At 46.1% G+C, this 72,089-nt stretch overlaps 1 protein-coding gene across 1 annotated transcript; it reads right to left on the reverse strand.

Annotated features, from left to right (window-relative positions):
- Window positions 1-7,797: 7,797 nt before the first annotated feature.
- On the reverse strand, window positions 7,798-35,262 carry DUSP10 (dual specificity phosphatase 10). The gene is made up of 3 exons (XM_054399164.1): window positions 34,461-35,262; window positions 12,839-13,216; window positions 7,798-8,063 (listed from the first exon to the last, which is right to left on the reverse strand). The coding sequence occupies exons 1-3, from the start codon at window positions 35,260-35,262 to the stop codon at window positions 7,798-7,800; spliced, it is 1,446 nt and encodes a 481-aa protein (XP_054255139.1).
- Window positions 35,263-72,089: the final 36,827 nt, after the last annotated feature.

Raw genomic sequence — 72,089 nt, forward strand, 5'->3', positions numbered from 1 at the left:
AACAACTCCAGGCAAGTTCCTCAACCCAGCAGGTAATGGTTGCAGACTTTCACACCAGAATCCTCTTCCACCTCCCCAACAGATTTTAACAAACAACCGGAACTGCTGCCTGTGCCTCTGGCTAGGTGTTTTGTATCTGCCCAAGTACTGGACTGGAGAGAGATCTTACAAATCCAGTGGCTCTCTCTGTTCAGAGGCCCTGCATCACAGACAAACCTCTGTCCATCCTTATAGCAACTTACTGCTCTGCTCTACAATGTGATCTTCTTTAAACGCTCCACTGGCGTCTGCCAGAAGCGCAACTTGATATGAAACCCAAGAGTGCCAGACAGCTCCTTCATCTCTCCATGACAAATAAATCTTCATCACAAATCCATGCTCTCCAATGTCACCTCTTATATATAGACAATCAAAGAAGCTAAGGTACAGCAAGCAGAAGTGTGAAGACAAGGCATATGAATCAGATTACACTTAACCTCTGGCTTATTGCTTTTACACATCAGAAATAGTTGGTTACATGTTTTAAACTTGACTTGCTGATTCATGTTAGGTTGTTGGGTTTTTTTCAGTGTTTCTGTATTGTGCTGAACTCCTCCTCCACCAGACACAGCAATTCTTACTCCCAGGAATAAGACTTTAGGTTATTTTAGCTTGTCACTGAAATGAACCCAGCCCTGAGGCAGGAGCTCACAGGCTCTGTGCTCGCTCTGACAAACTCACACCACAACCTGACAACACACTGAACAGATGGGCACCTCACAGTGGAGGATTTAAACCAGACTGCATCCAGCCAAATTTCACAGGAGCTCAGACAGCTTCTGAGGCAAAGGACCATATCTCTACATACTCCATAAAGACAGAAAGAGAAGGTCAGCTACTGAGTCACCAGTGGGATTTCTGGCTTCAAACGGTGTAAATTCTGACACAGCACATTGCACACCTGACAGGTCTCCTCACCCTGGGCAGCACCAACCAGAGACTGGCATGGCACTCAGCAGGTGATGGCAAGATGTAATTTTGTCATCCCAGCAACGTTCCTTGTTTCTAGTAACAGGCTGGTTGCGAGCAGGAATTGCTGCAGGAGAAGGTCTCAGCCTTTAGCTTCAGTAGGAGAGATGCTGCCTCGATAATACCCAAATCAGCCTAGCAGCCCACCAGGGTGACTGTAAATATTCATCCCACTGCAGTACCCCTTAAGAACAACTGGCTGTAAGTCACTTTTCTCTAGTCTGAGGAATGACAGCATTGGAAAAGAGTCAGAAGACAGCTAAAGCAAGAGAATAAAGGAGACTGCTCCTTCATCTGATGCTTTACTAGGACAATGTACCTGCAGAAATTCAAAGTCAGGCTTGATGATGCTTTGAGCAACCTGATTAGTTGGAGATGTTCCTGCTTACTGCAGGGGGTTGGACTAGATGAAGTCTAAAGGTCCCTTCCAACACAAAGCATTCTATGAATATATGATAAAAGTCCAACAGAGAGGAGACAAGAAGGAAGCAACTCAGCAAAAGTAGTACCTAATTGAGAGGAGATAGTTAAGATTGCACCCAGCACTGGGAGGAAGCTTGAGTCTGGCAGCACCCAGGACTGCTCCTGGGAAAATGGCACAGCTTGAATCACCTCCCTTTAGTGGCAGCAGCAGCATGCACTGCCAGAAAACCAAGAGCTCTAATTATCAGATGCTGATGTCAGGCTGCGCTCAAACCATTTGAAACCTGCTCATCAGTAACCTCCTGTGGTACCTACAGGAGCAGCAGGCAAACATGCCACAAGAAAGCAGTCTCTGAGACATCCATCAACCACTTGTTATCTCTTCTTGATTAACTTAGCCAAGAGACTTAACTCAGTCAAGAGATAGCATGTTTTATTTTTGTCCTCCCTACTGAAACAGCACCTTCAGCTCCCGGGAGACCTTCCTATTGCTGGTACCTTATATGCTGGGAGCCAGCTCCAGCACAGCTGAGCAGGACCCAAGGCAAAAAAACCACTCCCAGCTTGTTCAGCACTTTCCCACACCCCTTGTGTCTCCTATCTCAGTCTCATCAGCCCCTGCATGTGCTTTCGAACACGCCTTCCTACAAGGAGTCGTTGGCAGATCTTGTGACCAGAAGGTAACGACACTCTTCCTACGTGGCTGCTTCATCTTGGAAAACTCCTAGCCTGTATCTGTCAAGAGGGTAGGAGAAGGACCTTCGATTCATCTTTCCCCAGAGGATGTTAGCACAACATTTGTGAAAGGTAAAGCTTTAGGAAGCCTCAGAAAATGAACTGCTAAGACAAAAATGGGATTCGGATTGGTCCCCAGTGTGACGCAGAAGAATGAAGCACATGAGAGACTTGGCATGGGAGGTTAAGCAATCCCTGGCCTCTAAGAGTATAACCTTAAAATCAGGATAGCTTGCAAGAGCAATGAATTGAACAGTTTTAGCTTTAACAGGGATTTATAGCAGGTCTTACCACTCACAAACAGTTCACCACTTGGTAGACTTCCCAGTTTGTAAAGAGAAAGTGGATCCACAACCAGAAGCAAGACTTGCTCCAAATACCTTGCCTGACTTTGCAAGTTGTGTTTCAGGGACCCACTCCCAAGACCTGGGTCTCAAGGGTAATACTCTCAGAACAAGAGCTCAGGGATCTATCTCAAGCTCCTAGAGGGGAAAGATGGAAAGTTCTGAGGGAATCAGTTTTCCAGGACAGCAGCTATTTTGGCACACCTCACGCACAAGCATGCAATGCTGACGCTGAGCAGGGAAAAGCAGGTCTTGTCCTCACTGATGCCCACATGCATCAAAGGCTATCCAATTATTGTTTTTCTGTTTGTGCTGTGCCCTCTCTCAGAGAGGCTGTCAATGTACTACAGGAGATTGCTGATCCAGCCTCCCTTCTGCAAAAAAAAAAAAAAAAAAAAAAAGTGACAGAAACTTAAAAGTCAGAAATAAACCTTTCTGGAGATTTCTGTGGTGCAGCAACATCAATGTATCACAGCATCACAGTATATTAGAGGTTGGAAGGGATCTCAAGAGATCATGGGGTCCAACCCCCTTGCCAAAGCAGGATCACTTAGGGTAGTCTGCACAGGAATGCATCCAGGTGGGTTTTGAAAGTCTCCAGAGGAGACTCCACAACCCCCCTGGGCAGCCTGTTCCAGTGCTCTGTCACCCTCACTGTAAAGAAGTTTCTCCTCATGTTGAGGTGAAACCTTCTATGTTCTTTGTCTTGTTAGTGTGCACCACCAAAAAGAGCCTGGTCCCATCCACTTGACATCCACCCCTCAGATATTGATAGACATTGATCAGATCCCCTCTCAGTCTTCTCAAGACTAAACAGCCCCAGGGCTCTCAGTCTCTCTTCATAGGGGAGATGCTCAAGTCCCCTAATCATCCTCATGGCTCCCTGTTGGATTCTCTCCAGCAGGTCTCTGTCTCTCTTGAACTGGGGAGCCCCAAACTGGACACAGTATTCCAGGTGTGGTCTCACCAGGGCAGAGTAGAGTGGAGAAGAACCTCCCTAGACCTGCTGGACACACCTTTCTTGATGCATCCCAGGATCCCGTTGGCTCTCTTGGCCACAAGGGTACATTGTTGTTCCATGGAGAACTTGCTGTCCACCAGCACTCCAAGGTCTTTCTCTGTGAAGCTGCTTTCCAGCAGGGCAGTCCCTAACCTGTACTGGTGCCTGCTGTTTTTCCTCCCCAGATGCAGGACCCTGCACTTGTCCTTATTAAACTTCATGAGGTTTGCCTGCACCCAGCTCCCCAGCCTGTGCAGGTCACGTTGGATGGCTGCACAGCCTGACAGGTGTCAGCCAACCCCCCCAGTTTTGTATCATCAGCAAACTTGCTGAGGGTACTCTCAATCCCCTCATCCAGGTTGTTGATAAAGATACTGAACAAAACTGGACCCAGTACTGATCCCTGGGGAACACCACTGGCCACAGGCCTCCAAGTTGACTCTGTGCCACTGATGACAACCCTCTGAACTCTGTTGTGGAGCCAGTTTTCAATCCACCTCACTGACCAACAATCTATGCCACATCTCCTGAGCTTTTCTACAAAGATGTTATGGGAGACAGTGTCAAAAACTTTACTGAAGTAAAGATACATGACATCCACTGCTCTTTCCTCATCTGTCCAGTTGGTCATAATTTCATGTGTTTCTTTAAACTGCCTCACAGTTGTGTCCCCTAGCCCTTGCTTCCTCCTCCAAATAAGGGCAAATCTCTTTTTATTCTGGGTAGGAGGTGCTCAGGGGCCTTCTACTGATATGCAGGCACATGTTTGCAGTGGAACATACTGGGAGCCAGAACAGAAGGCATCTCCAACACATGTGCACACAGACAGGACTCCCAGGTGGTCTAACACTCTATAAACACTAATTGAATTTCTCCTGCCCCCAGGCATAAAGATGTCAAGTGATCATTTGCTGGCTTCAATAAATTCTGCATAGCAAAAAAAAAAAAAAAAAATTAAAAAAAAAATAATAAAAAAAAATCAGCATTTGTTCCCAATCTGTCCCCTCTTGAAGTGGTTCCCAGGCTGCTATTTCCCAGTGTTGCCTTCCATGGAACAAAACCCTCCTAAGCTCCTCTCCTACAGCCCAGCTCCAGTCCCTCCTAAAGGAATAGGTCTGCACAAAGGGGAGGTTTGACCCAAACCATCCCTTCTACTGGCAGACCCACAGCGAACTCCATTCACAGCCTTGCATGGCCTGGCACCATCACCTGCAGTCCATCACAGTGGAGAGCAAAAATCAGGCACTGCTTTGCCCCATAATGACAACAGAGTCTGAGGAGGTTTCTTCAGCAGGAAGCAAGCCCTCCAAACTCCATGCTCATGCACGTAGCAGCAGCAGTGCTGCTCAGTCTCACCAAGGCACATGCATCAGACTCTCTACAGCCAGTAACTCACTGAGGGCTGCTCTTTAGCCAAAATAAATACCAAATGCAAGAACTCACACAGCTGAGAACTTGATCTTGATCCAAGCCAGCATGGAGCAGCTGAGGCTGAACCACAGAGGATGCCATGAGTCACATCAGCATGGCAGGCCCTTCCTTCCACTGCAGACATTTGCATCAGGCCATTTAGCACAGGGACAAGAAAACAGCAGTAGCAGGGAAGGCCAATTTTGAACCAAGTCCTCCTTTCCCTCATGCTTAGGAGAGCTGTGTCCCAGGCAGGCAGCTCACATGCTCCCCTGCTGAATAACCTGTTTCCCTGGCAGAGCACTGCCACTCCAACAGAGCCAGCCCTGCTGCATCTGCTTTTACTTCTCTGGCAAGAAACAAAGAGGTTTTATAACCCCCTTCCTGCCATCAAACAACCTGTACCTGCAGTTCATGGAGAACAGCTGGAAAAGATTGGGCCCAAACAAAAGGAAAGAGGGGGTGGAGGGAAGGACAGAGACCATCTTTGGTAAGGCACCTCCTTCATTCTGGAGCAAGAAGGCTTCCAACCCGCAAACAGTAACTTCTCTACCCAGCTGCTCTCTCCTTAACCCCTAGGAGTGATCATAGTCTGAGTTTTACCACCTAGGCAACACTTGCTGCCAAGGGCATCTCAGCAAAAGGACCAATACTGATCAAAGAATTAAAAATAAAAAAAAAAAAATCAATTCCAGTAGAAAAATAATTTAATAAAGGGATGAGTTTCAAGAAAATATCTGTATAGTAACAACATTTTAAGTAAAATGTCCACAAAAATATACATGTCTAATGTGATTATACATTAAGTTTTCTGCCAGGTCCTGTTTTAAACTTGGTTCAGTCCATCTAGGTTTTCATCTAGGAAAAACCTTCACTGCTATCAGACTTTTTGGGATGTATCATTTTGCACAACAGAATCTTCCCAACTCGTTTTAGGCTCACACAAATATTTAGAGTTGGTCACAGCCCAGAAGAGATCAGGTGATACCATATCATTAAAAATAAAGAAGAAACACAAACAAAGCAAGCAGAAGTCCACCACCCTATGGGACACTGTCAAGCAGAAACAGCAGCCCTACAAAATGCACCACACTGAACACTGACACAGCTGGAAGTGGAAGCAGATGAAGATGGGCAAGACAGAGGAAAACCCTAGGAGGAGAACTCCCAGGAATCAGGGAACTGCAAAAAGAGGGTGGGGGGGAAGGGGCTACAGAGGCCAGGGAAAAGCACACACAGGACCAATGTATTTCTAGAAACCGGACAACTTTGTGAGATAGAAAAAGCTAATTGCAGTAAGATGAGAAGAAATCAGCGGAGAATGTTTATTTCTTATTTTTCCAAACGCCTACTGAGCTGTAGAAATAACAGGTCTGTCCCAAAGAGCCCTCGCCAATAGTGCTAATTCAAGCTGGACAGCTCCAAAACTGACCCAACTTTGAAGGGAGAGAAATCCGGTTACAGAAATTGAAAGATGCAAAGGTACAGTAGAAAATAAAGGAAAACATTCCACCAGCAAAGGACAGGAAGGAAACACTCCAGAGGAGATGCCAAAGAAGTGATACCAGTTTTGTCAGGGGGCTGGGTTATGGTTAGGGTTAGATATACACTGCAACAAAACCAAACCAAAAAGTACAGAGCAAAACAAACCCAACCCACAGAAAGAAAATGGAAAATTTGCTAAAGAAATAAAAAGGACACACGTTTTCCAAAAGATTTTCTGTTTTATAATCAATTTTTTTTTCTTTTTTTCTTTTACATAGACAACTGAAACACACCAATACTTTGTGCGAAAAATAGTTTTAAATAAACTTTGCTCGTTCTTGGGGTTGTTTGCTTGGGTTTTGTGTGTGTGTGTGTGTACATTCTGACATACATATGTAACGAGGTTTATGGCACCATACCCAGGATCAAAAAAATCATATAAAGGAACGAAATAATTGCTGACATTTATCCTTCCTGAACCAAGCTGGCTGCTGTTTGCACTATTAGACTTTAAAAATTATTATCTTCTTATTAGTGGGCAGCCAACTGTAGAAGTGAACACTCAAAACAAACCCCAAATTATTATTGCACAAGAAGCCAGTGAAGGCATATGGCATAGAATGATCAAAGTCCCTTACTGTTAAAACCTTACACCCCCAAATAGAAAAATAGAGCTGGAACATGAAACACACCAAATAAACTTCTGTCTTTTCTCTTTTTTTTTAATTTTTTTATCTTCTTTAGTTTGAGTCAGGAGTGTGAAAAAAGTGCCTTGCAGACTTTTTAAGCTGCTCTGATTTCCTCTGCATCGGTGAGCGTTAACTAGGTTATCTTTAGCAAAGCCTCTGCAGAACGAAGGCCCTTCTGTTTCAGGGAGGTTTGGGATTTTTTTTCCTGCTTTGTTTTGGCTGTTTGTGTTTCGTTTTCAACTTAGGTTTCTTCAGTCTATGAACCTGCACAGACTACTTAGCCATAAACTCTACAAGTAGCTGGAAAGGAGGGAAAAATAAACATTAAAAAAACAAACAAAAAAAACCCCAAAACCCCCCAAAACAAACCCAAAAAAACCCCAGTATTTCTTCCTCTTGTTTTGATTTTTAAAAGTACTCCTTTTAGCTCTGAAGCCTTCCTGCTCTGCCGCTGTCTGGGAAGGAAATCACAACAGCATCCCAAACACGGCAAAGCAGCTCTTGGATCTTTTAAAAACCTTTCCTTCCAAAATAAAATTAAAAAAAAAAAAAAAAGGCTTTTTATTCACAAAAAAAGTTTGCCACAAATCCCCCCTCAAAAGCTAAAAAGAAACCCCCCCCCACAACCCCACCCATTGCTGCCCCCGCATCAGGCGAAGCAGAGGTTAACCCCTTCGGGGACCGTCTCCTTGCGGCTTCGCCATCACACCACAGTCTCTACGCCGATCAGCTTTGGTGTGAGGATCCGTGGGGTGACGCCGTTGTTCAGATCCTCCTCGAACTCCAATAACTGCCCCATAAAGTTAAGGTTAGGGGAAATGATTGGTCGTTTGCCTTTCACAAATTTGTAGGCATCCGTCATGGTCATGCGCGTGTGCTTCATTAAGTAGGCGATAACGATGGTGGCAGAGCGGGACACACCGGCCTGGCAGTGGATGAGGAGACCTTTTCCACACTGATGAGCTTCCTCTGGAAACAGGAAAGAGAGAAGAAAGTGAGAATTCTGTCAGTCTCTAAATCAGAAAGCAAAAAAAACCCAAAAAAACCCCAAACAAAAACCCCCGATACAACAAAGAGTAACTTAACGTAAAAAGTCTCTTTGTTTGATTAGAAGCACAGCAGTCTTATCCCTGTCATAGAGTCAGAGAATTGCTTGGGTTGGAAAAGCCCTCTAGGATCATTGAGTCCTACCATCAACCTAAGACCACCACAGCCATTAAACCATGTCATGAAGTGCCACATCCACAGGTTTCTTGAACACCTCCAGGGATGGTGACTCCACCTCCCTGGGCAGCCTGTTCAGTGCCTGACCACTCTTGCAGTAAAGAAAATTTTCCTAATATCCAACCTAAGCCTCCCCAGCACAATTTCAGGCCATTTCCTCTCTTTCTATCACCTGATACTAGGGAGAAGAGACCAACCCCTACCTCACTACAATCTCCTTTGATGTAGAAGGCAATAAGGTATCCCCTCAGCCTCTTCTACAGATTAAGCAACCCCAGTTCCCTCAGCTCCTCACCAGACCTGTTCTCCAGACCCTTAACCAGCTTTGTTGCCCTTCTCTGGACCTGTTCCAGCATCTTGATGTCCTTCTTATAGTGAGGGGCCCAAAACTGAACCCAGTATTCAAGGTGCAGCCTCACCAGTGCCGAGGACAGGGTCATGATCACTTCCCTCCTCCTGCTGGCCACACTGTTCCTGATCCAGGCCAATTCCCACCCAGTCAATCCTCCTTTGGGGTTTCAGAGTTACTGAATGTGACACACAGAGGCCAAACTGGCACTGAAAATCCTCACGTTTGCTTTTACCTCTCTTTTAGCCAAACTGCATATCGAGAGACATTGCTATGCTGCTTCCTGTGTGCTGTCAGGGAGCATTTATTTGGGAGGTCAAGGCCCATGATGAAGCAGCTTGGACTTCATCTCCACACCTCTGTCATAATACTGCTGCATTATGTCAGCCTCTCAGCCTCCCTGCCTTTGAAAGCAGGACAGCACCTTCCCAAAACCCAGGCCTTTTCAGATGCAATTCTAACAATACATCTGTTTCAAGTCCTCTGCTTTGAGACTTCCACTAAGTTACTCTTGAAATGAGCTTCAACAGGGCACTCTGCTAAGGCATCTCTGCAAAAGCAGGAGCTGGGTCTGGTTTATACCTCAGCAAGACTTAAGAGCTGGTAAAAGACCTCAGACTGATTCGAGCTCTGTCTGATTTACCTTGGTCACCTTCAGTGGTGTGAAAAAGAGATTTGCCACCCCTTCTGAAGAAGGGGAAGCTAAAGGGAGAGCTTTTTGCTCTCTACCTGAAAGCAGGTTGCAGTGAGGAGGGTGTTGGTCTCTTCTCTCAAGTAACTATTTGAAAGAAGAGGAAATTATCTCAAATTGCACCAGAAGAAGGTTTAGATTTTATATTTTGGGAAAAATTTCTTTACCGAAAGAGTGGTCAGGCATTGGAACAGGCTGCCCAGGGAAGTGATGGAGTCACCATTCCTGAAGCTGTTGAAAAAAACCCACGCAGACAGACATGGCACTTCATGGTTTAGTGGGCATAGTGGTGTTGAGTTGATGATGGCATTTGATCTTAAGAGGTCTTTTTCGACCTTAATGATTCCATGATTCTGTCTCTTCATGATTTGAGCAAAGTACTGCATTCTGCTGAAAGCTGTCACTCCAGAGCTTCTCTGCAAGCAGTGGATAAAGGAAGAGGTGGGCAGGGAGGCACACAAAAACACACATGCACTCAAAATTACACACTCACTTTCCATCAAGATATATCACTTAGAGGGATGCAACCTGGGCAGCATTTAGGGAGGACAGAGCCCCTGGAACCACATGCTAACAGGACATGAAAAAAAGAGGAGAGTTACTACCACACTATCCTCACCTCCCACAGCCTGCTTTTAAAACAGGAGATAAAATTTTCAAGGTGTGACATTTTAATCTATTTCTTTTATTTTAATCCACAGGAGCATGAATTTGCAAGTTTGGGCATGAATCCAACCCCACCACAAGTATGGTTCATCCTACCCCACATGTTCAACCTGTATTTTGAAAGCATAAATGAAGCCAGCTTCCCTCTAGACATTTTTAGCCTGTTAGTATTTCCAAAAGCTGAACCTCTCTAGCTCATTTGGACACACTTTTCCAGAGAGTTTATGATGATTTCACTTCCTATGGCTTTAGTCTTAGCTAAACCTAGGTTTGGTTGTGGGTTTTTTTCAGGGTATATTTAAAGAAACATAGGGTGATGATTGGCTGTTTAAGCATTTCCAAATCTTCTGAAGTGCAATTTAAAGTTTACCCTGAGGAAGGGAAAGCTGTGACTAGTTACTTTCCCTGCTGGTTAAATTTGCCATGGAGAGGAAGCTCTCAATGGAGAAATATTTGTCTATTAAAAATAAAGACAGACCCTCAAGCTGTAATTATTAAAAAGGAAAATAAAATGGGTTTTGAAACATTTTCTAAGCCTTTTCAGGGCAAGGCTATTTTCTCTGCCCTTGGTAAGGTCATAAGCCAAACACTATCTTTTAGTGGTTTGGAGAGTTCTAATCCTGCAGTTCATTGGGATGCTGGGAGCAGAAGTCTCCCTCCCACTCCCAAAGAGCCTCAGCTGAGCTTTGCAATTTCTTCACGTAAACTTAGCCTTACTGCATCTCCCCACCTTGTGGAATTCAAAATTTAAGGTTTTACTGGATTTCCTGGTCCAGTTTCATTTCGCAAAGAACCAAAGTGAGGTTACCTCTCCTCTGACCTCGGAGAGGGCTTCTCTTCACTCAAAAAAGGGAGGTCATGTTCCCATGCACAAAGTCATCAGCAGTTTGGAGAGCTACTAGTAGAGCTGGGATTGAGCTAGGAACACCAAAGAAAATTTGGCTTTAAGTAGAGACCCTTTGGCTCTCTATACTGTCCAGAAGCTCAGAGGCTCCCAGGAGCTCTCATAGGTAAGACTCAGGCTTTAGCACTGCCCCTCCATCTGAACTGCAGTGTAAGCAACCATTTGCCTGTTCACCTTCACTGGAGTAGCAGCATCAGCACATAGTCCCCCCCCTGCCAGCCAAAACACAGCCAGGCCAGGCTGATGAGCTGTCTGCTTCAGAACAGCCAGCCCCTGCCCACGCATACAGCCAGGGCAGATGGGCTCAGAGGAATATGCTGAGCTTGGACCTTGCTCTGGGACTGGGTCCCATGACAGCAGCCTAATCTTTGCTGAGCCTGAGAGCAACTCCAGAGAGCTAGCACAGACTGGGGGTAGAGTTTCAGGAGCTGTGAACCCACATCTCAAAGGCCATAAACACTGATAGATTGAGGGCAGGGAGGAAGACAGCTCTGCACCCCACTTCAGCATGGGGTCAGCTAAGGACTTAAGCCATAACACAGCACATTTCCTTTGGCTAGTCCTCCACCATAGGACCTGAAGCATTGGTAAAGAGTTAGTCCAACCTCAGCACAAGGAAATAAAACTACATGTCAGTGGTTGCTGAAGACTACATGTCAGTGGTTCCTCCCAGCATATTTCACAAAACCTCCTGGGACGTGTTCTTGTGCTGGGGAATCACAAGTGAGCGGACACTCACCATGCTGCCAAAGCTGTGCCCACAAAGACATAAAGGGATGAGGGAAAGTCCTCAAAAGCTTTCAGGATCATGTGCTTACGTCCTCACTGGCCAGCCTGGCTTAAAGAGGCCACCTGGCTTTAGCCTAGACGACCAACCAGAGCGGAAGCTGCCGCTGGCCTTGGCTGAGGGCTGTGCTGCATGAATCGTCGCAAGGTGACATTGCTGGGTCATTTCTTCAGCAATCTCCTCAGCATGCTGCATGTCTGTGGTGAACTCTCACACAGCCTACAAGCTTCAGAGCCTTATTAATACAAGTTTTCATCACAATCCACTCATCCATGCAGGCACTCTGAAGTTATAAATCTGACAGTAGAACAAGTGAACTGTGAAGCTTTGTCAGTTTTCTCATGAAATTAAGTTAGGAAAGCCTCAGCCATCGTTAAGAACAGTTACTATGAAAAACTGGCTGGAAGCCACTATGGAAACTAGGAACACAAATGCATCAAGAAGAGAGGCCTCATTTTCTGGGGTTTCCTGAATCTGGAAGTTTGGAGGTAGGCATCCCTATCAGTGGATAAAAACTGTGCTCCCAGGTTGCTCAACTACATATGCCAGAGATGAGAAGGAGTAGAAACATGAGGTGCTCAGCCTTGCTGACAACCTAAACCAAAGTCAGTATGGCTTTCAGCAGCCTTTAGGGCAGCCAGTGAAACATAAAATCCACTCTAGATTCTTACAACAGGTAGGAACACGCAGGAGCATTTCCAGTCACACAGAATCAACCAGGTTGGAAGAGACCTCCAAGATCATCAAGTCCAACTGATCACCCAACCCTAACTAATCAACTAGACCGTGGCACTAAGTACCTCATCCAGTCTTGTCTTAAACACCTCCAGGGACATTGACCCCACCACCTCCCTGGGCAGCCCATTCCAATGGGCAATCTCTCATTCTGTGAAGAACTTCTTTCTAAGATCAAGCCTAAACTTCCACTTGCACAGCTTGAGACTGTGTCCTCTCATCCTGCTATTGGTTGCTTGGGAGAAGAGACCGACCCCCCCAGCCGGCCACAACCACCCTTCAGGTAGTTGTAGACAGCAATAAGGTCTCCCCTGAGCCCCCTCTTCTCCAGGCTTGAACTGCTTGAAAACATGAGTTCTCCAGAAACATTTTGGGAAAGGGGAATTACCAATGAACTCAAAAGCCTCTTCGAAATACTGCCTGAGATTCTGCTTGTTGCTGTCAGTGGCGGGGAGCCGCTTGTAGTTGAACATTCCCTTCTCGTAGTGGTAGAGGGGCAGGTGAGTGGTGACGTTGATGACGTAGCCAATGTTCATCCTCTGCATTTTCTCCAAGTCCTGAGCATCGTGCTCGTTCCCGAGGAAGAGGAAGGGCAGGATGGGGGTGAGCTCAGCGTTCTCGATGTCCGGCGTGGTGGGGATGGACTGAGGTAGCGTGGGGGGCACAGCGGAGGCGCCGCCCCCTCCTCCCCCCTCTGGGCACTCTTGCAGCTGGAGGGAGTTATCGCAGAGGTTTTCATGGTTCTGCTTGAAACCGCTGAGTCCTCCTGGAAAGAAAGACCAAGCAGATACTTTGGTTAGGCACCCTGAGGTTGGTGATGCTTTGGACCAACCTTTTTTTGGAGCATACGCTAAGGCCTCCAAGAGTGGAGCTGGCTCTAGTGTTTCCACCGCCATCACCAAGACCAATGGTGGGCACGGTCACCAACAGCAAGGGTGGCATGAGTCAGCAGCGCACACTGTTCTCCCCTCCACGAGGCTGACAATGCCAAGAAACAGGCTTGGAAGAAAACACACCTCTGTGCAACATCAGTGTGCTGGGGCTGCCACACCTACAAAGTCAAGGGAGGAGGCAAAGTCAGCAGGGTAAAGACAAAGAAGTTTTCCAAGAAGGAAAACATCACCAAAGTGATGAGCTACGCTGGGGACACACAAGAACTCTTACAGTCTTGCAGAGATGTGCCATGGGAATCAAGTAATAAGGAACCAGCACACACAGAGCTCACTGCTAGGTTGGAGCTCACTGCTAGAGCAAAGCAGCGAGCCACCCAGCACAGTATTTTAGCTTTACCTGTCCACAGCAGATTTGCCCACCAGAAGCACCCATGCAGGGCACGCCCCCATGAAGGGGTGGGTGCAGCTCATTGCTGTGCTCCAGGAAAGGTTTTGTACACGTTTACGTAGCCAAACAAAAGAACACCACTCCTTGTAACCTAACAGCCACCAAGGCGCTCACTCAACACGTGGCAAACAGCTCTCCTTTTTCTGCCCTGGCTGCCTGAAAACATCTAGCAAGCGTTATTTTTAGGATATAAATACGGATTGGGAAATGGATCTGAGGGGGGAGGAGAAGAGTACAAGTCACTTTTTTCAGCTTGTGTGTCCCTTGGCTCTATTGCACATCTTGCTGGCTTTTTCAAGCAGCATTTTCTCCCTTCTTTCTTTTCTTTTTTCCCCCCAAGAGGGCAGTTCCACAGAACCAGGGCCAGCAAACCAGACCTTCTTTCTACACCTCATTCAGCAATTACATCAGCCCCAGGCTCCCCACCTGCCTGGTTTCCATAGTGATGAACACAAAGCACACAATGACATCAGCTGGCATGACATCAGCTCTTTGAGCACAAACAATACAAGAAGAACTACTTTGTGTAAGGCCTTTGGTAGGAAGCAGCGGCGTTCCTGGGAGCTGCTGATGTAATGCTAACAGGTGGCTCCTCCAAAAGAAAAAGGCAGAAAAAGAGGAGAAATGCAACCATATATCCCCCCTGCCTCGACCACAAAAGCACATGGTGATGGTCTACCAGGATACTTGCATGCACTGCATTGAGTCGGGTCAAGTTTTCAGACTCTACTGTACTTGAATGCAAGCCAAAAGAAAAATCACAAAAAAAACCCCAAACCCAACAAAACACACAACCAAAAAACAAAACCAACCCGGTACTAGAAGGAGCTACATTAGCCAAAGTAAATACTGAATGTCACCACCCCAATAATGTTATTTAAAAATAAATAAATAAAGGAAGAAAATAAAAGGAAAAAAATGGATTTGTTTGGGGTTTTTTTCATGCTCTTTTACAGTTACCTAAGTGAAGGAAGATTTTAAACCAAAGCAAAACATGCTGTCACATGGCAAAGAACTTTGCTCCTTGTGTCTTGAGTGCTGTAACTCCGAATGTCCACACACCTGTGCATGGGGTGGGACACACCCAGGGACCAGATCAATGGCCCATAAAGCACAAGTTGAGTACAAGGCACCCAGACTAGACTATAACCCTCTAATACGTGTCCTTTTTAATGCCCAGACTTCATACATTGCTAGTAATTCACTTTCCCATAAATTCTTGGATTGCCATAAAATTCTGAAATTTCATAGCCTGAAATTGTGCCAGGGGAGGTTTAGGTGGGATATTCAGAAAAAATTCTTTACTGAAAGCATGGTCAAGCATTGGAACAGGCTGACCAGGGAGGTGTTCAAGAAACGTGTGGACGTGGCACTCTGGGACATGGTTTAATGGCCACGGTGGTCTTAGGCTGATAGTTGGACTTGATGACCTTAAAGGTCTTTTCCAACCAAAACAATTCTATGATTCTATGAAATGGCAGAGTACTTCCCTTGCCTCAATGGCATGCTTGTCTTCAGCTGTTTGCCCTTGTCCTGCAGACAGCAGAAAGGGATCTGCCTTAAAGATCTCTACTTGTGAGGTTGTTACAACAGGGGAGTGGGGTGGAAAACAGAACAAGAATAAAAATCTGAGCTTGGCTGCCAGTTGCACCACCTGGTCTTGACAGAGTCTGGAAAGGCTCAGTCTATTCATGAAAACAATACTATGGTCCTCAGGCTGAAGATGTTTGAAGTCTCATCCAGACCAACAGCCCCAGCCTAGAGTCTGGATGAAAGGCTAAGCCCTAACTCACAGTCCTGTCCTCCTGCATAGGAAATCAATCCATTCTGCTTCAGTACTGCTCTTTATACAATAAGCAGAGCATGAGGAGATTCCCCAGCAAACCCCTGAAAAAAAAAAAAGTTACTTTAGTGACTCCAGAGCCAACACTTATTTTCCACCTCTCCTACTGCCTTCTGGGAGTAAGCAGACATAGGCAGAGGCAGGATTCCATTGCTTCATCACTCAAGTGCATACATACAACAGCTTCATCCACAATTTCTTTCCTGACATTCATCAGTGAAGAGATCACCTTTGCTAATGTCAGTCCACATCCCTCCTCATTCTCCTCCCTCATATGAGGGACCATGTAGCTAAAACGTCAATTCAAGCAATATGTAAAGTACCACAGCCAAGCAACCCTCACAACAAACATCCTTGAAACAACACCTTACTGAGGAGAGTATAACAACCTAAACTGGCTCAGATGTGAGCAGTGGGGGACTGGATCCTCAGAAAGGATGCAGCAAGATGCAGTCTTGGGAAGGAAGCTGAACTCTAAAGCTCAGCTTGAATCTGCACTGCCATACAAGTCATGCAGGTCCCAAAACAGGATCCAGACATCTTAGGAACAGTGTTCCTTTAATCCCCTCCTGCCACACTCACCACATATGATCCTTGCTCCTAGGTAATTTAGGAAGCACTAGTGTAATTTAAGCACTCATGTATGCATAACTCTGAGGTTTTTCTACAGTTTAATAAGGCTAATGCCCAAAAAAGGTCCAAGCAAAGTTCATTATGAGCAGCCAGAAAGAGTTAAGGAGAGATGAACTCTCCACATGAAAGTGAATAGAATGTACAGGATATTCAAGTGCATCTGTATTACTTTGTCCAGCAGTTGCCACTTCAGCACTTAAAGCCTTTGTGCAGCAGGTGACAGAAAAAGCTGTACCTGGAGAGGAGGCCAATGCACAGCTACTGCAAGCCTGGTCTAAGAGCTGATCCATTAAACTCAGCAAGGACCAAAACATAAACTCATGGAACTGTTTCAGTTGGAAAAGACCTCTAAGATCATTGAGTTCAACCATCAACCTATGACCACCATGGCCATTAAACCATGTCCCAAATGCCATGTCCACACATTTCTTGAACACCACCTCCCTGGGCAACCTATTCCAATGCTTGACCACTACATATCACTGCTACTGACAGCAGCTCCAGATCACAAGGAAGCTCAAGGCACGGATGCAGAGACTCCACTTGTGGGTGTAAGAGAACTTGTTTTGTGGTTAAGGCTGCTCAAGCACTTCCAAACTCAGGGCATGAAGGAAGTGTTAGAAAGCAGTAACAGGGAGCAGAGAAGAGAAGCACAGCCTGGCAGAAGCCTCTCACTAGCACAAAACTACACTACATTTTAGAGGCAGCTTTTCAGTTCCTGCTTGCAAAAAGCCTTAATCACATACAGAGAGGCAACAGAATATGGCCACCTAGAAAGCCCATTAGCATGCATAGCAACATGCATCAGCAGTTCCAGCAACAGCCATGAAGCCTGGACTCAGACATGTAGCCACCTTCAATGACAAACCTAAAATGCCAACAGCTAGATAAGCCACAAATGCTCCCCTCTACAGAATGTCATGCTTGTAAACTGTCTCTTCTAGCTTTAAACACACCACACAGATTTAATCACCATAGTACAGCTGAAAGCTTGAGACACCCGGAAAGCTTGATGCAGCTCAGGCAAGGATGTGGAAAACATCCCAAGAGCTTTTATCTACAGGGTGCTCCAGGCAGCTGCCAGGCAGGCTTTCAGGGGAGCTGAACCTACCCAAATCCAAATGAAGCTGGACATACAAGGGTGTCCAGCACACAGGGGAACCCAGGGTATTTCTTCTGTAATGAAATAAGTCAATGAAGCAGGAGAGGCTGAGAGACCTGGGGCTTTTTAGTCTGGAGGAGACTGAGAGGGGATTTAATAAATGTTCATAAATATCTGAGGGCTGGGTGTCAAGAGGGAGGGGACAGGCTCTTCTCTGCTGCACCCTGTGATATGACAAGGGGCAAGGGATATAAATTATAGCACAGAAAGTTCCACCTCAACATGAGGAGGAACTTCTTCATGTGAGGATCACAGAGCCCTGGAACAGGCTCCCCAGGAAGGTTGTGGAGTCTCCTTCTCCAGAGACTTTCAAAACCCATCTGGTTGCATTCCTGTGTGACTTGTGCTAGATTCTATGGTCCTGCTGTGGCAGGGGGCTTGGACTCAATCTCCAGAGGTCCCTTCCAACCCCAACATCCTGTGACCCTTCACAGCAGATGGCCTTGCCTGCTATCTAGTGGAACACAACAGAAGACTGAGGGCTGTTGCTCACCACTGATGCAAAAGCTATTTTGGCAGTTATCAGCGTGTGACATCTTCCAGCATCCTGCCCTGACAGAGCAGCTAAGGCTTTGGATTGTCTGAGACCTCAAAACTTTTGGGAAGTTTCAAATCAGTACTGTACATGCTCCAGCTATTCACACGTTTGCTCAAGGTCTCTGCAACCATCTGCACGTAAACATCTTGCTTAATGTTCTCCAAAATACCCTGCTGATCAGCACCCAGGCAGCAGCTGCACACAGATTTCCCAGCCCCACAGCCACCCAGGAGCCCAGGGCTTGCACCAGCACTACGAGGCCAGGTGAGCAGCTGGACAGAAGCCAGATCAGCTCTGAACAAATAAGCATGGTGCTTGCACAAAAAAAAATATCATGTCAAGCATGGTGCCTGTCATTTGCTATCAGGAGAGGGCAAATACGATGCAAAACAGGCACAATAGGTAAGGCAGGAGCTAGGCAACCAACTCTTTCTTACAAAGGACTATGACCTTGCATTAGAAAATCATTTTCAGCCAACAGCAAGGAAAAAAAAGAAAAAAAAAAAGCCTTACCTCAAGCTACAAACATTTTATACAAGAGGGGTTTGTTTGCTTTTTGTTTAGCTTAAAGCTTATTGCTTTAGTTTGGGGGTTGTGGGTGGGTGGGTTAGGGGCTTTTTTGTTTGTTTGTTGGGGTTTTTTGGGGGGGTTTGTTTTGGTTTTTTTGTGATTGTATTTGTTGAGGTTTGTGTTTTGGGGGTTGTTTGTTTGCTCATTTTGTTGGTGGTGGTTTGAGTGATGTTTTTGGCTTTGGGTTTTGGATTTTTTTGTGTGTGTGTGTGTAGTTTTTGCATTGTTTAAGGTGAGATTCAGAACTAAAATTCAGGGAGTACTGTAACACATGCCTTCCTTCTCTGTGTCTTCTTTGGCACTTCTTTCAACCCACAGTGCAGCTCCAAGGCTGGGTGCTACTTGCAAACTAGGATGTGGGATTACAACATGTTTCAGTAAATTTGCAATATGTTTCCTATCTGGAAACAGGACCTTACCTCCCAGGCAAGGGAGTAAGTGACCTTGTTCCCTCTCCAGGGAGAGAGCTCAGAGAGGCAGCTACCGTGAGACACCCTCACCATAAAGCAATACCTCTGCATTACTTCATTGTCCTGGCAATACTTTGTTCTGAGCATGGCAGGTACTGGGTGTTCCCACCACAATTACAAACAGGAGCATATTTTCAAAATCATGACAGACTGCAGATGTGGGTTCCACATTTAGAGAGAACACGTGGTCCTGGGAGACAAACAGACCTTTTATACTTTCAGCTTTCAGAGCTGTCCAGGCAGATTTCTGGATCTGCTCATCCTTGATTACAGTATCACAAAGCCATAAAAAAAACCCACAAACCACACACAAACAAAAAACAACAAAACCCCACAACAAAACCAAAAAAAAAAAAAACAAACCAGACACACTCAAGAAGAGAAGAAATCCCAGGATGCTGTGAAGCATCAGCAGAGATGATGTTCAGTCTGTAATTGCCCCTCCTCTTGAGCTGCTGGGCTCTCAAGGGGAGCATTTGGTGATACCAGGGTTCTGGCCACCAAAAGCTTTACTCTCTGAGGAACAAAATGAAATTTTAAAGCACCCACTCAGTATGTGCTCTCTGTCAATACCAAAACCAAACCCAAGCCCCTGTGGCTGCATCTGATTGCGTTGGAGGTTGAAAAGTTGCAGTGAGCATATGGGGTGCAGGTCAGAGCCACTCCAACAATTGGTGTCTATCTGTTTAAGATGACGCTTTGAGTTTGTGCAAGTACAGCCTGTTCCTTTAAACCTGTGACCTCATTTATTTACATTACTGCAGAAAAGCACTGCCAGAAGCAACAGCTGATGACAGTCTCATGTATTTTTCCACTAAGACAACAATTAAGCTGCTCCTGTGTTATTAATGAACAGATGACTTTGTGTCAAGTTAATTCAAACTGCAGGATGCCTCAAGGTTAAGCGAATGCAACTCCAGCATGTAAAAATAGAGACCAGGTACCCTCCAGATGCTTCATCCATCCAGTGCTGTGCCCTCCCTTAGCCTGGCAGGATGGTCCAGGACCCGTGCCTACCCCCATGCTATGCCACCAGCAGCATTCTTTTCCATTGCACCCTGTGATAGGGTAATAGATATAAACTACAGCGCAAGAGGTTCCATCCCAACATGAGAGGGAGCTTATTCACTGTGGGGGTCACAGAGCACTGGCACAGGCTGCCCAGAGAAGTTGTGGAGTCTCCTTCTCTGGAGACTTTCCAGACCCATCTGGATGTGTTCCTGTGCGACCTATGCTAGATTCTATGGCCCTGCTCTGGCAGGGGGGTTGGACTCGATCTCCAGAGATCACTTCCAACCCCTAACATCCTGTGATCACTTCAATGCAAGCATTCAGGCTGCTCCTGTACCATGGGCAGGACATGCTATAGACTGTAGCACCATGCTCAAGCAAGATGCACTTACCTTTGAGCATCACACTTGCTTTGTCATTTTCTTTCTCCTTACTGTCACATATTGGGATTGTTCAACCTGGAGATGAGACCTCATTGCTCTCTACAACTCCCTGAAAGGAGGTTGTGGTGAGGTGGGGGTTGGTCTCTTCTCCCTACTATAGGTGACAGAACAAGAGGAAATTGTGCCTGGGGAGGGTTAGATTGGATATTAGGAAAAAAATTCTTTACTGAAATCAGGCAGTGGAAGAAGTTGCTCAGGTCTCAGTCTCTGGAGGTATTCAAGAAACGTGTGGACATGGCACTTTGGGACATGGTTTTAAATCAGAGAAGATTTAAAGATTTAGATTGGATATTAGGAACAAGTTCTTTACCATGAGGGTGGTGGAACACTGGAACAGGTTGCCCAGGGATGAAGTTGAGGCCCCATCCTTGGAGATATTCGAGGTCAGGCTTGACAAGGCTCAGAGCAACCTGATCTAGTAGAGGATGTCTCTGCTCACTGCAGAAGGGTTGGACCAGACAACCTTTGGAGGTCCCTTCCAATCCAAACCATTCTATGATTCCATAGTTTAACGGCCATGGTGGTCTTAGGTTGATGGTTGGACTCAATGATCTTAGAGGTCTTCTCCATCCAAAACAATTCTGTGATTCTATATTCTTCACCTCTGGCTCAGGCTACGGTCCCCCCGAGCTTGAGAAGGTAGGTATCATTGCTTTCCTTGCACTGACCTTCACATAACAGGTTCACAGGGGGCTGAGACTAGCTGAGATCATTTGGAGGCAATCTCCTGTCCACAGGTCACATCTGTGTTAGGAACGATTATTATGAAAGGTGAACCAGCAAGGTCCAGCATGGAGGTGCCAAGGGACACTGCTCCCATCTGACACAGGTATGCTCTTAGCAGCAAATCCCTCACAGCTTGTTTGCTTCCACCAAGGAAAAGGCAGTTGTACAGGTTGAAGCAGAATTCAGCCAGTATAGGCCAAATCCACACCCAGGATGTCAACAAACACCCAGATCACCTCTTCATACCACTGACCAGCACAGCCATGTCTGCAGAAGGTCATGGCTGTGCACAAAGGATCTTGTGTTTGGGCCACAACCAACCCAAAAAGTCCACTACCTTATCTCCAACACCACCAGATAACAGAGTAAAAGCAGGAGAAAAGTATCTAACTCTCCGTATTTCCTCTGCAGTACTCCCTTAGCCTCAAGCAAGGGTAGGTCTGCTGGGTACCAAAGGCACTAGTACAGAGGACATAAAGACACTGAGGGTGCACGTGAGAAGCATGGGAGCTAAGACCAACCTGCAGTGGAACATCTAGCAGTCACACTTCCCCACAGCTGTTGCTGGCATCATTTTAGCCACAGCAAAGATGGTTCATGGTGCACAGGGGGACCGTTCTCTCTTCACCCTGTGATGCTGAAAGGAAGGGTGCTCAGATTTCCTGAGCAACAAGACAGACATTTTTTTGTCCAAGCAGGGCTCTGCTGGCTGTGGTGAAGAACTGTGCTTCTCACACCAAGCAGATCATCCTTCATTCACCAACACAGATGTCTTTCTTCTCACCACAGCTGCTGCTGAGCAGTGCTCAGGACATGCCCTTACTTCTGTAGAAAGCTCGATGTGGTTAAAAATATTGTATTTGGCCCACATAGCAGGAAGCTGAGAAGGGCAACTCCCTTCTGTCAAAAGGGGTGGAGACCTATGAGACCACACTCACCCAGGTGACGTTAGGAGTTGTTCCCTTAATTTCAAGGAAATTGTGGTTTGGGGGTATTGTTGTTTGTTTTTAAAACACTGGAGGGAGATTTATGTGAAGACAAGCCCACAACAGAAGGGAGCCCCATCCTTCTACTATACAAGGAGACCAGAGTGACACCAGGACTGATTTGCACATTACTGTTCCTGCTGTTAAAAGAAAGGAGGGGAAATAAAAAAAAAAAATATCTATCCTTTTAAGTATCCACATTAACCTCAACTCCCTACATTGCTCCTGTTTTCCAAAATGAAAGGCCTGACAAAGTTTTTCTTCTTCTCCTGCTCCTAACAAGTCTGTCCTTCTGGTCCTGCAAGCATATTCCTCACCTGTCCACAGGAGGTTTCAAAGACCCATTGCAGGGTTTAATTTCCCTGTCACTCACACAACATTCAGCATCAGCCTTGCTGCAAAAGATTAAGCTTTAAACAAACACAAAAAAGTCAAAGTAAACATAATTCACAAAGAACAGCTTCCACCTCGATACACTCAATCTAGTTCCTCCCTCTGATCAAACCGCCAACAGCACTTTAAAAAAAAAAAAAAAAAGGCAAACCCCTTCATTCTGGAGAACTTGCAAGGTCAGGTTTTTTCCATGTGGGAACTATCCCAAGAGCTCTGTTTGTACACAGTTCTGGCCTAGAGGACTTACAAGCACATCCTTGACGATCACTCTGAGGTCCCCTTAGAAGTCAAGAGCATGAAGCAGGATAAAGTGGAAAGGTTTCCCCTCAGCACTGAGGAACATGCAGGCATGTTTGCATTCTTCTAATTCCATCTCACAACAGCTCACACCTCTGGCCACAGCACATCCTCTCCCACTGGCCTTTGCAGTGCCTGGTGTCATCTACTTTCATTTTGTACTTTGACACCAGGCACTGAGCAGCCAGCTGGCCAAGGGATAAATCTTAAAAGGGCAGGAGAGAGGTCACTGAAAGCCTCTTCCCTGCTGTATGGAGATTTAGGCTCTGCCCAGCTCCACTCTCAGCTTCTGTCCAACCACCACTTCCTCTCAACTACATTGTCACCTCCAATGCCTTCCACACCTCAACATGACTTCCTTTTTGCTCCTCTATCAGCTCTCAGCCCTTCTCCTTTCTTCTGGGGACAACTAGATCAACACAAGAAGGACACTAAACTCTTGGAGCAGGTCCAGAGGAGGCCACAAAGATGATCAGAGGGCTGCAGCACCTCCCATATGGGGACAGGCTTGAAAGCACTGGGGCTATTCAGCCTGAAGAAGAGAAGGCTCTGGTGAAACCTTACAGCAGCCTTCCTGTACCTAAAGGGGGCAAGAAAATTTGGGAAGGGACTTTTTACAAGGGCTTGTAGTGATAGGATGAGAGGGAATGGCTTTGAGCTGGAGGAGTGGTGACTTTGACTGGATGTAAGGAATTCCTTACACTGAGGGTAGTGAGACACTGGAACAGGTTGCCCACGGAGGTCATGCATGTCCCTCCCCAGAGATGTTCAAGGCCAGGATGGACGAGGCCTTGAGCAACCTGGTCTAGTGGACAGTGTCCCTGCCCATGATGGGCAGCTTGGAACTAGATGATCTCCAAGGTCCCTCCCAATCCAAACCATTCTATGATCCTAATTAGTTCCAATTAGAAAAACAAGTTTTTACTTTTTAACTTTTTTTTAAAACCTGCCTAATGGAAACCTTCCCTGGTAGTTTTTTGGTTGGTTGGTTGATTTTTCCGTTTGTTTGTTTTTGTTGTAGGGTGGTTCGGAGGGATTTTTTGGTGTTTGGTTGGGGTTTTGTCACCTTAAACTCATTTTTTTCCCCACCCATCAGACCCTAAGTTTTGGGTCCAGGCCACCCATGCAAATCCCCCAAATCCACACCCATGCAAGTCCCTTCCTTACCTTACTCACCTGCTTTTTCCAAGAGACACCACTAACTTCTAGACTACTCACCAGCATGTCCAGAAGCCACTGTGTATACTTATGGACCATATCTCTGAATTCAAGAGATTCAAGACAGTGGTTCCAGCTTGAAACTGGAAATCCCCCTATGCTGAGCGAGTGCAGAGTCTGCCCATTGAAAGAAGAAGTAGAAAAAGAGTATTTGCAGGAAAATAAAGCACATGACAGCGTCCTTCAAAGCATGACAGCATCCTTGGGGAGCAGTCAGGAAGGTGAAAGAGGAGAAGGCTTGCTCTCAATTTCGGTACAAGGATTAAGCTATACAAGAAGGCAATTAGGAACAAGACAAGAAATAAATCCCACATCCCAAACACACTATGGTGACAATGCTGCAGCCACAGATGAGGATTGGCCTTAGCCTCCCTGGAGGGCAAGCGTTTATAGCAGAAACTCAAAATTAGACACATTACAACTTCTCATAGCAAAAGTATGTGCTCCCCTGGGGATGCAGCCTAACATGAAGTCCAATTAAATAATCACTGGAAATGTCAGCCTAAACCCTGAAGGAATACATACTTCTACTGTGAAATGCTCCCACTGGAAATCATATTAACAAAAAGGTCATCAAGAAATGCTAAAGCTATGTACAAAGGAGGCAAGGGAAGTGGGGGGGGGGGGGAGGGGAGAACGAACTATTTTAATGCAATAAAGATACCACAAATAGTTTTATATTGACCAAGAGCTATGAGTGTTTGCACAGACAGAGGTACAGCAGAGCAGATTCATCCAAAACACCCTGTTTGGGTTTTAATCTATTCCCAAGTCTATCCCTGATCATCACCATGCACATCCCTCAAGCAGCTGGCCTGAAGACGGTCAGCAGCAGGTGGTGTGGTGGCACACGGCATGAGCACAACGCAGTGGCCTCTGGCTCAGCACATCTGGACGGGTAGAAGGTCCAAGCACAGTGTCAGACATCTGTAATCCTGGATGTGTAGGAGTGGATGTTTCTGTTTCATTTGTGTGTTTCAGAGAACACTGACACCTTCATGGTTCAGCTATCTATTCACCTCACCCTTCTAAGGGCAACCTCTCCAGGACAGTTTCTTTCTAGCAACAGAGCAGGCTACTTAATTTCTCCTGAACACGAACACAGGCTTTTATCCAGTCAAAACCACTGCTCCTCCACATCTGGAACACCAGCAACAACTGCATTAATATAAAAGGAAAAGTGGGTGCTGATATACCACAGAAATGTTTGACAGTGCCATCCATTCCTGCTGGATTTAAACTCTGAAAAGTGAAGAATTTCTGTCCTTTTGCAAGACATAATTATAATAATAGAATCAGAATTGTTAGGGTTGGAAGGGACCTCAAGGATCATCTAGTTCCAACCCCCCCTGCCATAGGCAGGGACACCTCCCACTAGGATCAGGTTGCTCAGAGCCACATCCAGCCTGGCCTTAAAATCCCCCAGAGATGAGGATTCCACCACCTCCCTGGGCAACCTGTTCCAGTGTCTCATCACCCTCATGGGGAAGAATTTCTTCCTAACATCCAATCTAAATCTACCCATCTCTAGTTTTGTTCCATTCCCCCTAGTCCTGTCACTACCTGATATCCTAAAAAGTCCCTCCCCAGCTTTCTTGTAGGCCCCCTTCAGATACTGGAAGGCCACAATAAGGTCTCCTCAGAGCTTTCTTCTCTCCAGACTCAACAGCCCCAACTCTCTCAGTCTGTCCTCATAGAAGAGGTGCTCCAGCCCTCTGATCACCCTCATGGCCCTTCTCTGGACACATTCCAGCACCTCCAGATCCTTCCTGTAATAGGGGCTCCAGAACTGGATACAGTACTCCAGGCGGGGTCTCACCAGAGCAGAGAGGGAGAATCACCTCCCTCTATCTAATAAGCAATAATGATAAATTTAAAATAGCAATAATGACATTGGCTCTAATTTGACACTTACCAGCAAGTTACTTCAAAGGCACACAAAGAAAACCCAGAGGAAACAAAAGGTGCTATCTCAACATATCCCAGTGCCCAAAATAAAAGCAGCAAACTACTGGAACTAGCATGGTGCAAACCAGCCCCATTCTGACCCAACTTTCAGGGCCAACCCTGATGGAACTTAAATCCCAATCTTCATGCTCAGGCAGGTAAGGCTAGACCCTAAAAACACCCAAGGGGCAAGAGAAAGCTGGCCCATTTTGCATCTCTATGTTCCAGACTGAATGGAAAGAAAAAAAAAATCCAAAAGACATTTACAGAATCCAGAGCTAAACAGCAATCAAGCAAGGAATCTCTTCAGCAAGATCAAAACCAACTCAGGTCTCCCTGCCTCCACATGTGACCAAAACTAATGTTTCCCAGGAAGCATAAGCACTGTGTTACCTATCCCTCTACAGATATCATGCTGCCTGGCAGGACCTACCACCTATGAGCCTTAGACTAACCTGAAGTCAAATAATCATATTAAGTGGCTTTGCAGCTAAAAGATGCCAGCAAACACTATGCAGAAAAAAAAGAAAAAAAAGCTTTTTCTTAGTTTCCATCAACTGAACAATCAGACTCCCATCATCTCAGAAGAGACCCAGAAGAATTAGAGCCCATTATTACCAACACAGTACTGGTCAACTGCTCTAACAGATTTCACTTCCAAACTTTAGTCAACTGCCTACATAAGGCTTCGACATAATAAACTGGAGACAACTAACTTGACTGACATGACAAAAGTTATCCTCTGTTTTCTAAAGCTCTTTAAATCCTTGTTAAAAAAAAAAAAAAATCATGTGTGGACAAGGAGCAACATTTTTTCTTCTTTTTGTTACCTTTAATTAGAAGTGGTTCTTCTCAGTTGCAGGGAATCAAGCAGGAATTAACCTGCTTGTAGAATTGTTAAAGCTAGAGGACAGTAAATGAGCTGGAAATCAACATGTTCACATCACTTCATTATATTCTCTTAATTTATTTTTTTTCCAGTTTCCTCCTTTGAAGTCATTATCTTGGAAACAGAGTGATGCATATGTGCAAAGCAGCATCTAACCTGAGTGGAAGCAGTGGCTCCCAAGTCATGCCACACACTGAACACATTCATGTCCCCCCAGCAACAGGTGATGACAGATTTACAGTCACCCTGACTGTGCTAACCCCAGACCCCTCTGGTAGGCACAGACTACTGCAGGGACACATGGGCTGGCTGTTCCTCAGCCAAAGGAGCTGTGGATGTAGCTGAGCTAGACAAGATGAGTGTTGCCCCAGGCAGCAGCAACCAGAGACTCACAAGAGGTGGCTCTCAGACCTACATGGTCTCAGTTGCTCCCCATAAACTTGCTGGCTCAGATCTATCTGCACACACTACCCTGGGACATGCTCTTGAGGGCATTACTAAGAATAAGTGCCAGGAGACCCTGATCTAGTGTGAGGTGTCCCTGCCCACGGCAGGGGGGGTTGGAACTGGATGATCTTTGAGGTCCCTTCACAACCCTGACAGTTCTGTGAGATCATAAGCTTGGATCCTGGCCTCTTCAGTGGGAGTGGAGCTTTCCTCTAAGGAGGAGGTAATCTGCTCACCCAAGCAGAGAAACACGTGGAAACAAATCTCAAATTTGTAAAAGAACAAATACTACCTAGAGGCAAACCAGAGCCTAGAGTTTATCACCGTTCAGGGAAGAGGGGAAGGGGTCACTCCCTCCTGCTTTCTGCAACAGTCAGCTGTGCTGATTCAGGGCACCACCACGACAGCAGACGAACCTAGGTCAAGTACACTTAACACTGATGGCAAGAAAGATGAGCTCAGTGTTCCAAAAGGTGTAAAGGACAGGGGAAAAAACAAACAAACAACCCACACAAAAAAAATAGGCAGATTAAAATTATTTGTCCAAGGCCTCTGACCAAGTCTCTTGTGTATGCTTAGTCACAGAGCAAAAGAATAACCACTGCACAGTCTTGGTCAGGGCCCAAGGCTGCCCCTCTATCTAGGCACTGAATTATCCCTCTAGCCAGCTGACACTGGAGAGAGACTTCTCCTGTCTCCTTCCCTCTTCTTAAAGCTCTAAAATGCTGCTGTACAATTCCAGAATCAGGTCAGCAACCACATACCATAGTGACACAGGGTCCTGGGGAACTGACACCTTTCAGGGGAGGGGAGGACACACCAAAATTAACCTCCAGAGCTGAGATGCTTCCAGACCTAAGGTTGCCTTAATTGTAGATACTAAAGCAAAGAGTTTCCTGTACTAAAAAGTCACAAGGCATTAAAAACCCCCAACCCCACAGCTTCACTGATGAAGCTACTCGAGCACAGAGCACTGGATCAGCCACCCCACACACAGACCACAAACACCCTGGGACTTTCCAGCCGCTGAAATAATCATGCTGAACCCCACCATGCTGCTTCCTCACAGCAGCCCCCTGTTCTGTCTCCACACAGGGTGAGCTGAGACCCATGGCAAAGACTGGTGGCTGAACCCAAAGGCTCTGGTACACCTTCATATACCATGTCTCGTACAAACATCACCGCTATAACCATCAGCATTCACTGGATCAAGCACCAGAAAGCACTTCTATCCAGCCTCCTCTCAAAAGGACTCTGCCAACTCTTAGGTGAAGAGGTGAAAGGTGACATCCATGATAACTGCTGCTCTTCTTTAAGCCCCAGCATTCCAAACACCTTTGTGATAATGAGAACCTCCAAAAAAAAAAAAAGTTGCAGTTTTACATTACAGAGGTCCTTAAAAATAAAAAGCCACAACCCTGAAGACAGATTCAGGTGAGTATCTGGAAACAAAGCTCCAGGCAAACAACTACTCACAATAATTCAGGTCAGCCTTGTGATTTCTGTAGGCAGCACACTCTCATGCCCACCAGAGACTTCCCAACAAGGCCAAGGCACCACACATAATCTTATCTTGCATTCAAAGGGACAATGCATTAGGTCATCTTCATAGATTACCATTATCTGCTTGTTTAAACAGCATGACTTCTATAGCCTTGCAAGCCCGTGATGAATGTTTGATAAATACTTCCGTTGTGGCTGGCTGGCAAACATGCAAAACAGACAAACATTAAGAGCATGTCCATGTTGCTCCTATTTATGGCATTTCTTCACTTCAGAGTTAATTACAAAAATAAAACTTAAAAAAAAACTAATTATAATGTGGCCTTTCACCAAGAGCAAAAAGAGGGAGAGTTATAACCCAAAGGTAAGTGGCTGATCCTCCACTTCAAATGCATCACAAAGCCAAGGTAATCTCACTAAAAAGTTTGTGCTTCTAAGCATGGTAAAAAAAAAAAAAAAACCAACCTTGGTTGCTGTTTTGGAAGAAAGTGCATTTGTTAACATCCAGAAGACACCACTCAAACCTCAAATACAAATCTCTTCCACCCTGAGCCCCTCAAAAAGGCTGTGCTCACCTTAAGAACAAAGAGCCAGAAAACACACCAGCAAAATTCTACTAGCAGTGTCTCACCTTCAGCAATGTAAGGGTAAAGGCAGCACACGAGGCATTCAGGTAATTATAGCCCAAGATCTACCTAGCAGGAACACTGCAGGGGACATCCCCTCAGTTTAAAGAGAGCTGGAGCCATATTTGTCTTTACAAGCATCAGAGATATTTGCCTAGTACAACAGTTTGCTTTAACTCTAAAATTTAGTTTTCAAGGATATGAGAAGTTAGAACAATTAAAAAAAAAAAAAGTAATTAAAAAACCCCAGATCAATCTCCTTCCTGTTCCTCTTTCCAAGGCACCATCATTGCTCTCTTCCCCACCAAGGGCTGTTGAAATGTGACTGGCACTGTGCAAACCAGCACTTCAAGCTCAGATGCTATCATCTGGAAAGACACGCTACACTTTGGGTTCCTGTTGAATAGGCAAAGTTTAGAGGTACACTCCTCTGCAGAAGCATCCCCTCAAAAAACAGGAAAAGACAAAAAAAGGTCTCCAACCACACTATTGCCCCAATTTATGTATATGGAAATGCTATAGAAACACACCCAGCCAATTTTCAAGTATTACAGCCAATACCTATTCCATATTTTTTTTCAAGCTCCAGCAGGAAGAGTCTGAAAACTGAGGGTGAAATCTCAGCCCTAACACAATCAGCAGAGGTTTGGTTTTTGTTTTGTTTTGTTTTTTTTCCTCCAGGGACTGATGGGGCAGATTTCTCCTGCAGCGCTGAGGGAATACACTTTAGTTTTAAACACATTGGAAGCTTCACACGCATTACTTCACGGTTAAAAAATACACATTCCCCTATTACAACCATGACCTAATAATTATTCAGTGGAGATCTCTGGTGGAAATAAGTGCCAGGCACGTGGTTTGTTGGTCAGCTGAATATGTGGACCATTGTGTTAAGTTTCACTCTCAGATACATTTGTGCAGTGTAATCCAAACAGGGTTTAAAGTAACAGACACTGACAAATTATATTTATTATCATTATTAATTATATATGTGCAGCAGATTATGATCAGGTCAGGTATTCCAAAGGCAGTTGATCACACAAACATGGGACAACAAAGAACAGGTACTTATTCCTTTTATAGGTGTCTCAGGCCCTCTGTAGCTGTTTCAGCTTCACTGATATGTGACTTTGGTGTGGTAAGAGATCTGAAGCTATTCTTAGACAGTGGCAGAAAGCATGAAGTGGTTTGCTGGCAGGTTGTATACTCCCTGCTATAATGAGAGCAAGTCACTTCATTTATTTCGCTGTTAGCTAAGCAATGAGAAGACTGAAAGCCAAAGCATAAATAACCTGCTCAGACCAGGAACAAGAACAGAGAAGCAACCAGTTGTTATCACCACCAGCCGGCTCTTCCCCATCCCCCTTGAAACAGGCTAGCCACCAGCTTACACAGCACAGGGAGGAAAATAAAGATATTATTTGCCAAATGACATTTCGCACCTCTGCTTTCAAATTAGGTGTTTTCCTGCAGGCAAACACAGTAGCTTTTTAAAATTAAGCACAAAAACCTCCATGGGTTCATGAGGCTCCCACTGCTGGGGCACAAAGGCAGAAGAGGAAGGGCAGGATGAAGACATTACCACTAGATATCGGCCAGGGAGACAAAGACAACTCCTCCTGTGTTAAGATCTGTTGAAATGCACTGGTATAGATGCTTCAATTTTTATTTTCTGTAGATTTAATTTAACTTGGAAATTAGATAATCAATTCTAAACCTAAACATTAAATTCTGGGTAAAAATAATACTCTTCACCTGAACGCAAATGGATTTCCCGTTTCCTGTTTCTGAGTACCACTACCAAACTCAAGCACACAAACCCCCAAGGCTCCAGGGCACTTTCACTATAAACTGAGATGCTCAGGGAAGGCAGAGATGCTGCAGTGTTGGGTTTGCCAGAGGGGAAGGGGCACAACTGCACCAAGTAGGGCCAGGGCTGCTGACATCCAGCCTGGGGCCGCACTCACCATGCTCTCCCTCCCCAAATTCAGCAACAGCTTTGCTATCAGCCTGAAGCAAAAGGGACACTGGACTCAACACCACTTTTCCCTCATCTCTTTCCCAATACTAAGAAAATAATAAAAAGCATCCACAAAAAAAGGAAGCCTTTAGGTTTCACCAAGCATGCAATACCACAGTCTAGTACAAAGCTGTGGGGAAACACAGAATAATTTAGGTTGGAAAAGACCTTTAAGATCATCCAGTCTAACCTATTTCCTATGTGGTACACAGACTGAGCAGCAGCTTCAGCCCTGACAGCTTAGGCTGCTAGAGGCCATGCAGCAGCACTGTGAAATACATGTTTGATATTTGTTTTTTTTATTTAAATAGAGGGGTTATGCCTGTCTCAGGCACTGTTGTACCTTGTGAACAAAGAAATAAGCAAATCTTTTCTTCTGAAGAGCTTAAATCAAAATTATGCAAATGTTCCCTGTTAAAGGAAGCAGCAAAAAAAGGCAGGGATAGGAAAGAAGAACAGAGGTCTTAATATCTACCCATGCCATACACACAATCCCCATACTCTCTTATCACATTGCTAGTCTACATATTGGTCTGTTTTAAATCAGGCCACCTCCTTTTAACTTGATCCTAACAGGGTGCACCATACATACATTTATCTATAGATCACAGACCAGCCTTTGGAAACAGCACAAAGTTTCTCTGTTGCTTAGAACAGATTTGGGCACCTAAAACCTAAATGCATGTAAGGCTACGTCGCTACCCCCAGCGGGCTGTAAGCCAAAGCTGTAACTCAACCCTCGGCTTTGCCGATCGGATTCGCCCCACAACACGACACCGTGCCACAAAAACAGCAACGGGGCCACGGGCTGACAGGCAGCACCAAACATGGAGAAGGTGGCACCAGATCAGGGGGACATAAACTTGGACAGCCAGGCTAGCAACCAGTGTTTGCAAACACAACACGGGGGATCAGATGGGCCAGCAATAAATTAGGACTGGATTGCAGCGAGCAGGAGAAATCGCTCAAAATAACAGAGGCAAAGAGGGCTCCCCAGCTACCCCCTGTTTCATTTCAGTGCCTGAATCCAGGCGCACACACAGGCCAGCTCCTGAGCTGCTGAAGCATAACGGAAAAAACTAGTGAAACTAAGTAACGGGGGCTTCTAGCTCCACTCCTGCAGCTCAGAAACTTAGCCATGGCCGCCTTAAACGCTGCTTTATCCTGCACTCGACTCCAGTTGACCTCAGTTTGAGCCCCACCTCAGAGGGGAGACGAATTAAGGTGATCGGGGGGAGTTCCTCACTACAAACTTCTCCATGTGAGGTCTGCTCTGGCCCAGCTCATCACGACATTCAAAAAGCAAAGGATTTGGGCTTCCTCTGCCTTTCAGTACACTTCCAGATCTGCTGGTTGGAGAGGGGACTTCTGCTAAGCAGGTCTTTGAGACAGATGCTAACCTTTCTCAGTGGCTGAAAATGAAAAACGGCCCAAGCAATCCCACAAGCATTCAGTTAAACCAAGCCCAGCACACAGGGGTGGCAGCCAGCATGGGGAAGGTGAGAGAAGGGGCTGCCCATGACCTTCCCAGCCCCATCTCAGTCAAAATCTTACTTCAGATACTGGAAAAGCTGCCAGTCTAAGGTCCACAGAAGCTTTGGCATTTTCAGAGAGACAGGAAAAACACCCTCAGCATCCCACTTTTCTAAAGATAGGAAGGCTTCTAGACTACAACCATGCATCTTGTTGCAAGGGCTGTACAAGAGAATAAGTAACACCAGAAATGCAGGACTTCAGCAGTAATCTCACTCTGCAGAGCACCTCTTCTCCCTCTTTTACAGGTGAAGGGCACCATCATGATCCAAAATACTCAATAAAAGCACACTGGAAACCTGCAGCAAGCATCAAAGCAAGTTCAGCATGACCATACACTTGCTGGGAGCAAGCAGAAAGTTCAGTGCAGTGTTAAGCTTCCACAAGACACAGCTCCTTTAGGAGCATTAGCGATGAAGCTAAACAGAGAAAGGGGATAAACTATCAATCTAATCCATTCTCCTGCCATCTCGTAAGTTGTACAGGAAAATTAAGTTAATTAAGCACATACAGTATGAGCTAAGCAACAAATCCTTCCATAGCTTCTCAGTGCAACGGCCAGTCTCTGCCAGCCACTCCTCTGAATGGTATAAACACACAGGGGAAAAGGAAATTCAATCTAGAGAGCAGCACTGTTATAAACAGGGGGTACAGAATAAAGCTAAGCAAGGGAAATTTCCTTGGATGCTGCCTGAATTGATGGAGCTTCTTTCCCCCAAAAGATTAAAGGGATAGAGCAAACACCCCATTAAAAGAGGAGTCCTTACAGGAAAACCATATACACAGATTAGCATGCACACCATAAACACAACACTTTCACATCACATTTTAGATAAAGTATCTCCCTCTGTCCACTATAGTGACCCCATACCACCAAATCAAGGGCTGATTGCTCCTCAAGTTTTGCTGACTGGTCCATGATGCAATGCCTCAGGCCAAGTGGCCTCCCTCATCTTTCCACCTCACTTCTACTCTTCCACTGCCCATCTCCAGCACCTATGAGTTCAGTTTTATATGGACTAAAATAAGACTGCTAAGTAAAGGTCAGTCTGAGAACCTAAAAGAGAAGTGTATCCTCCCAGACCTCTGCCCCTTGGGTTATAAATACTCAGAGTAAGCACTGGGGGAAATTCTTTGTCTGCACAGACAGATACCAGGAAGCATATTTCCTCCTCCTTCCAGTTCCCACTCCCTCCAATACAAAAGGAGAACAGTCAGAGAAAAGTAGGCATCTCCCTGCCATTGGCTCTATGATTTGTCCATAGAAGACACTCACTTTGACATTGGTGGCTTGAGGCATGCAGGCCTCTAGAGATAAACAGGCACTTTCAAAGTTCAGCCATGAGTCAGGCTGACACTGGAGTACAACCACTGCAAAGTGAATCATGAGACTGTGGGCAAAAGAGAAGATTACCTTTTAGGACTAGAGGTTCCTTGCCTTCTCGCTTGAGTGACTCCAACACTATGTGGAGTGGCTGGGAAGGCATTACTCTGCTTGGCTCATTGGTATTCTCATCATAAACTACGATTTCTTTGGAAAAGATTCTCTTGAAGGAGTCCTTGCCTTCACGGCAGGAGATCAAGTCCAAGACCGTGATCTTGCCCTGCTGGAGCCTTCTCCGGCTGATCTTGTCAGAACAGTTAATGTGGACAGCCCCTTGAATGTGGCTCTTATTATACTCCATGAACGGCCTGCAGTCAATGATGACAGGCCCTTGATTCTGTTGGTGGCTCTTACTGCATTTGGTCATCTTCTTTGCCAGATCATTGGGGTAAATGATTTTGATGCTAGCGAGTTGCTTGGGGGTGCCTGAGACTGGACTCCCCACTCCACCCAGCGGGCTCAAGCTGCCAGCGTTCTCATTGCTGTTGACCATTTGGTTGGCAGGGCAGGTGGTGGAGGCTCCGGCGATGGTGCTGCTGGTGCTCACTTGAGTTTGGGCCTGAGTGTCCTTGTCGTACGTTGCCACAGTGCAGCAACTGGCACTGCTGCATCCACAACTCAGGGAGCGTGCAGAGCTGTTAGATGAGGGCATATACGTGAGATTAGCAGTCTTTAGGGACACGATAGCTGTGCTGAGCAGACTGGAGTTGCTCCCACCGGCAGAAGAGGCAGATTCAAGATAACTAGAGTCTAAACAAAGGTTGAGATCCTGAGGTCTCACCGGCCTCGAAAGTGCCACTACTACCCTGTCGTCTAAAGGAGATGGAGGCATGAGGAGGCTGAGCACTAGCAAGTTATGAAGAACTCAAGATCACCCTGCAAAAGAAAAAAGGGAGAGGGAACCAAAAGAAGAAAAAGGTCATAAAAACAGACGACGAAATCACATAAGTCTACAGATACAGTAACTCACTTCAACACCCATCATCCACAGATAACAACCTAACAAACCCTTCAGACAGTTATCAGCTCGCAGTAGTTCCCAAAAAACCTTTTCCAATCCCACAGCAAATACCTCAGCTATCTGCACATGCACACATGGCACGCTGGCTACACGCGACTAGCCTGGACTGCACAGCTACACCCAGGAGGAGGCATTTCTCCACATGCAGATGGTGCTGAGCTATTCTGAAACCCCAGGCTGCAAGGCATGCAGCTGATAATGACAGAGTGGCACGTTCTCTTGATCCTGTTGCTTACTGCAAGGGAGGCAGTCACTGAGCTGACTCTACTACTGGGAGGAACACACAAGAGCTCAATGTGTCAGTGGTGATATGCAACTTTTCCAGCAAGCTGGAATAAAATTAGCTTGTGAATAAGTTCTCTGAGGCAGTTACAAACTCGAACATGTAAATCTAAGCAAAAATTACCCAGGAGAAAAACAGGAAAATTAAGTTCTGGACACCTTAAAAGAAAAAAAAAAAAAAAAAAAAAGCACGTGCCTTATGCCTTTATCTCCCACTTGGGATAATTCAGCCCAAATTATGCCCCCCAACTCCAGGCCTGGGAAGGCTGCTGTTCTCCAGCAGCACCAGAGACAGAATTTTCTTCCTTCCCAACACATTTCACATCTTCGAGAAACTGGGGTCCCTCCACCGCAGCCAAGGTAACAGCCTGCCCAACCTTTGCTTGACATCTGCCATCGGACAGCACACGGGATTAGAAATTGCCCCTTTCCCCTCAGGAGGGATGGAAGACAACACTACAACCTAAGAAAGTCCAGACAATGCCTCCCCTTCCCCAGCAGCCCCGTGAGCAGCCGCGGCACTGGCTAGGGAACACATCCTAGCAGCAACTTCAGCAACTCCACCAAAAGCGCTTGCAGCACCGGTTCGGCTCCCCATCCAGCACCGCACCAGGCCCGTTGATAAGAGGCACGGAGATGCCCCATACCAAATAGTAACACCTCCTCCCGGGGCGACCCGGAGGACACAGCCACCCCCCGATCCCACCAGTCACCGCTTTGCGGAGCAAACTCGCTGACATCTCCGGAGCCAGGAAAGATGCTACGACCTACTCGCCCGAGGGACAGCGGAGGTCCCGCAGCCGGGCGGAGAAACTCCGGCTGCGGCGGCTCCTCACCCAGGAGGTTTCGCAGCCCATTTTTGTTTTCCCAAACCTCCACTCGCCCTTTTGGCTGTTTGGAAAAGAAGGATAAAGAAGCCCTGAGCATCTTCGCCTGATGCAATGAAAAATGAGAGGAATATCCCACCTCCCCTAGCCAGAGGCGGGCGAAACACGGAGAGAAAAGGAAGCACAAGAAAAGTGGGAAACTGAAGTTTTACCCCCGAGCTCAGAGAAACGGGGCTGCTGCCACTGGCACGGCGGGTTGAGCCGAGCCGGGCCGAGCCGAGCCGAGCCGAGCCGGTGCTTCCCGCCGCCGCAGCCCTAAGCGGGCTCCCGCTCTCCCGGCGTCCCGAACGGCACCGCTCACGTTCCCCGCCTTCCAACACTCACCGGCGCGTCCCGGCACGGTGCCTGGCGGCGATGGCCGCTGCGTCTCGCACTCGCTGCTGGTGCTGCCGCCGTTTCTGCCCCGCCACTGGCCGGCCGCTCGCCCGCACCGCTTGCACCATCCTCATTACTTTCTCTTTTCGCTACCGCGTAAATGTACGGCCAGGCGCGGGGCGGGGCGCGCGCCGGCGGGCCGTCCCCAGACTGGCCAATGGCGAAGCGGCGGCGGGCGGGGAGGCGGGGAAAGAGGCGTGGCCATCCGGCGGGGCACCGGGGCCGTGATGTCATCGACAGCCAATCGGGAAAGTGCGGCGCCGACACACGCCGCGGGGCCTGCAGCTGCTCGCCCGTTGACAAGGCAGAGGCGGGGGGGCGGGCAGGGCGGGCTGCGCGAGCCAACTCTTCCCTCTCCCGCCTTTTACTCCCCACCCGCCCCCTCGGAGCAAAGCGCCCCCTGCAGGACGGGGTTGAGCGCCTGGGGGACCTGGGTAAGGAGCTGGCTGGTCCTGCTGGTGCAGCCCGCATGCGGAAACAAACGTCACAGAATCACAGAGTGGTAGGAGTTGGAAGGGTCCTCCGGAGATCTAGTCCAACCCCCCTGCCAGAGCAGGTTCACCTAGAGCAGGTTGTACAGGAACACGTCCAGGTTGGTTTTGAATGACTCCAGAGATGAAGAATCCACAACCTCTCTGGGCAGCCTGTTCCACGGCTCTGCACTCTCAGAGACGTTCCTATTCATGTTTAGATGGAGCTTCCTATGTTCAAGTTTCTGGACGTTACTTCTTGTCTTGTCACTGGGCACCACCGAAAAAAAACTGGCCCCATCCTTCTGACACCCACCCTTTAAACATTTATAAGCATTGACAAGATCCTCTCTCAACGTTTTCTAGGCTAAAAAGCCCCCAGGGCCTTTCTTCATACAAGAGATGTTCCAGTCCCCTAATTATCGCTGTAGCCCTTTGCTGCACTCTTTCAGGCAGTTCCCTGTCCTTCTTGAACAAGGGAGCCCATAGTCAGTCCCAAGTCAGTCCTTCCAGCAGGAAAAGCCACAACATCCCAGTAACCCCTGGCCTGCTACCTCTTGGGCCACACCACTGTGTCAGGGAGCTGCACTTCAGAGGGGCATGCTGAACTTCAGAGGGGTGTGCTGCACCTCAGAGGGCTGTGCTGCACCTCAGAGGGCTGTGCTGCACTTCAGAGGGGTGTGCTGCACCTCAGAGGGCTGTGCTGCACTTCAGAGGGCTGTGCTGCACCTCAGAGGGCTGTGCTGCACCTCAGAGGGCTGTGCTGCACTTCAGAGGGGTGTGCTGCACCTCAGAGGGCTGTGCTGCACCTCAGAGGGCTGTGCTGCACTTCAGAGGGGTGTGCTGCACCTCAGAGGGCTGTGCTGCACTTCAGAGGGCTGTGCTGCACCTCAGAGGGCTGTGCTGCACCTCAGAGGGGTGTGCTGCACCTCAGAGGGATGTGCTGCACCTCAGAGGGCTGTGCTACACCTCAGAGGGGTGTGCTGCACCTCAGAGGGGTGTGCTGCACTTCAGAGGGCTGTGCTGCACCTCAGAGGGGTGTGCACTCAGTGTGCTGCACCTCAGAGGGTGTGCTGCACTTCAGAGGGGTGTGCACTCAGGCTGTCACCTCAGAGGGGTGTGCTGCACCTCAGAGGGTGCTGCACTTCAGAGGGGTGCTGCACTCAGGGTGCTGCACCTCAGAGGGGTGTGCTGCACCTCAGAGGGCTGTGCTGCACTTCAGAGGGGTGTGCTGCACTTCAGAGGGGTGTGCTGCACCTCAGAGGGGTGTGCTGCACTTCAGAGGGCTGTGCTGCACCTCAGAGGGCTGTGCTGCACCTCAGAGGGCTGTGCTGCCTCCTTCATCACCACCCCCCACCACCCCCAGCCCCACAAAATGCCTTTCCTGCTCCTGGAGTTTTGGGGCAGCAGGGCCTGCTCTCCTGAGCGCCCACAACAAGCAGTTTGATGATGTACAACTGGTGTCAAATCAAGCAGGCTGCTTTTCAAATACTTTGCCAAGCAATTTTATTCTTAACAAAAAGAAGCCTGTACAAGATATTTTTGTGTAGAAAACCACTAACTTCCCCACACAGCAGCTACAAAACTTGGGGAGGGCAGAAGATATCCCCTGTCCACAGCTCAGAGACTGCTAGGTCTGTAGGTCTCCACATGCCTGACCTTAGAGTTAAGAATTAATCATAGAATCATGGAATTCTTTTGTTGAAAGGGTCCTTTAAAGGTCTTCTAGGCCAATCCCCATGCAGAGAGCAGAGACATCTTCAACTGGATCAGGTTGCTCCGAGCCCCATCCAACCTGACCTTGAATGTTTCCAGGGATGGGGCATCTACCACTTCTCTGGACAGCTTGTGCCAGTGTTTCACCACCTTCGCTGTGAAACTTCATTTCTTTATATCGAGTCTAAACCTTTCATCTTTTAGTTTAAAAACCCTCGTCCTGTGGCAATAGGCCCTGATAAAAAGATTGACTCCATCTTTCTTATAGGCCCCCTTTTAGTACTAAAAAGCCACAGTAAGGTCTCCCTGGAGCCTTCTCTTCTCCAGTTTGAGCAACCCCAGCTCTCTCAGCCTCATCCTTATAAGTGTTCCAGTTCCTGGGAGGGATGGATCCAGTTGGTCCATGTGCAAATTCAGATCAAACCCAGCTTCTGGCATACTGCCAGTGCATCCTTGTCCAGCAAAGCCTTCAGATTAGGCTGGACTCTCTCAGTGTAAAAAGGAAACTAAGAGAAGCTCAAGGACAAGATTTTAGGGAGGAGTTACAAGGACAAATATAAATCCCTTTCATCCTTTCTGTCAAACCTCGACATGAGTGAAATAACGAGCTCTCACCCTTGCTGCAGGTGCAATACAAGGCACAAGTCAGAAGCTGATTTTCAAGCCATATGGATCAACTTGGCATGAGATTTCTGCACCCTTTCCTTCCCCACTGTGCAATCCATTTTCACATTTCCTGGTTCAGCAACTGCATCTCATCACGCATCAGTCCACCAAGTCAGAGACAGGGAAAGTGGTATCACCATTATGATGCACTCCACTGGGGCCTCCTGATGGAGAGAGTGCTGGAGAGTTTCACCTGCAATCAGGAGTGCAAACCCTTTGAGCTAGAGGAGGAAGGGTGAAGATAGAGCAGATAAGGTGCTGTCAGTATGATGACACTGAATCTATATTATCCCCCAGAGATTTTGGTTCTGGGGTGTATTTGGATAATTCCTGTTTCAACTGAGATTTTTCAAGCTGTGACTAACAATCCAGCTGGAGCTGTTACAAAAAATAATGTAAAATGCAGTCACACCAGCATTCAGCAACTCATAGTAAAAAAAAAAAAATCTCACAAAAACAGGTAGCGAGATTTCAGAAGTACTGAATACTTGATTTTTTTGATCAATAGTTCTAACATAAATAGCAAGTCAGGTCTTTCTCCTCACAGCCATCCATTAAACAATCAGTTGCTTTTCCCTAGATGTTCCTCACAGGACTGTGACTCATCCAGCACAAACTCAGGCTTTCAGTTTCCAGTGTTGTGATGCCACAGCGAGGCACCAGTTCTCCTGCGTGCTGGAGGGGAAAGAGGATCCAAGGCAAGAGTTTTGCATACAACATCTTCACCTTCAGCAATCTGCTCCCACTGAGAGGAAACATGTGGGCAAAGCCTTCAAGTAAGTCAGTCATGGAGTGGCTTCATCTTCACACCAGCAAAGACCAGAGGTATCACCAGAAGACCAAAGGTATCACTGTCTGAAGGCTTAGAGAATGCAAGCCACTGTGATACCCAGCATAAGGACAAGTCAGACTTGTAATACCTGTATGCAATTGCTGCATTAACAGTTGCCCTCCCCAGCAAGATGGCAAACAGATCAATGGAGGCATGCACTGGTCTCAGGCCCCCTCCATAAACACGGTTCCATAAAAGCTCCAACATGAGACACCAGGCAGTGTTTTCATGCTCTCTACTCCTCTCTGTCCATGGCTTGATGAGTTGGTGCTGGGCTCACTGTAGACATGAGGGTTAGCTCACGCTTCCCTCAAAACTGCCCTTTCAAGCTCAGGCTTGGAGAAGGAGATCTTCATGGGCTTGCAATCAATTCAACCTGTGGGCTTGCAATCAATTCATTGCCTGAAATCGGTTTTCCAATCAGGGGAGCTGGAAAATGTGTTTCTGTGTTCAGGCATCTTCACAAAGCTAGACATGTCTAAAACAAATGTTTACTAGAAAACACTTGGAATCCTTGACTTAGCTATTTTATACTTTCTAACCAGATTTCTCAGTACTAACAAGGTGTGCCAAGGAAATGTTTTATGACTTGTTCATGGAGGAGCTCAGAAGAAGCAAGCAGAGCTTACCCATGGCAAGCAGGGCTCCCTTCTGAAGGATACTCAGCATTGCCAGGTCTTCTTACAATACAAATAGGAGGCCAAATGTACTTTTATCTCAAATCGGACTTAATGTTATATTTTTCACAGAATTACAGAATGGGGATGGAAGTGACCTCAAAATATCATCCAGTCCAACCCTGCTGCCAGAGCAGGATCACCGATAGCAGATCACACAGGAACACATCCAGGTGGGGTTTGAATATCTCCAGAGACAGAGACTCCACAACCCCCCTGAGCAGTGTTCTGCCACCCTTCTATTTCTAAGAATGCTGACTATAAATTGCTCTTTGCCCCTGGTTTCAGAGGATTTCCTACACAACTTTTACTGACTTCATCCTTTAATATATTTTGTTAGCCTATGACATAAGATTGGCCTTTTTCCTGCTCTCAGAAACCAAAATCCACTGTGATTCTTTTTTTAACCTTTTTTCTTTCTTTTTTATTTTTCTGGGCACATTTATTGAACAGCTTTCTAAACACATTTGCTTTCTGTAGTTTCACACCCATAAGAGACACGAATTATCTATCCCTTAACAACTAAACTTCTGTTTTCTGAAAAGCAGACAAGAATCCCTACTATGAAAGCTGGCAGAACTTAGCTAAATTCCCATTTCCAGCAGTAGTGGCATTTGGGATTTTGGCAGTCATTTTCCTCTAATGCTTTTGCCATCATGGTGCAGTTGCTCATGTATTTGTAGAAAAGGACAGCAGACAAAGAGAAATCATCTCAGGATTGAAGCAAATACAAACTCTCACAGTATACCAGCTTCATAAAATCCAATCAAATCTGTTCAACCTCACAAAAAGAGTAAAGATCACTAAAAAAACACACACTGAATATTTAACAGATGTGGGGAAAAAAAGCCATCAGAATTCTTGCCAATACCACAGACATCCCTTAAGTGCTCTCAAACTAAAGAGTCCCTTGTCATTGAAAAATTTATTCCATGCCAACCATCCTTATCTTCCACTCTACAATCAGGGACCTTTGCTCTTGTTTAGGATTTAAAAAATATATTTATTTATTTATTCATTCATATATATATATATATATATACACACACACACAATTACCTTTGCCAACACAGCCATGTACAGCTCCCACTCTAAGCAGAGAGGAAGAATGGTCTGCTGTCCTGTTCCCCCTGAACATTCAAATCTCCAAAGCATTTGACCTGATGTATGAAGAGGATGTCTCTCTCTGCCATGACCACGGCATGTTCTGTGGACTGCAGGACCGCTGCTGTCAGCAACACCCTCTCAGTAGAGTACTATTTTGGTTTAAGGGGCAAAATATCAACCATAACAGGCAGTAAAGGACAGTTGCCTGCCCCTCTCCTGAGTCTGAGGTTCAAACAGAGCACAGAAAGTTCTCAGTTTTACCATCAGAAATGGGAAGCAAGAGATTGAAAGACTTGCACAAAGCTGCACAATCGCTTACACCATGGAGCAGAAGACTGGGGGAAAGCAAAGGTGCCAACCAGCACAATATTTAAATTGCAAACCAGTATCTTGCACTTCATCAGGGTGTGAACCAGCATTAACTGGCTAAAAGTAGATCTCCCTGGGGCCAGACTGAACTTCTGTATGTTCGCTACTTAACTTTGCCCATTTGAGGTTTTTAACCGCCCTTTGATTCTTGATGGGGTTTAGTGCACTGCATCACACCTTCCTTTGTCCTCATTAGGAATGTCAGTTCACCACACAGGCAAAGCTGAGAAACACTTGGATTTAGTTTGCAAGCCTTTTGCAAGGAAAGGATACCCCCCTTTTCTTTCTGAACTCTGTTCTCAAGGCCGCTTCCTCAGTAAAATGCAAACTTCCCTCTTCACTGATCTTCTGATACAAGAGGAAACATAACCCCTGTTATACAGCTCATCTTCTAAGGAAGGGAGCAGGCTTAAGACTCTGCACAAAGTAAACTTATAAGGAAAATAAGATTCAGCAGTAAACATGAAGACGTGTCCCTCTACTCCTGCTTGTTTCCTATGACTTATCCCAAATGAGGAAGCTGCTACAGAATGATCTCGGTGAGAAATAAAGATGCCGTAGCTATAGCACTGTAAGTCCACACAGATGCTTTTACTGCACAGTTAGTAACCTGTGTGGGTTGCACGGCAGCAGCCACGGGCAGTGCCAGATGTCCCTTCCTTGGGACACGCCACAGGGGCATTTGGGCAAGGAGGTCACAGCGGTGAGCAGCATTGCTTTAAACAAAGCAGCAACAACAGACAGACAGGCAGATGATGTCAGCCCCTATCTGCTGACCTCTGTGCCTGCTCCAGTTCAGCTCTCAGCTGCTGCCTTGGGTCTGTGGTCACAGACCTGGCAGATGTCTTTGCCTTCCTGAACTAGTGGAGACTATCCCTGCCCATGGCAGGGGGGTTGGAACTAGACAATCCTCAGAGTCCCTTCCAACCCTGATAATTCTGTGATTCCTGGTGCTTGGTAGCAGATCCCTGCATGAGACCACTCTGCAAGCCCCTTGAGCTGCTGCAGGTGGGATGAGTTAGTTTAAACAGCAGCTGAAGCAGGGGGCAAGCTAACCCAGAGCAATTTGCAGCCAGCAGCCCCCTGAGCACCCCCTGACCCATTTCCAGCTGTACACTGGGAGGAGTGGGAAGCAGTTCAACACCTTTAAGATGTAGCACTCAAATGAGAAGATGATCTGTGCTCACAGCCTTGTTTATGCAATTTCATTAAACAAATGCAGCCACAGACTGACATTTTAATTCCTCTACAGGACATTTACCCAGGGCTCCAAAATAAACATATTTTCACTTACCTGGCACTATATGCCACCTTTAAAGCAACAGAGAGATGATTAAATAGGAATTTGCTTCAGTAAAGTCAGATAGTTTTTCAAAGCTGCCTGAGTCCAGCTTGCTCATTTGTGTTTCAGCTTCTCCAGCCATTTCTGTGTGCAGGCTGGCCAGACACCTCAGCAGGACAAACAATTTAATTTTTTTTTTATTTTTACATTTTTATCATTACAATTTAATTTTACTTTTTTATCATTATGATTTAATTTTAATTTTTACATTTTTTATCATTATGATTTCCCTGTTTAAGCAGCGATTGTTTGGGTGAGCATTCAGTTATTAACCTCCCCAGGGTACGTACCACCAGGCACAAGAAGTTTTAAGATGTGCTCCTGGAGCACCCTCCCCACCAGGAGAATTTCAACAAGCAGGAACATGCAGCACATCTGTGCTTCACAGAAGGGGACACGAGGGCCAGGAGGGAAGGAGTGAAAGAGTGTGAAAAGAGAAAGAGAGCTGCTTTCTGAAGGTCCTTATTTATAAAATGTGTTCAGGCCAGGCACAGGCTCACTTCCTTTTCTTAGAGACTGAGTGAGATCCCTTGCTTTGTCTCTCCTTAGGAAAGTGGAAGATACTGTTGGTGGGGAGCAGGGTGAGAGAAAGTCCAGCTGGAGTCACACCTACAGTTCTGTTCAGCAGTTTGAGGTCATAAAGGCTAAGGCCCTTCTGGCTTCAAGAAGAGATCAGGGAAGGTGAATTATTCAAATCAGCTGTATTGGAAAATAAGTGCAGAGTAGGTGCTGCCCTGACAATAACTGTGAGCTGAGAAAGCTGCAGTGCTATTGACAGCCAGCTGGGCCAGCCACTGCTCTCCACCGCATGCAAACCAACCTATCGATCCCGTGAGAGCTAATGCTGCCTTTCTGTGCACTGGCACAAGGTCTCCTTCCCAGAGGCAAAAATCTGATTGTCCTGTCCTGGCAGTCTGGGAACCGCAGATGGACATGCGAAGGGTAGCTGAGGGCACACTGCAGCTGATGCCATGGGACCAGGGGCTTTTGAGGGTCCTTCAAGGCCCCTGGCTGAGAGATGGTGTAGGTGTGCTCCTGGGCAAAGCTGAGTCCTGGCATCTCTTTGCAAAGATGGGTAAGGCCAAGCCATTCCCTCCTCATACCAGAGAGAATGTCTGCTTCTGAAGGCCAGAAGTGATGTCTCTTGCTTTCTTTGTGCTCTCCCACCTGGTTTTTCTTTCACTGGCTGATGGAGCTCCTTCCTCCTGAGCCACAAGAGTGAAAATAAGCTGTCTTGCATATTTCTGCCTCCACCCCATAAACAATAGGGGAAGCAGGACAGGAATACGACCTTTATGGCTTATCTGCACTTGGAAGCATACCAGAACAGATCTTCAGAGATGCTTGTTCCAGCTGCCACTATAGCTGCTTCAGCAGTGGCCTTGTACAGCCTCCCTTTGGGAAGGGCAGCTCCTATCTTACGTGAGAAGGTTCTCATCTTCTAGATCAGGCTTCCACATCAGACCGTCCACCCAGACTGCAGTTTTGGTCTTGCTCAGCTGCAGACACCAAACAGACTCTGAAGGTTGAGGCTGTGAAAAAGCATGATGCTGCATGGCCACATGAAGCTCCACTACACAGCAGATGTGTATCTATAGCAGAGCTGTGCTGTTACCAGCCTCACTCACTGCCATGAGCATCCTGGCTACCAAGGATCAAATCCAAGTCCAGATAACCAGCATTAGCAGTCTTGGTTTGCAGGCAGCTTTTTAACATATTGCTGAATATGCAGCTTTTTTTTTTTTTTTTGCCTGCTTCACATCTACTGATGCTCCTTGCCCTGTGCTGGCCTGTGCATGTGTGCAGACATGTGGCATGAGGAGCTCACCCTGCTGAGAAAGCAATCAGCAGAGGAGGCATGGATCTCCCTTCCTCTACCTCTCCTCCACCTGGTCAGTTCTTGATTTTGCACCAGCACTTATGCCAAAATAGCAGGACAGCAGAAAGAAGCCAGAAGGGTGTGCATCTGTGCCCCTTCTCAGAGGCACAAAGCACAAAAACTTCACCAGCAAAGCACTACCCATGTGGAGAAACCCCCATCTTTGCTCCTTTGTTCAAAGGCCACCTGAGCCTACACCAGACTTCCTCAGGAGCATGAATGGTGCAGCTCAATTGTCCACTTAGCCAGACAGAAGGACCTCGAGCTCTCAGCCCTGGCTCGAGCCCAGGGGAGATCGAGAGGCAGGCTGGGAGGTTAAAGCCCATCAGTCAGCCATCAGCAATGCTGCACTGTGGCGTTTGCAGGTGTTTTGGAGGAAATTAATTGAGCCATCATAAAACCATCCAAATGTTTGTCCTGAGAGAACATCCTAACTAATTTGTTTATGACAGAGGCTTTGTATTGTAAGCTGCTGCTCGTTTAGATTAGCATTCAGTGCCACTTTCCACCCCACCCATTTCCATCTGTATTAGAGCTGTCAGTATCTCACCTCCAAGGAGAACACCATCAATATTCCTCGGCAGCAGACAGGGGAGGCTCTCCTAGAGCCAGGCTTTTAGCAGTTTAATGGATGTGCACACTTGCAAACCTGGAAATTTTTGCTCAGTCAGACTAGATAGTTCAGCCCAAACACCCCCTCCTTTGGGATAGCTGCCACCAAAAGGGAAGGAGAGCAGGTCCTCTTCTGGCTGCTGAGGACTGGATAGGAACAGCCTCTGAACCGCATGGACCAGAGATTCCTTTCTTAAAATTTGTCTTCAAGTGACTCCTTTTCTCCTGCCCAGGCTTCAAGCAACTTCCCCTCCATGGGACAAATGGCCTCTTCCTCAGCTTGATTACAGCAATCCTAAGATTGGCACTGGAAAGTTAACAGGAAATAAAATCTCGGATCTTATTGAGATCAACTCTATTTCTGTCATGTTGACTGAAAGAGGCTTTTGCCTACCACAGCACAAGCCACAGCTTTATGACTGGCATGGGGTGAGCAGGTACAGCAGAGGCTCCTCAGCACCCTGTTTCACAAATCCCGTGCCTCCCACCACAGTCAAGCAACCAGCAGTCACGCCTGTGCATCCAAAGTGAGTCAACAAGGAAAGTGGAATTGGTACCAATGGGCTCAAAATTTTCATCTCATTAGTCAAGGAGCAAAGTGCTCTGGGTCATTGGACAAGATTGTCTCTCTCCTCCTCTGGGTCTGTGAGGCAGTGAGCAATAACTGCTCTCACCATCTTCCTTAGGCTGATAGAACAAACCAGTTTAACTGCAAGGGTGCTTCCCTTGCCAGTCTGTGGTACCAAAGGCCAGTGAGCCCCACGTGGGTTTACGCAGCTTTCATTGAAGAGGTTTTCCCTTTGAAAGCGATCATAGTTTAATTAAAAGCAACTCCTGTTTCCACAAAGCCTCCCTCCCACCAGAAAACTACTCCTTGATTCCTTCTACTCTCATAGCTGCCAGCTGTGTCCCACAACACACATGAGATCCCCCTTAATTTCACCCCATCCACCAAGATCCTGCCAGGGGCTGCCAGGACTTTCCAGAATGGGTGCAGGAAGCCAAACCCTTGCTAAACCCTGCAGGGGAGGTGAGGCAATGGGGGACACCAGCGTGCAATTTCCTGGTGCCAAGTTCTTTACTCAGGAGGTCACCACCACTTTTTTCTTGGCACAATGCACTGTGAGCCTCTGAAAAGGACATTGTTCCAAAGGGAAGAGCATGTTCTTTCACCATGGTTCAGGTGTCCTCTCTTCCTTTGTGAGGTGAATATATTAAAGCCACTGGGAGATGAGGGAAGGACACTGAGGATTAAAAATGGTAGGAGAAAACTACAGATCAGTTTGGCTGTGACTAGGTGAGCCTGTCTCTGTGGTTCTTGCTTGTGACCTAACACTTTAAGCAGGCAGACTACAATCCCACCACATAAATCAGCAACAGAGAGGTGGGCAGTAACATTCACTAACCAGTGTAATAAATGTTTGAAAGTGATAAAAAATTTAAGGCAGATCCTGCTCAGCTGACTTGTGATTGAGGGACTTCCTAAGGGACTTCTACCACTGTCAGTAGAAGGAAAACAACATGATGTAATCAAGGGAGAAAAGGAAGCTGGCTCCCTCATGCCCATTTTTGAACCCACAGAAAGCATCATTTGGCTGTAAACAGATCTCATGCAGAAGGCTTAGAAGGCTTCTTGCTTAGAAGGTAGTTTGCCCACACTTAGGTTGGGCTGGCTGCTCCTCACAGGAGATCACAGCACCCTTCACATATACACCAAGATACACAAAATACACCCAAGTTTATTTAGGGTCACTATTAATGTCCCAGGCACTTCTTACAACTTCTGTTTTCCCACGCTGATGATCCCACAGCTGACGGATTGTGAAACCACAGTGTAGGGACTCACATAAGAGATGTCATCAGTGCAGATTACACACTATGGGCTTGCTTTCCCAGCCCACTGAGGATTATCACCACACCTACCATCTACTTAGATACTGCCTTGAGAGATTAATTTGTTGGTTGGACCAATAATCATTTTTCCCCTGCTACCCGCTGAAAGCAACTTGGCATGCAGTCAATAGATGACCAGTCCTTTTTCTTACTCTAGTTCAATTATTGTAGTTCTTCTGACCTCTAATGAGCTCCTTCAGTATCCTCTTCTCACTAGGCAGCCACATGGATGTTCCTGTATAGCTAACTATACATCCCCATCAGCAAGCAGTGGCCCTGGCTCCAGATCCCAGGAGCACTTAGGACTCCAGCAGGCGCAATGTCTTGGAAAGGCTTCTCTTAGTGAGATGTTTATGCCACAATTGTGGGTTATGGAATCATAGAATTGTTTCAATTGGAAAAGACCTCTAAGATCGTCAAGTCCAACCATCAGCCTAAGACCACCATGACCATTAATCCCAAAGTGCCATGTCCACATGCTTCTTGAGCACCTCCAGGAATGGTGACTCCACCACCTCCCTGGACAACCTGTTCCAATGTGGCTCCTATGATAATCTCTCAAGAAGCACAGCTGTAGCTTCAGTGTCTGATGATGGGTCAGTCTTTGTTTCTCTGTTCAGCAGCAAACTGTGGGTATTAGGAACTGGATGGGTGAGCTTTAATCACAGCCCCTTTTGCTTTCCCAAAGCAGCACCTGAACTGGTGGTGCATGTGGTATTCAGAGAGGTCTGAGACTGGCTGTCACTACTACAAAGCTTTTTAGCATGCAACATTTTGTTGCTCCATCACTCCACTATGGTGGCCTTTCGCAGGTGATCTCTGTCATGAGTCATCCTTTGAGATCTGGTCGCACAGTGATAGTGCCAGACCTCCACAGCTATGTGTTGCTCATGCCACCCACATGGCAACAACCACACCAACCCCCAGGCTGGATTCCTTCCTCACCACTTAAGAGCAGTTTACAGTGAGCTCATACTAATGGACCTTGTACGTCCTCAAAGTATTGTCAGCGTGTTGACCAATCCCCCATGCCACCTGCATGAGACAAGGAAAAGAGGACCTGGCACTTTGCAAGCTACACACATGGTGCCATACTCCACAAGTGGTCTCACAATCTCCAGAGTACCTGAGGGAGCAGATCCTGTCCAAACAGGTGACATTGGTGGCTTAGAGATCCCAGGTTACTTAAACCAGACTGTTTAGGATATAAAAGGGTAAGAAGCAGTTGCAGAAGGAAGAATCCAGATGTCTTTCTGCCCCAAGACCAAACCAGTAAGAGTGCCAGGACATGCATCAGAATTTTAGTTCTGTTTGAACTCTGTATCAGCAGCAAGACACTAAGACAGGCTGATGACAAAATAAACCTGATAGGTTTTCCCCATTGTTTCCAAATTCTGCTCTTCTTCCTAAATTACTGCTCAGTTTTGCTTGAAGAAGCTTGCTTCTGCTCCTTTTTTTTCCTCCAAAAAATAAAGCCTTTAATTACAGAAATCTAATAACAAAAATACAATAAACTTGTAGAATTACATATATTATTTATGAGGTGATGACTCAGACTTAAAATGCTGTGGAAGCCAATGCTTCCACATTGAAAGGTTTTGATAGCAAAGGAAAGTAGAACAATCATCTGTACACTAGGACAGGGCATTGTGCAAATATCATAGAATCACAGAATGTTAGGGGTTGGAAGGGACCTGCCAAAACAGGATCACCTAGGGCAGGTCACACAGGAACCCATCCAGATAGGTTTTGAAAATCTTCACAGAAAGAGACTCCGCAATCTCTCTGGGCAGCCTGTTCCAGTGTTCCATCACTCCCAGAGTAAAGGAGTTTCTCCTCATGTTGAGGTGGAACTTCCTGTGTTCCGGCTTATTCCCGGTGTTTCTTGTCCTATTAGTGGGCACCACTGAAATATTTCTGAGCTGTGCCAATCATTTGTGCTGCATCAGGCAAATCAAGCAGATTTCCTCCAAAATAAAAAGGATTTTTTTCTAGCTGAGTGAGTTAATTTACTATTAGTTTGATTAAAGTAGGTCTCAAATATGACTAATCCCATCTGGCCAACAAAGAAGTCACATGCAGCAATACTACCATAAACACTGTCACTCTGGTTATCATCTGGGTCTGCTCTGACTCCTGTCAAGGGATTTTAACTCAGGATTTTAGCCCTTTTCCTTTCTAGGCAGCCATGCCATCCTGCTGAGGCACCCAAACCACCCAGAGGAGGCAGCCGACCATCGCTGCCTAAATTAGACACCGCCCCCGGTTCCCTCCAGTGCTCTGAGTCACCTCCCTGTCCGCCGCTTATCACAGGAAATCTAAGAGGAGATGCCAAAGTCAACAGTGCGAGTAATTACTCATGGTTTTAATCGAAGGAGGGTAAGAATAAAAAGTGATGATATAATGAAGTGAAAGATTCTTTCTTGGTGAGTGTTAATTAAGTCATGGACACACAGCCCCTGTGGGAGCTACAAGTAGATGATGGTCTTCAGGTGGGGCAACAGATGTGGGTCTGCTGAGCCTATGGCCATTATGGGATTAATGTTCAGCAAGGAGCCATTCCTGCACTCATCCTGCAAGAGAAAAATCTCTCTTGCCACCTCCCTGATCCCTTTTGGCTCTTCCCCTTCCCAAAGAAGGGTTTACATTCTTCATCTGGTGTAAGACATATGTAGTTTCTTTTCTTTCTTTCTTTTCCCCTTCTCTTTCAGTGAAGAAATGTTTCCTGATATCCAACCTAAACCTCCCTTGGCACAATTTCAGGCCATTTCCTCCCCTTCTATCATCTGGTACTAGTGAGAAGAGACTGACCCCCACCTCACCACAATCTCCTTTCAGGGAGTTGTAGAAATCAATGAAGTCTTCCCTCAGCCTCCTCTTCTTTAGACTAAATGACCCCGGTTCCCTCAGCCATTCCTCATAAGACTTGCTCTAATGGTTCCCCTCTACATCCCTGCTTTGCTGCTTGGCCAGGGAAAATCCACCCAACAAGCAGCGGTCAGGCACGCATGGTGTTTCGGAAACAACACAGAAAATCACTAAGGAAGAACACTTTTTCCAGGAGCTATTTCCAGAACTATCACAGTAGACATGCGTTGACAACAACAGCTACAAGATCCTCCCGTGTCTGTACTGGCACAACACATGTTCAGGAAGATTTATCTTCTCCATTTCTTTACTTCCCCCAGTGCAGATGATCTCTTCAGAAATAAGCACACCAAAGGGACTCTTCCCATTATAGTACTGAAGATGGACCTCCTTGCCCACACGGGCAGTCTTACATCACAATTCAGCAACTATTAGCAGTACTGCACAAGGGCTGTTGGAGGACAAAAAGGAATCATGGAACTGTTTCATCTGGAAAAGACCTCTAAGATCATTGAGTCCAACCATCAACCTAAGACCACCATGGCCTCCAACTATGTCCTGAGATGCCATGTCCACATGTTTCTTGAATACCTCCGGGGATGGTGACTCCATCACCTCCCTGGGCAGCCTGTTCCAGTGCCTGACCACTCTTGCAGGAAAGACGTTTTTCCTGGAACCCAACCTAAACCTCCCCTGGCACAATTTCAGGCAATTTCCCCCCTTCTAATCTCATAAGACCTATTCTCCAGACCCTTGACAGCTTTACTGCCCTTCTCTGCACATGGGGCCCAAAACCGAACACAATATTCAAGGTGCAGCCTCATCAGGGCTAAGTACGGAGGCACAATCACTTCCCTACTCCTGCTGGCCACACCATTCCTGATCCAGACCAGGAAGCTGTTGTCTTTCTTGGCCACCTGAGCACACTGCTGGCTCATGCTCAGCTGCCTGTCACCTAGCACCCCTAGGTTCCTTTTCCTTCAAAACTGGAGTTTCATTACCCTTTTAAGGGCACAGATTAAACAAGCTCCCAAATAAAAATGTACAGGATTGAAACTTATGGTTTGCTTTGTCTTAAAGAAAAAACAAAACAATTATTTCTGGCATCATGGCCAAACAGAGGCCAGCAAATGCCACAACTCAGCCCAGCCACCAATCCAGAAGCACCAGCAGGCAGAGCTGAGTACACCAGTGTGCTTGGGTACACCTCTCACCAACACCCATGGAGAAGCTCTGGAGTGTGTGCACAAGCGTACAACAGCCTAACTAATTTGGGAACAATGAACAAGCTCCAGGTCCACACCTGGATAATTTCCCTTGTAGCTCTGTGTCCCATACCTGCAAGCTGCATGCTAACAGGTGGGGGCATGTGTATAGAATCATAGAATGGTTTGGGTTGGAAGGGACCTATAAAGTTCACCTAGTCCAACCCCCTCTGCAGTAAGCAGGAACATTCTCAACTAGATCAGGTTGCCCAGAGCCCTGTTGGGCCTCACTTTGACTATGTCCAGGGGTGGAGCCTCAATTTCCTAGGCAACCTATTCCATTGTTCCACTGCCCTCATGGTAAAGGACTTGTTCCCAACATCCAGTCTAAAACTACTCTTCTCTAGTTTGGCCCTCATTCTATCACTGCAGGCCTTTGTAAACAGTTTCTCTCCACCCTTCTTGTAGGCCCCCTTCAGGAACTGGATGGTTGTTATTAGGAGTCCCTGGAGCCTTCTCTTCTCCTAGAGCCTTCTCTTCTCCAGGCTGAACACCCCCAGCTCCCTCAGCCTGTCCTCATAGCAGAGGTGTTCCAGCCCCTGATCATTTTTGTGGCCCTCCTCTAGACCCCCATCCATCAGGTCCATGTCCTTCCTGTATTGAGGGCTCCAGAGCTGGATGCAGTACTCCAGCTGAGGTCACACCAGAGCAAAGTGGCAGAATCACTTCTGTATAGATTTTGCCAAGAAAGGGGAATGTACACTCTAAAAGCCATGCTTTGCTTGTGTTCAGGGTTAGAGATGAGCAACTCAATGCCAGCTTTTAGCTGCAAACTAATTTTAATGGCGGAACCCTAAGCACTCGGAACAACACAGTAATGGAAATCATCACAAGCCCTTATCTGAAGCAGCTCTGCCAGCTGCTGCTGTGATTCTGTTTCTCACTTCTAATATTACTTTTTTTTTTTTTTCTCCTCCAAAGAGTCTTTGGCTGTCGCCTAGTTATCTGTGGGATGAGCAGAACAGGGATTGAGAAATGTGCAGCAAAATTGTTTCAGACCCATGGAGGCTCTGATAATGAATCACCAAAGCTTTCCCTGCCAGGGAATACATTTCTAATCCTGAGCACAGCCTGAGCACTGCTTCTCCTCTGCCCTCATCCTCCCGCTGCTCTCTCATCAGGGTGTCAAGAACAGAAGAGAAGAGGAGTCCTGCAGTTCCCAGGCATCCCATTTTTTGTTCTGTCTACTGACTGCCCTACTCCAGATGCTCAGGCCATACCTTCATTCCCAGAAGGGCCTGGGATAGCACAGAATGCCCACGACAGGGATAAACTATAGCGAAGGAGACAGCAATGGTCCCACCTATAGGTTTAACAAAATCAGCACCTCTCTGGCTTTTGATTTAGATACCACCTACATCTGATTACACTGCCGGTGTTAAGCACTAATTGTAAATGCCAGGGGAGTGAGCAATGTTCTCTGTGTTAAGCAGGGAGCAAACACAAACAATTAGCGCTCAATACACAAGTAAGGAATTGCTTCATCAGGCAGAGGATGCATGCAACTGCCACGATGGATGATGAACAACAAGTCTCTTCATCAGTTCCATTCGTCACCACAAGTATCAGTCATCTCTAATTCACAGTATTTGTTAAAAGGCTCCATTGTACTCTAAAAGTATACATCCTTTCGAAACAGATGAAATAGAAACTCAGGAGGACAGTTGTGTGATCTTATGGATATTTCATTCATGACTAAAGGTTTTCTGGCAACCTTTGCATAAATAAAACTTCAACTTGGGCTCAGAAACGTGATGGGAGAGTCCAAGCATTCTGTCATCCTGGCTGGATCAACTTCCTGCAGCCTGGCCTGATGGGGAACAGCACAGACCTTGAGCCACAGCTCAGAGGACATAGGGACACAGACATTCCAAAGAGATACAAATATCAGGAAAGGCTCATAAATTTTAGTTTAAACTGCAAGCTTTGGTGTGAGGATCTTACAGAGTGCAGATTTGGGGAGGGAGCAGCAAGAGGAAAGGAAAAGTATCAGACACAGAGAAATACAGAATGGTTTGGGTTGGAAGGGACTTAAAGAATCATCTCGTTTCAACCCCACCACCATGCTCAGGGATACCTCCTACTACACCAGGTTGCTCAAGGCCCCAGCCAACCTGTCTTTGAAGACTTCCAGGGTTGGAGCCTCCACAACTTCTCTGGACAACCTGTTCAAGTGCCTCACCACCCTCACAGAGAAGAATTTCTTCCTGATGTCTCATCTAAATCCAGCTTCTTCCAGTTTGAATCCATTTACCCCTCATCTTGTCACACATGCCTTTGTAAAAAGACCCTCTCCAGCTACCCTGCAGGCAACTTCAAATACTAGAAGGCTGCTATAAGGTCTCCTTGGAGCCTTCTCTTCTCCAGGCTGAACAAGCTGAGTTCTCTCAATCTGTCTTCACAGGAGAGGTGCCCCAGCTCTCTGACCAAAAGGAGGTTTTAAACTCATTGCTTGTTCAGCCTATTATAAAAAAAAAAATAGTTTGCAAAACTCAAGCCTGGCTCAATGTAGGATTTGGGAGCATGCATGAGTAAGCAACTGGGAAGCTTTGTTTTGATTTTTTTCCTTGATATTGCTATCTCCACTGCTACGGTTGCTGAGGTCAGTATATAAATCGGCGCCTGCAAGAAAAAGACAATAAACACAACTTTTCTTCTTGACAATTTCATGACTTCAGACCTGGGAGCCATAAAACTCAGGGAGGTCTGAACAACTGTGCATATTAAATAGCTTCAATATAGCTAGTGTGCAGAGGTAAATTTCCACGCTCACAACGCTTTTGGTGATTCCCTCCGTGCTACCCAAACAAACTGGTGTTGTGAGAATCCCAGTGACCCACCTACTCTGATACTGAGCCTCCAAAAGCAAAGAGGTTCAGCAAAAGACTGAAAGAATCCCTCAGTGAGCAACCAAGGAACAGCTACAACGTCCAAGCCTTGTCAAATGCTCCTGAAGGCGAGACTCTGTAGCACTTTCAACTCCTTCTAACCGAGTCATTAGGAGCAGCCTCATTAGCCCTCTAAGTGTTCCATCCAGTCTCTTAATCCCACTTGTCTCTTGACCTCCAGACTCTCTGTGAAAGGAATTTCCACGTGTTAATTATACCCTGTGTGAAACACAGTGTTATTATTCCTCACACATTTGCTGCCTCCTAATTTTTCTGGGATACTCCCACACTGCAAGAAGAGCCTTACAAATGTGGTGAGCTAACTTCCCCAGTTCACGTGCTGGTTAGGCGAGGTTTCGCTGAGCCATTCCCTGATTTTTGTTTTGGTCTTTCCCGTTAAGGGAGCCTCGCTGCTCCTCTGTGACTTTATTTCTCTCCTAATGAAAAAATGCCTGGGAGAAGAGTCATGGTTGGGTCCGATGAGCTCACTCTTCTTCATCAAGGGACAATGTTACACAATTTGCAATCATTCACCATGGCACTGACTGGAGCTGATCAGTCATGGTCAGATGTTCACAGTACAGGAAATACTTTAAGGGAAAAATATTCGTTATCAAGCTATGGAAAAGGGAAACAAAGGATGATTCATGAGCTTTAACTGTTTAGAAATCAAAACTAACACAGAGGAGGTAGGTAGACTGCAAAAGTAGCACAGCACATGAAGAAGAGAAGTGAATGCTCACAGTGACTACCCTCCAACCTGCATGCAGCTCACACCCTGCCAGGTAGCAGAGAGAGGATTTCTTTTTCCAAGCGAATTATACATACCCCTTGCAGGGCAGGGAAGAGAGGTTTTGCTGAAATGCCACCACCAGCAGACGTGGTACGTGTTATACCCACGTACCCAAGGGTTTCATGGTGCCACGGTTTAATGGCATTTGGGTGGATGTGCTATAAAACGTGGTCATGCTCTACAGATGCTGCAGTTCCCCCTGAGACCTGAGAGATTTCAAGAACAAGACTGCTCAGGTGTCAAAATACCTTCTTGGTGGTGCAGTAGTGCAGGTCCCCAACTCCTTGAGCCTGCTGCTTAGAGTGAGGAACAGAGTGAATTCTATGCATAAATACAGATTCACAGGCAGGATGTGAGACTATCAACTTTTCAACTCAGATCTACTTGACCAAATCAACCAGTTTATTTTTGTTTGCCTCTGGAGATGCTTCTTTTTTGGCAGAGAAACAAAAGTTTCATACATTTTTCCTGTGGTGATGGACTTTTTTTCTGGGCTTGCAGGCTGTCAGAAGTGGGCAGATCCTACAGGACAGTTATTACCAGGGGTGTAAAGCCAAGCACTGGTATTCCATGTCCTTCTGAGTCAGAGGAGCATGGTAACCCATCAGTAATATAACACTGCACACCCACTGTACAGTAGGAAGACCAGGGACATCAGTCCTTGGGATAGCTGTGGGCAAATGTTGCCAAATATATCAGACTGCTCCTTTCTGCACAGACATCAGAAGCAAAGTGTTACAGAATCATAGAACCGTTTTGGTTGGGAAAAACCTCCAAGATCATTTAATCCAGCTGCCAATCTAAGACCACCATAGCCATTAGATAATGTTCTGAAGTGTATAGTGTATTTTAAAGCCTTTTTGCCTCCTAGTTCCCTTGGCACATCATTTGGCATCATCTCATGGGACATTAAATCCAATTCTATATAGCTGCATGCAAACTAGTAAGCATTATCAGCTGTCTGAAAGGTGGTGTGGTATTACAAGGAGACACCTCTGTAAAATACTCATCCTCCTCCAATATATATATACTTTTCATAAATCAGTACATTACAAATAGAAACTCATGTTGGCATGATGAACTATGTCAGACTCATCTAACCCAGCTTAGTCACCACACATATCCCATCTGAAAAACTGATGTGAGTAATTCTGAGTGGAAACCTGAAAAAATGAGTAACCAAGGCCAATGGGAACAATGAGACCAATGTCCCCTGTCACGTTGGTCAGAAGAGTTCTAATGCCTTTTTAGGCCAGTTGAGGCTCATGCCCTTAAAGGGGTAGTGGAAGCTCTCAACAAATCCCTCTACTAATCCCAGGGAGGGGCAGATGTTTTGCCATTACTCTCAGACCCTTTAGTAACAACCTACTGATGACTGCAGGCTTTGCTCCACACAGGCACATGCCCCAAGCATTTCTGATGGACCAAATGTTTAACATTTTGTTGCTACAGAGAAGCAAGTGGCCAGTTCTGATATTGTTCAGCTCTCCTGACCAGCTCTTATATTGTTCAACTCTCTAACCTGTTAGTCTCAGGATGCTTGCTGGGTGACCCAGACCCCAGGGAAACGTCTCCCCTCCCCAGCTATGTCCAGTCAGCAGCAATGGGCACAACAGCAGCAGTCTACCCAGCTGCTGATCCAGCTTTGCCTGAAGCTCAGGACAGAGCCATTGCCTCCAGCTTACATGAGCCATTGATATATGCTCAGGATATGCCCATCCTGAGAAGAAAAGACTTGAGAAATAATTACAAGGATTATTCAGTGGTGCATTGGTGGTGCACAGCATTCAAGAATTCCAGGTCTGGCAGTGAAGTAAATGTCCTAGCCTTACTGAACATACCACAGATTTGCCACCTGCCTCCAGCTGAATGGAAGAACTGAATGTCAGGCAGGAGCAAGGCAAAAATAAAACGTCACTAAGTATATTGCTGGGAGATTGCTATGTCAAAAGCCTGGCTATTAATTCTGACTTTCAAGTGACACTTATGTTAGCCCTAAGATGTGACCTGCATTCATCTACTTACCAGTATGCCACAAGAAGCAGTGCCCAATCGAATGGATGAGAGATGGAGGATGGAGATGACTGAACAGCCTTCTAAAATAACTCTTTATATATAGATACACATGCGTGGGTGCACAGAAACTAATGGGGTGGAGGGCTGAGATTTTTGTGCTTTTTTTAATTGCAAAGTTTCCTGCAATGCTGAAAGCTTGAAATGGACAGATACTCATTTCACAGGCTCCTCCAAATCTCCCTCCACCTCCCACATGCAGTTAGCCATTACAGACTTTCCAGACTCAGAAAGCTGCTCATTGAGCTGAGCCCTAGAGCAAGTTTTGTGTGGCACTTCTGTCCCACCTAAGCTTTCAGCTACAACTAATGTGAATTGGAAACTGAGACTAAGGGCTCCCAGTCACTCCAAGGAGTGAGATCTGGTCCCTGCCCATGGCAGGGGGGTTGGAACTAGATGATCCTTGTGGTCCCTTCCAACCCTGACTGATTCTATGATTCTGTGATCTGCCTGCAACCACCACCACAGTCCATCCTTATCTGGGAGATACGAATAAAGCTCTCAGCGAAGCTGAATAATTTTCTTCATGCCTCCTCACACCTCATGCACCAGACGTGCAGCACTTGCATCACACAGGCTCTTGCTACATCATCCCCTTTCTATTCAGAGCCCTGGCTGGAAAACCCCTGCCGCTCCCGCAACACCTCCCAGATGCACTCATGGTCCTGGAACATCTTGTGCCTGAGCCACCCTGGCCTGAACAGTCACCTTGGGGAAGGTTCATCTGTGGAGGGGTACAACCTCTGAGGCCATCAGACATCCTCTATCCCAGAAAACAGCCCAACTAGTCAAGAAAGCAAGTGGTAAGTGGCAGGGACATGTGGACGCCTCTTTTATCACGTTGTCCCTAGCAAGTACATTAGCTCTGTATCTCAGCTGACCTTCTCCAAGACAGGTCTCTAGAGCAGCACAAACAGTGATGGCTGCATTTGTAGGCAGAGGCTCTGCACCCGTTTATCTTCTGGTGAGGATTTGGTCCCTTCCTATTTGCCCATATCAAAGTCTCTGTTTTCACAGAGAGCATTTCTACACCAGCACTTCAGTCACCCTCTCCATGGCAGCATCTAGCAATCGTGAGCAAGCACATCAAAACAAGAGGGCAGTCAAAGGAAGAAAAAGTGGCACTGTGCTGGCAGGATCACACCCTCATTCCACTGTGCTGTCTAGCAGGAACAGCCTAACAACCCTCCAAGGCCTGTAGTGACCAAGTTCCTCGTGAGTACCCTGGTAGGTGCAACCACCAAGAGAATGTTGTGGCCATACACAGACAGTGGCAGCTTTAAAAACTACCAGCAAACCTCAGGGATAGCTGCAATGCCCCTCTCCCGTGCCAAGCAGATATTGGCACCAAGAAAAAAAGAGCTTGGCCTGATAAACTGCAGGCTTCCCTTCAATGAAATCAATGCTGGCAGCCACGATGAGCATGCTTGAGAGCAGACACGCAGCTGGCATCGTGCAGCAATAATGCTTTGGCCTTCAGCAGCAAGGAGAGCTGCCTCCACCCCTCAAAAAGGGGTAAAGTGATGTGATCTCATGCATGGAGAGGGAAACCCAGAGTGGTTCCAAAACCCAAGTCTCTGCTGCCAGCCTGAAGCTGTCCTCTGTGAGGGACCCAACTCCTCCCTGACAAAGTTGCTACAGAAGTGCTACAGGAAGCTTTCCATTGCACTTCATAAAGGGACATAAGGAGAAACTATTTTCACTTAGAGCAGTGTTGGTTGAGACTCATTTGCCAAAACTGGAGGTGCAGTGACATTTCTGTAGTCCACTGCAAGGAACCACACCACCAGCTCTTCTTTTGCTACCTCATCAGAATTGGAAACTTAGAAAACTTGAAATATCTCAATAGTGTTTGTCCCACAGCCGTGTGCAATCACATCCAAGGGCTCACAAACTGCTGAGGTCAGGCTGAATGTCTCCTTCCAAATCCTAAGGAGGAGGACTGAGCAAGAACCCAAGTTGCTGTGACCTTCCCAGTGGCCTTGTTATACTATGACTGAAAGGAATCTCCAAGAGAACTACATGGTGCTGCCACGCTTTGTGCTTTGCTACTCTCCAATCTCTTTCCAAGCCTCAACTCCTTGAGCTATTTAATCCCTTGATAAGACATGCCAGTGCAATCCCACTTCCTAGAGGGAGAAAAGCAGGCAAAAATGGGAAGCATAAGTCCATGGCAGTGGAAATGGGTCTCAGCATGCCTGTCTTAGACCTTAGACTTGCCTTAGCAGCAAGTCCAGCCTTCCTCTTCTCTCAAGTGCTCCCTTCTGGTCTGAGCTTGGATGTCTGTGAAAATGAAAGGAGGTTGCAGTCCTGCAACTTGATCAGAAAGAGGAAGGTAACACTTTACAGAAAAAGATTTTATTAAGTAAGCTCTAGGTCAGACCAAGCTCTGCAGCACGTGGGTCCTTGAGTAGCACCATTTCCTTTCACAGAACTGTACTGATAGTTTTATGTGACTGATGGTGAGGAAACTCTAAGATTAAGCAGTGGTCATTTATTGGCCATTTAGCAACTAATTAGGATGCAGCTAAAAGTGATAAACTCTGAAAGAGGCAGTTCATGTGCAGTTAGACACTTGCAGCCAGCTCTGCACTAGTGGCTATGTCCCCAAGAGCCTATCACTGTCACACAGCTACCACCCACTGATTTTGATGGTTCAGGTAGGATCAAACATGTCCAGAGAAGGGCAGCAAAGCTGGTGAGGGCTCTGGAGCACAAGCCCTGAGAGGAGTGGCTGAGGGAGCTGGAGTTGTTTAGCCTGGAGAAGAGGAGGCTCAGGGGAGACCTTATTGCTGTCCACAACTGCTTGAAGGGTGGCTGTAGCCAGGTGGGGGTTGGTCTCTTCTCCCAGGCAACCAGCAGCAGAACAAGAGGATGCAGTCTCAAGCTGTGCAGGGAGAAGTTTAGGCTTGATCTTAGAAAAAAGTTCTTCCCAGAAAGAGAGATTGGCCATTGGAATGGGCTGCCCAGGGAGGTGGTGGGGTTGATGTCCCTGGAGGTTTTTAAGAAAAGACTGGGTGAGGCACTTAGTGCCATGGTCTAGTTGATTAGTTAGGGTTGGGTGATTGGTTGGACTTGGTGATCTTGGAGGTCTCTTCCAACCTGGTTGATTCTGTGATTCTGTGATCTCTTGGGGTTACCTGGTGCAACTTGCTCACAGCAGAGCTTGCCTCAGAGATGCAGCTGAGCTTGAAGTCAGACTCCACAGCTCAATTTTAGGAATTAGAGAAGAGGAAGAAGTTGGGAGGTGGGAAGCAACTCACAGACCAGCTTCCGGGTAGTCTGTTCACCACCCTGGAAGGGATGTGAGGAAAAATTCATGCTGTACAAGCTGTTTCCTGCTGAACTGCTGCATGAAGAGTCAGCACTTCATAAACCCCACCACCACAGCATCACAAATCTGGGTCAGCAGCTTGATGCATCCCATGGAAATGAATTCTTCTTCCCCCTCTCTTCCCTGGCTCTGGCCAGGGTATGCAGTGGGATTATCTTTTCTTCCTATCTCCTCCTTTGACAGGGATTTTCCTCCAGTAGCCTTTACCCATGAAACACACCCACCCACCATTTTTTGGATGCATTCCCAAATTCATTTCAAGCCTTGCAGAGCAAACATTTTGGGTGGGTGAAATGCTAAATAAAATTCACATGGAACAACATGCCTTGCAGCTGGCATCTCAAGTGAACAACATCAGGGCGTGCCCCAGATTTGCTGCAACTGCCCTAGGAAAGGTTTTGCAAAAGCCACTGTCCTGTGAGTGCTTCTGCTGCGCTGCATTCATTGTGCTCTGCCCCTAATCTCCAGCGAATATTTGCCCAAGGCCCACAGCCCATCTCTTAAAATCGACAGAAGACTGAAAGTCTCTGATGCAGGAAAACAGGAGATAGTGGCAGCAAGAGATATCCAAGGTCAGAGTTGAAATATATTGCAGGTCCAAGCAGATTCAGCCAGCTCATTTTCAGCTGCTTCCCATCAGCACACCACGCTTCCCTTCCCCCTAAACATTACAGACAGAAAATACACATAGGCTACAGGAGCTGTGGAGAAAGGCCCAGCACAGAGCTGAAGCTCTGCTGCAGCTGTGCCTCCCTTGTGACAGCCTTGGGGAGGATCAGAATCACAGAATCACAGAAACATTCAGGTTGGAAAAGAACCTCAGGATCACCAAGTCCAACCAATAACCCTGTTCTACAGGGTTCACCCCTAAACCATATCTCCAAGCACCGCATCCAAAAGACCTTTAAACACATCCAGGGTTAGTGACTAAACTGCCTCCCTGGGCAGCCCATTCCAATGCCTGACCACATTTTTCCTAATGTCCAGTCTAAACCTACCCAGTCGCAGCTTGAGGGAGTTCCCTCTTGTTCTATCACTAATTACCTGTGAGAAGAGACCAGCAGCAGCCTCTCCACAATGTCCTTTGAGGTAGCTGTAGACAGCAATGAGGTCTCCCCTCAGCCTCCTCTTTTTCAAACTAAACAGCCCCAGCTCCTTCAGTCTCTCTTCATAAGATTTATTCTCCAAATGCATTGGGGCATCACCATGGACATCAGGCATCCACAGAGCTGTCCCTGCTCCCTCACTCATGGTTGAGAGTCTTGTAGCTCGACTGCAATGGAGCATTCTCTTCAAATAACATAATTTTCTCACTCTGATGGTTTTAAGACTGTCTTTTTAATTTTTCTTCACAAAGGTCGAGCAGAGAAAGTGAAAGAATGTAAATAAGTCACTATTGGGTGTAAGAAAGCAAAATAATGATTATTCTAAACACCTTCCATTGGAGAAAGAGAAAAGTTTAAGAATCTCAAAACAAGGTTGGGGAGTTGGGCAGTCCTCAGCTTGCTTGCCTTCTGCCTGCTTCTTCTTTTCTGGCTGAAGATAACACACTGACCTTGACAAGCTAAGTCTAACAGCCTCTCTGCTTCTTGATTCTCTGCCTTCTGCCAGGAGGGTCTGGGGGGAGTCCTTCTGGCTGGGGGGGAGGTCCCTTGGGGAAGGCCCCATGGGGGAAGCAAGGGGAGCTTGGTTGTGCTTTTCTGTTGATTGTACATATTTGTAAATGTTATGAATAGTGTATATTTGTACATATTCGTTGCATTTCATCATAGATTGTAGTTTGACTTGTAAATACAGCTTTCATTTGCTTCCAGACTGAGCTAGCCTGGTTATTGTCAGTGTGGGACGGGGATTTCAGCTCTCACACTGTTATACTCACTCAACCAAAGGCCTGATTAATTTTTATGTAAGACATCTCACATTAGATTCATTTTCACCTCACAGCCATTTCTGTATCTCGTCTCCCTGCTCTGCATCAGAAATTGAAGTTACATGGGCAGCCACCTCCCTGCCATTACTGGTTGTGCCCTGCCCAACTGGGAAACACAAATGGCCATCCCTCTGAAAATTCTGGGCTAATTAGCCCTAGATAGTAACAGGAAAGGAAAGAAATTCAGCTAAAAATTGTGTCTCATTCCCTACTGTCCCATCATGTCAGGTGAAAAAAACTGAAAGAAAAATGAGAAGCAGAGAAGCATCTAGCAGACCTCCAGCTAAATCAAGGTGGTGAGAAGTCCAGGGACCTTTCCTGTCAAGGTAGTAGGAGACCAAGAGCTGTACAGAAAAGGTGAATTTCTTTATTACCCTTGGGTTCAGGGAGCTGGGCTGCATTATGGTTAACAAACTCAGTTCCCAGTTTCTTCATCTTGTGAAACCAAGTCCGAAAGAACTTGACTTGAGGTAACCACTCCCAAACAAAAACAGCTCTGTAAGTTGGTTAGGCAAGGCATAATCTAGGGTTTGGAGAAGCTCTCTCCAAATGGAACATTTTTTTGAATGTTAAGTGAACTAAGACTTTCTTTTAAGGAGTATTTCATTTTATAGAATATAGCATGAGGAAAAAAAAAAAAAAGAAAACTAAAACCTGCTCCAAATTTCTGCATCCTGCGACAGCCTGCAAAGCCTTATTTCCCATGTCCTAACAAAAGTATTACCATGAGAAGAATTGAAATAGTCTAAAAAATATTTTAAATAAATATAATAAATATTCTAAGTATTTAAGATAGCATCTCTGCAAGGATATGGCAGCAGCTACCACTCTTAATTCAAAGGAATTGTGTATGATCATTTTGAGACATTAAAATTATACTGAATTATACATGTATTTTGCAAGACTATCATCATCCTTCCCCTTAAACAGGCCTCATTAACAGGAAGAATCTGGGTGGCACCATGATAACCCACTGCATGGAAGTTAATCAGAAGGAGCTGATTTCAGACCCAGTTTTCTTGACATTCTATGACTTGCTGGAAATGTTCATTCTCATGCAGACATTTTTTAAAAGCCTTTTGAAAGTTTAATCCATGCATGAGGTTGTTATTTGGCACACAAGGCAGATGCAGATGAAATTTCTGAATCATGGAATCATCAAGGTAGGAAAAGACCTCTAAGATCATCAAGTCCAAACTTCTGCTCAACAATTCTGTGACCACTAGACCATGAATCAATTTATAAGATCTTCCTGAAAATAATTTCCTTCTTTATTCAGCAACTGATAAAAGACAATAGCCCTTTCTTGTGTTTTAGAAGATTTGGGGGGCAAGGAAGAAACATTGTTCTTAGCACAAAAGTCCATCCAAACAGAACACACTTGGAACAACCCCAAGCACTAAAACTACTTTTATTAACAAGTTGCAGCAATTCATTCTTCCCTGTGTGCCTGTTGGGTGACATTAGTAAGACAGTAGCTCATGGCAAGGTAACATTCTAAACACCAGCAATGATTTTAAAAAATTCTTTAATTAGGAAAGCCAAGAACTGGTGTGCTCTAATGCTTTTATCTTCACCATGACAGAGGCACTTAGTGAGGAAGCAAACCTTCCTCCACCCTGGCTGACGGTCCTCTGCTGCCTGCTGTGAGATCACAGCTGAGCCCCTAGGCTTGCCCCGCTTTGCCTTGCCATATCCCTTTGCACATTGGGGTACAGTGAGAAGGGGCAATGAGAACACAGAAATAGGGAAGAACTTAAGCATTTCTTTAAAAGCCCCAAAGTGGGGTCAGTAGCTTAATGTGGGCCCTTAGGTGCTGGTATGTCGTGCAGGTCTTGCTCAGGGGTGCCAGTAGCGCCCAGGGCATGAGGATGGCTGTGCAAGGCTCACTTTGCTCTGGGCAGGGGAATTGCTCCTTGCCCTCTTGCAAGTGCCAGCACCTTCTGTGTGAGCTCCACTGTGTTAGGTACAACAAAAAATATAAAAAGGATTATAAATCAATCTGGTAAGTAAAAACCTCTTAAGTTTATTGGTCTAGAAATGTATTTTTTCAGATATTAATATCTGGCAGAAGTCAGAGCAAGAAATGCTGTGGACATAAGGAACAACTAGTCCATAAAGTTAGCTAAGACGCTGTAGTCATCTCCATTGTTTCTGTGTCATGAAAAACCCAAAAAGTCCAATTTTAGGTTTTTCTACTAGCTAGACAATTTTTTTCATAGAATAAAAGAATCACTAAGGTTGGAAAAGACTTTTAAGATCATCAAGTCCAATCGTAACCCAACTACCACAACCCACTAGACTATATCCTGAAATCCTGAGCACCTCCAGGGATGATGACTCTAGCACCCACCTGGGCAACCTGTTCCAATGCCTGACCACTCTTTCATTAAAGAAACATGGAAATACCTCACTTCTACAATGATATCACAAAGGCAGCACTGCTGCCTTTGATGAGTTTTCATATTAGCATTTCCTTCCATGTAAATAGAGTGAAAAGTAATAGTATGGTAGATTGAAATGAAGTGTGCTCCTCTCACCAATTCAAGGCAGTGTGGCACTGACTGAAACACACTTATTTCTCTGTTAGCTGAACAATGAGAAGACTGAAAGCCAAAGCATAAATAAGCTTCTTAGACCAGGAACAAGAACAGAGAAGCAACCAGTGACTTGCTCTGATTATAGTAGGGAGAACAGCCTGAAAGCCTCCATGTTAAAGCAGAGACATTACCATAAGCACTCTTCTGTCAGAAAACAGGAATAAATGTAGTACAAGGAGGGACAGAAGACATTTTGCTAGGGGTGCAAGAACCTCTTCCTCGCTTTTTATATCCCTATGCAGCAATTTCCTACTCAGATTGCAAGGGCTTGGCTTTTTTCTTTCCCCTTAGCTGTGCTCTGGGCCGTGTGGATACCACCACAATGTACACATGAAGCAGTTGTTGGCAGTATAGCACAATCACGCAGGAATGCACTGGTTGTCACATGGGGCTTTGCTCAATACAGCTGTTAGCTGGCCCAGCTGAACAATAAACATTTGAAGTATGGCAAATGTTCTTCGAGGGGGAAGATTTGTTATTAATGTAAATACGAAAGGAGTCTTGAGGCAGCCTGGCGACTTTGGCTTCACTTGAGGAGTGCCCAAACTTCTGAAGCTGGAGAAGAGAGAAGCTGAAAACCAAGACGTTATCTCCCTGTTATTCAAGCAGTAAGAATTCATTTAAAAATATCTATATGACCTCAGGGGAGTCGCAACCACAGAACCCAGAAGATTAAAGAAAATAAGCTTAAAATACCTTCCTCACAGAGTCATGCATTTCTTTCCAGATTGTAAGAGGTGATGGGCAAACCTCAAAAGGTCCAGAGGTTTGGGTATGTCTCTAGAGCAAGCTGATGCCCTCTTAAAACCCCCTTCAGGAAAGATTTCTGCTCACATTTATTTGGAACAAGAAAGAGAGCGTGGTTCAAGTGCATTCCCTTGCACTGCCAACCCAAGTCCTTCATTACCTGCTTGTCCACATTGTTTCTCACTAACACAAATAGTCAAGTCTCCACATCCCATACCACCAGCAACAACATAAGACAAAACACAGGTGAGGTGCTAAGCTGTGAAGAGCCCACAGGAAGTTGTTCAGGTGGCGTTTTCTGTGGACAGAGAGACCTGGGAGAGATTAAAATGACTGAAAGTAACAAAATGGCATCCTGGCCTGCATCAGAAATAGTGTGGCCAGCAGGAGTAGGGAAGTCATTCTGCCCCTATACTCGATACTGGTGAGGCCACACCTTGAGTACTGTGTCCAGTTCTGGGCTCCTCAATTTAAGAAGGACATTGAGATACTTGAACATGTCCAGAGAAGGGCATCAAGGCTGGTGAGAGGTCTCAAGCACAAGCCCTATGAGGAGAGGCTGAGGGAGATGGTGTTGTTTAGCGTAGAGAAGAGGAGGCTCAGGGGAGATCTTATTGCTCTCTATAACTACTTGAAAGGAGGCTGTAGCCAGGTGGGGGTTGGTCTCTTCTCCCAGGCAACCAGCGACAGAACAAGAGGACACAGTCTCAAGCTGTGCCAGGGGAAGTTTAGGCTTAAGGTGAGGAGAAAGTTCCTCACATAAAGAGTAATTGGCCATTGGAATGTGCTGCCCAGGGAAATGGTGGAGTCCCTGGAGGTGTTCAAGAAAAGACTGGATGTGGCACTTGGAGCCATGGTTTAGTTGTCAGGAGGTATTAGGTAATAGGTTGGACTTGATGATCTTGGAGGTCTCTTCCAACCTGGTTGATTCTGTGATTCTGTGAAAATAAAAGCAAATGCAAGAAGCAGACTTTCTTGGAGGGTGTAGTTTTTCCGCATCAGAGATACTCCTCATGTCATGCCAGAATACCAATAGTTGCTTTCACTTGCACAGCCAGCAACTAGCTTTTTGAAATTAATGTCCTCTCAGAATTACAGGTTTCCTGGTGTTGGCTTTAGAGCCAGATAAAAGCTAGCTGCAGCAACAGCTTTCGAATCAGCTATCGCCCATCCAAGAGAAACCTTTAATTAAAGCCCTGAGTTCCACAGGTTCTGGTTACCATATAGCTAGCAACATCTTCAAATATTTAGATTGTAAACAGTCTTCATAACCTGGAGACAGGCATCATCTTCCCTACTTCGTGTCAAAGGCTTTGCAGGCATTTTGCAAGTGTCTGGCAATAGGGAATGACAGAAGGAAGTGCTGATAAGGTGTGACAGCTAAGTAAGAAGGCAGGGCAGGAAAAATACAGTAGATATGTAAGGGTTTGTGATCTCTTCTTTTCCTTGGCTCTGGAAAAAACTCTAAGACTTCTACACTTGTATTATCCCAGACCTGGATTTGATGGTACACCAAGCCACAAAGCTTATTTATGCTCTGTCTGAAAGTACAAAAAGGTGCTGATTTTACAGTACTTACTAGCTGGCTGCTTTTAATAGAGGAGAGCTATTTATTTGACGTGGTATTGTAAGCACCCTACTTAATCTTGCTCTTCAGATTCAGGAGAGGGGAATTGCATATTAAAGAAGAGCACTGGACATTAGGAAAAGTATTTATGGAGGAAAAGAATGACTAAAAGGATTCCTATTAGCTGGATGAAAAACCTTAAATGTGCTAAATCAGTAAGTATTCTGATTAGTATGCAATAAGTATCTGCTCAGCCTAAATAGACTGAGCCTGCTAAAAAGCTGCACAGGCCAGATGTAAAATGGTATTTAGACAGCCTATTAAGTAACTTGACATTCCTATTTCCATCAAAGAAACAGAATTTTCAATCTTTATTCCTTTCTGCCCCTTGTTCCTCTACCTTTAGTCACAAAGTATGAGCCTCTTGTCTATATTCCAATAATAAAATACAAGTCAAACAGCACCTCCCATGAAAGAGTGGGCAAGAAAAGCAGCCGAGCAGAAGCCTGCTGGTGCTCATGGAGCAAGCAGCAGATCAGGAAAGCCTCATTCTGTTATCAGATCTGAAATGTGCCTTCTGTTTGGCTCTGGGCAAATCCCCCAAGGCTGTATTTTTCAGATTACTCAGATACCTCAAGGCACAGATATATACTCAGTGGGATTCAGGTTAATCTTCACTGCAACCCTCAAGCACCTATCCATTTATTCACTGGCAGGGGGGAATGCCAAGAACTTCCTTTCCTGATGCTAGACATATGGTTATCTCTAGAAATCCTGCCCTTATCTAAAACTATGAAATATTTATGTTTACCCACCCCCCAAAAAAGCACTCTGGGGTCTCTGGATTTAGGTTTCATTTCAATAAAGCATTTCAGCAGATGAGAAGCATCCAAATTTAAAGTCATAACCCAAAACAGAGTCTCTACTCACTACCAAGCCCTGGAGGAACATACATTCATGAGATCCCTGTTGGACCAGCCTCTGTATGATGATAGCTGCCAGACCTGATACCTAAGCCTCAGTTACAAACTAAGAATCTCCTCCATCTTTCACTCTCCTTGAGAGATGATGAGTGCTGTAGGCTCTCTCCTACATCTCTCAAAAATGAAACTTTAAGAATGTCACCTCCTCCTCTAGCCTTTGTACATTAATTGCATGTTTATAGCAGCTGACTGGGAAGGGGAGATTCAGCACCCTTTCTCAAGCCCATTTCCTACATACTCAGGGGACCTTTAATTGCCAGATACAGTCCACATTAGGAGTAGAGTTGGCAAAGAAAGGAAACTGAGGTAAGAGCAGGTCTTCTCCTCTCCCCTTGCAGCACTGTTATCAGGCAGTAAAATACTGATTGTTCATGGGACTAGATGGAGAGAGAACAAGCATGGAAGAAACACCAGTCTGGAGCCTGGTCAGGATGGACTGGTCTTGGCTTCTGAGGTTGTGTTTGGGTTTTAATCAATGAGCTCTCGTTGTCAAGTGTATAAACAGTCGCTGAAGCAGCACTGATGTGGGCCAATGCCTAAGAGGATGCAATTAAAAGGCAACAGAAATTGCCTCATTAAAAAACACACAGGACAAAGTGTCCTGTTTTGAAGGGCTTGGCATGAGGCCCATTGTCTTGTCTTAGAAGGTTTTTAAAAGGTTAGGGTATGATCTGAAGCCCATTCACCTCGATGGGGAGTTTTTCACTGACTCACCAAGGCTAGATCAGGCCATTAGGGCAATAGATCATAGAACTCTTTCAGTTAGAAAGGACTTTTAAGATCATTGAGTCTGACTGTCAGCCTACGGCCAGTATGGCCATTAAACCCTGTCCCAAGTGCCATGTCTACACGTTTCTTGGACACCTCCAGGGATGGTGACTCTGCCATCTCCCTCAGCAACCTATTTCAATGCCTGAGAGATCCCCAGTTCTGAAGCAGACAGCACACTGCCTCGCATACACTTCTGTATTAGGCCAGGGGACAGGCAAATGGTCTGAATATTGTTCCTCCAGCGAAGTATCCCTCAGCCACACCACTGCTCTGCCTCCAGCATCACCCTGTGACACTCAGCATTTACTTGCAGGAGGTGCCATTTGATACACCCTGATATTTCTCTGTGCTTGTGGGCTCCCTACAACAGATACACTTCTGGCTGGGGTTGGTTTTGTTTGGTTTGTTTGGTTGTTGGTTTTTTGTGGTGGGTTTGTTGAGGTTTTTTTGTGGACTGAACTTCTAAATCATAGAATCACAGAGATGTTGAGGTTGGAAGAGACCTTTGAGATCAAGTCCAATCGCTCACCTAGAGCTCACAATTCCATCACTGCTGCTAAGCTATTGCCACTAAATAATGTCCCTCAGCACCACATTCATGTGTCTTAAGTATCTCCAGGGATGGTGACTCGCCCACCTCCCTGGGCAGCCCATTCCAATGCCTGACAACCCTTTCTGTGAAGAAACTTTTCCTAATACCCAACCTGAACCTCCTTTGACACAACTTGAGTTCATTTCCTCTTGTCCTGTCACTAAATCCTTAATAGATATATTGGTAAAAAAGGCAAGAATGCATTGTGTGTTCAAAGCAGTGCAGATACCAGCAGGAAGGTTCCCTTCTTCTAATTACAACCATCCATTTTCTCTTTGTGTACAGAGAAGCAAAACACAGCAGGAAACAAAGTCATATCAAATACCCCTATATGGTAATTGTCGTTAAATACTGACTTTTTAATGGTAACATACAGGTTTGGCAACAGATGCAAAAATAAGTAATCACTTTTTCTGGAGGGCTACCAAAATGGCAAGTTTCCAAAGTCAATCAGTCCTCCCAGGGGCTGGGAATGCAGAAAGCAATTTAGTGCTGCAAGGAATATGGCAATCTATTTATAATGGCACAGAGTGCGAGGCTGAGAGGAGAAACTGCAGCTGTCGTGTGAGGATTATGAGTGACTGATTGTTGCTAACAAAATGTATTGATGTATCAGAAGGAAGTACAACTTTAGCTGCCTGGCTGATCCTCCTTCCATCGCACAGGTGTGGTACCAGCTAGAAGGAAATCAAGCACTACAGATAAAAATGCCATTTTGCCATCTCCCCCCCTGACATGCCTTGGTAGCTTTTGCCACATCTCTTTGGAACAAACTGTGTTGGAGCCCATCCAGCCTTTTTTAAAAGGAATGGAAACCCTAGCCCAGTTTCAGAAGACCCCACAGGAGCATTCTGAGGGACAGAGAGCATCCCAAGGTGTTAAATAATAGTCCTACCTCTTCCGTTCTTCAAAAAAGCTTTTGCTTTTTTTCCTTATTTACTTCTTTTCCAGCAGCTCTATGTATTTCCATGGGGTGTTAAATAACAGCCCCACCATCCTAAAGGAAGACTGATTATCAGTGCAGAAAAGCAAATGATTCTTGCATATCACACATGCCAGATGTTATACAGACTATTACAGTGAGGATCAAGGACACAAAAGTTAGCAAACAGCAAAAATA

The sequence above is a fragment of the Indicator indicator genome, chromosome 2 (genome assembly GCF_027791375.1).
Source record: "Indicator indicator isolate 239-I01 chromosome 2, UM_Iind_1.1, whole genome shotgun sequence".
Taxonomy (NCBI): Eukaryota; Metazoa; Chordata; class Aves; order Piciformes; family Indicatoridae; genus Indicator; species Indicator indicator.

Excerpts from the sequence above, each read along its gene's own strand:
- DUSP10 (XM_054399164.1), bottom strand. The coding sequence starts at position 35,262 with ATGCCTCCATCTCCTTTAGACGACAGGGTAGTAGTGGCACTTTCGAGG. Across the intron at positions 13,217-34,460 it reads GGAACCTCTAGTCCTAAAAG|GAGGACTCAGCGGTTTCAAG; the intron begins GTAATCTTCTCT and ends CTTTCTTTCCAG. Across the intron at positions 8,064-12,838 it reads AGAGGCTTTTGAGTTCATTG|AGGAAGCTCATCAGTGTGGA; the intron begins GTAATTCCCCTT and ends TCCTGTTTCCAG.